The 72089-nt window shown below is 35.0% G+C and overlaps 2 long non-coding RNA genes across 2 annotated transcripts; one reads left to right on the top strand and one right to left on the bottom strand.

Moving 5' to 3' along the window:
* The first annotated feature begins 30786 nt into the window (after positions 1–30786).
* LOC126947912 (uncharacterized) lies at positions 30787–65999 on the top strand. Its single transcript, XR_007723253.1, has 2 exons — positions 30787–30860; positions 65786–65999. It is a non-coding gene; the product is annotated as an uncharacterized LOC126947912 (long non-coding RNA).
* LOC126947911 (uncharacterized) lies at positions 54751–68364 on the bottom strand. The gene is made up of 3 exons (XR_007723252.1): positions 66337–68364; positions 65745–65946; positions 54751–57033 (listed from the first exon to the last, which is right to left on the bottom strand). It is a non-coding gene; the product is annotated as an uncharacterized LOC126947911 (long non-coding RNA).
* Between the last annotated feature and the right edge of the window lie 3725 nt (positions 68365–72089).

Here is a 72089-nt window from a genome sequence, read left to right as displayed (position 1 = left end):
GTGTGAAATCAAGTGCATTAGGGGCAGCTCCTCCCAAAGGCTGATTGGATTGGGTATAAAAATACTCCAGTTATCTTTGACTCATTATGTCTGATGTGTCTTCCATACTCTCCAGAGCTTTCCTATGAGATGGAACCAAATGAGTTTCATGGGAATTCCAAGGAAACTTACTTGATACAGACTTTTTGTTTGAATTCCTTCTAATAAAAAAGGACTTAGTTACCAAAGCTTAATTAGATTAATGGAATTACATCAAACTAAAAGCTTCTGCCCAGCCAAAGAAACAGTCAATAAAAAAAGAGATAACCTATGGAATGGGAGAAAACATTAGCAAAAATTTATCTTTTAAGGAGTTCGCACCCAAAATATATAAGGTACTCCAACAACTCAATAGTAAGAAAACAAAGAACTTGAAAATAGTCAAAGAATCTGAACAGATATTTCTCAACAAAAGACATTCAAATGGCTAAAATGTATATGAAAAAAATGCTCAATAGCACTAATTTTCAGGGAAATGCAAATTAAAACCACAGTTTATCACCTCACCACCTGTTAGAATAGCTATGATCAAATACACAAAAGATAAATGTTGGCAAGAAAAAGGGAACCCTTGCACATTGTTGTTGAAAATGTAAATTAGTACAGTCATTGTGAAAAACATAGGGCTTCTTTCATAAAATTAAAAATAGAATAATCTTACAATTTAGTAATTCCATTACTAGGTACATATCCAAAGGAAATGAAGTCGTATGAAAAACATATATCTACATACCATTTTTATTGTAGTACTATTCACAATAGCCAATTGTGGGGAAAAGAAAGAGATCAGCCTGTTACTGTGTCTATATAGAAAGAAGTAGACATAAGAGACTCCATTTTGTTCTGTATTTGAGATGCTGTTAATCTGTGACCCTACCCCCAACCTTGTCCTTGCAAGAGACATGTGCTGTGGTGACTCAAGGTTTAATGGATTTTGGGCTGTGCAGGATGCGTCTTTGTTAAACAAGTGCCTGAAGGCAGCTTGCTAGTTAAAAGTCATCACCATTCTCTTAATTTCAATTACCCAGGGACACGTACATGGCCAAAGGTCGCAGGGACCTCTGCCTAGGAAAGCTAGGTATTGTCCAAGGTGATAGGCTGAAACAATGCTGCTAAAAGGTTTATGGAGATGTTTGCATATGCATCTCAAGGCACAGCATTTTCCTTTAAACTTATTCATGTCACAGAGATTTTTGTTCATATGTCTTACTGCTGATTTCCTCCCTACAATGATCCTATTGTCCTGCCACTCCCTTATCTTTAAGATGGTAAAGATAATAATCAATAAATACTAAGGGAACTCAGAGACCAGTGCCAGCGTGGGTCCTCTGTAAGCTGAGCGCCGGTCCCCTGGGCCCACTTTTTCTTTCTCTATACTTTGTCTCTGTGTCTCATGTCTTTTCTCAAGTCTCTCGTTCCACCTAACGAGAAACACCCATGGGTGTGGAGGGGCAGGCCACCCCTTCAGCCAATATATATATGCAACCTATGTGTCCATGCATAGATGAATGGATAAAGCAAACATGTTATATATACATAATGGAAAAGCCTTTAAAAAGAAGGAAATCTTATCATTTTTGATGATAAGGATGAACCTGGGGTACATTATGTTAAGTGAAATAAGCCAGGCACAGAAAGACAACTACTGCATTACCTCTGTATGTGGAATCTAAGAGTCGAACTCATAGAAGCAGGGTAGATGGTAGTTTCCAGGGTCTGGAAAGACCAGGAGGTGTTGGGGAGATGTTGGCCAAAGGATGCACAATTTCAGTTAGATAAGGAGGAATAAGTTCAATTGATGTATGATATGGTGACTGTGTCAACAACAATGTATTCTTGAAAATTGCTAAGAAAGTAGATTTTAAGCATTCTCACTACAAAAAATGATACATATATGAGATAATACATATGTTAATTTGCTCAAACTAGTCATTTAATAATGTATATACATATTTTAAACAACCTGTTGTGCAGGAAATATATATATATATATAACTTCTGTTAATTAAAAATAAATAAAATACTAAAAATTGATACTTAATAATTACCTTCTGATCATGACAATTATACTTCTTCATTTTTAAGCCTTATATATGTTATTTTTCTTGGTTTAGTTCATTAGCCAGAACTTCTGGTAGCATGTTGAGCAGAAATGGTGATAGTGGGCATCCTTATGTCATTCCCAATCCAGGGAGATAGCTCTCAATAACCTGAGGTATACTTTAAAAAATGTTTATTTTATTTACATCTATGGCAATGCTTCTTGCCTTAAACTATTCCTATATAACATCTGGATAGCCAAATCAAATTTTGTTTAATTTATTTTTTCATTTTATTACTGTTTCTATCCATGACTGTCATTACTTCTGTGCCATTTTTAAAGTGTGTCTTCTTAAAGCAGCATATGCATGATTTGTTTGTGTGTGTGTGCATCTGTGTGTGTGTGTGTGTGTGTGTGTGTGTAATCTGAAATTTTCCTTTTAGGGAAGCAGTATATTTGTATTAATTATATTAAAACTTATATTCCCTTTTACTATATGTTTTATATATTTAACTTTTCATTTTTAAGTTTCTTTTTCCCGATCTTTTCTCTCATTTTTGTCTTCTGGCAGATTAATCAAATAACTTGTTAAAAATTCTGTCTCTTGACATGCCTAAAAACCATAAATCAGATCACATATGTTGTGTTCAAAACATTTGTAGGTGGTGTTATGTTTTCCCAAGAGCTTTCACCTTTTTTACCAGTTAAAGAGGGGTCTGATCAGTTAGTTTGCAGTTTTGGTAATGTGGTTACTTTATTCCTTCTACAAGGGGCATTACTGCAGTGTTTCCGGATGACTACTTAGCACACTCTTTTGGGTCTATTCCACTGATAGGACCTGAACTCTGATTTTTGTCTGCTCAACATAAAGAAAGCAAAAATCCCACTCTAATTTTCACAACAGTTTTTGTTTAACTTTTATTATTATTATTATACTTTAAGTTCTGGGGTACCTGTGCAGAATGTGCAGGTTTGTTACAGAGGTACACACATGCCATGGTGGTCTGCTGCACCCATCAACCGTCATCTACATTAGGTATTTCTCCTAATGCCATCCCTTCCCCAGCTCCCCTGACCCCTCAACAGACCCCGGTGTGTGATATTTTCCCATTTAGCACAGCTAAATACGTTTCTTGAGGGGAATACTAGCCTCTAGGAAGTTCAATTTTCATACCATTGCTCCTCACATTCTCCCAAAGGTATTGGCCACTTGAGGTTCTGACTTTGTCTCACGATCTCAATGAGACCACACTCTCAGAAACATTCATCTTTTCAAGTTTCTCTCTCTGTCTTTTCATACTTATGAAGATGTAGGGTGCCAAATTTCCCTGGGTCCTGGAGACTTTCCTGGTACTACCACTGAAAGTCCTATGTCCTCAGAAACTACATAGTTTTAGACAAACTAGGATGGGTGTTCTGCCTTCTAGCAAGTAAATATTTGGCCAATAATAATGAATAAATTTTATTTGACTTTAAATTCTTCATTTAAATAGATGCAGATGGATCTAAAGGCACAATGAAATTTCCACAAAATAATTTACATAAAAATCTGAGTTATTAAGAATCTGTTTCAAACACTAAGAAATTAGGCTGAAGAGGATTAGAGAAAAGGCAAATGGATTAGCCCAGTAAGTGGAAATAGAGGATAGAGTTGAAACTGATTAGGTTCCATTGAGGAAAATGCATATACTAAATGGTGGAAACAATTTAAATAGTGAATTGAGCTTGTCTGATCTGAAAGTTACATAAACACAGGTGGTATATTAGTTTGCTAGGGCTCCAGTATTAAAATACCACAGATTGGGTAGCTCAAAAGACAGAAATACATTGTCTCATAGTTATGGAGGTGTCAGCAGGATTGGTTTCTTTTAAGGGTGTAGGGAAGGAACTTTTCTAGGTCTTTCTCCTTGGTTTGTAGATGGCCATTTTCTTCCTATGTCTCTTCATATCATCTTCCTTGTATACATGACTATCTCTGTGTCCCAATTTCCCTTTTAGGAGAAGATCAGTCACGCTGAATTAGGGCCCAACTCTAGTGATCCCATCTTAACTCAGCTAATTGCATCTGCATGTATTTCTAGGTAAGTTCACATCCTGATGTGCTGGCGGTTAGAACTTAAATACATGAATTTTGAGATAAAAGAATTCAACCTCTAATAGGTGGCAATTCAATAAGTGAACTGTAAGAAAGGAGGGGCACAGCAATGTGCTAGGAAAAGGTAGACTTTGGGGGCTCTATTACAACAAATCTTTGTCAGACACAGACGTGAATTACCTGTGTACTCATTTCTACAAAGCTGAAGTATATAAAGTGTTGTTTAACCAGCTCATCTATTTAAACATGTTTGTCTCAAACGTTTATATCAGCACAGACCACAGAAGGACTCATAAAGACTGACACAAAAGTTCGCTTTTTCTAGATCATGAGAAATTGTGTCTACATAACTGCTGACCTCTTAATACTACAATTGCTATTTTAAATGAATCATCTTTGAAACCATTAAAATATTTATTTAGCTTTAAAATTTTTAAATTATACTTCATAGGATTGTGTTAAATTTCTAGACAGAGTTTTAAAATAGTTTAAAGAGCTATGATGTATTATTTTATATGAAATGAAAAAGATTATACCAAATTGTCATTTACAAAATATTCAGTTTGACTCTTGCTGATTTTTCAGCTCAAAAAACACAATATGATTTAGTACATAAAAGGTACCATTTGGTCATTATTTACTTTAAAGCTAATTTATTCAAAATTACTTCAAATATCTACCTACCTTTCAATTTGTTAACATAGGAAATGTATTTCTTGAACACAAACTTATAAAATTTCTTTTAGCTTGCTAAATGTAGTTTTAAATTTAAGAATGACAGTAAAAATGCACAACTATTTACTTTTTAAATACGAGGAAATGGTTTCCAATTTTACGAAGAGAGAAGACCACATTTATATGACCTTTAGGTTTTTTTTCCTCTAGACGCATCCTTGATGAGATTTTACTAATCAGAACTATCCACTCATCTTGAGAAACCCTACATATCATTTGACCTTCCCCATAAAGGCATTTAAGTTGAAATCCATAACACTCGTTTTCTGTACTGACTGCCAAATTTGCTATCATACCATATGTCCAGCATACAATTTGCATTTGAATTGGGAAATGTAAATGATGCTTTAATGATTTCATGTGCTAAAGTGTAAAGTAAATTATTTAGATAAATTAGATAATTATTTAGATAAATTAGATAATTATTTAGATCTAAATTAGATAATGTCAAACTATCTACAACTGTATACCTGCAGAGAGACAAGGTTTAGAATCATATAACTTTAAGCCTAATATGTGTTATTGCAATAATCTGATCCAGCCTTTTTCTATTAAGGTGGAAACTGAAGTGCACCAAGATTAAATGACATGCCTGTGGCTTCACAGAGGCCAAAAAGGAATCAAAACCTAGGTCATCTGATTGGCAAGTGAGGAAGTACTAGTAACATGCCTTTCTCTAAAGGCACGTAAAGCTCACTAGAAGAGGTGTCAACATGTGTGTATCACCAAGAACAAGATATGTTTTAGATCTTAATAATAGCAAATACACAATTTAATCTCATTACAAGTAAGTAAATCTAAATATTTATGATAAATGTTTAGCTACCTATCTTCTTCTTTTAAATTTTTTCTTTATTTTCTTAAAAAAATAATAGATTCTAGTTATCATTTCAACCCCGGTTAAGTCTGGGATGTAGTTACCAAGATGGCAACTGCATTCCCAGACTCTGTAACCGTGAAATGCAGTTTTATAACTCTGTTGGATCTCAAGAAGAATGAGTGACAGTGTTGTGTGCAACTTCCTCACTCACTCCTTATTGACAAAGCCCCTTGCCCCCTTGCCCTGCTTTTTCTCCTCTTTCTTTTTAGCTGAAAATGGCAGTGATCTGAAAGCAAGTTATGGATGACAATCAAGTATTCCTTCTGTGATTGTAATTTTTTATACTGTGGGAGGTAAAGACTAGTTTTCAAACCTGTGATAAACATTCACACTTATTAGTAATGGAATCCAATCAAACCATTTAAAGAACATGGAATTTAAACTGGGTAAAGGAGAGCTTGTATACAAATACCTTGTTTGGTTTCTTCCCTGCCAATTGCTAAGAAAAAAAGCACATGGTGAAATTCGAGTGCTATTAAAATTCCCAGTCGGGGACAGTGGCTCATGCCTGTAATCCCAGCACTTTGGGAGGCTGAGGTGGGCGGATCACGAGGTCAGGAGATGGAGACCATCCTGGCTAACATGGTGAAACCCCGTCTCTACTAAAAATACAAAAAATTAGCCAGGCACGGTGGCGGCACCTGTGGTCCCAGCTCCTAGGGAGGCTGAGGCAGGAGAATGGCGGGAACCCGGGGGGCGGAGCTTGCAAGTGAGCCAAGATGGCGCCGCTCACTCCAGCCTGGGCGACAGAGCAAGACTCCGTCTCAAAAAAAAAAAACAAAACAACAACAAAAAATTCCCATATGACCTAAAATCAATTTTACATTGACTTGCTTTTGTGTGAATTCTCATAAATAGATTTATTCACAAAAAGTCTGTTTAAACATATGTGCATATTAACTGAACTTATTTTTTGGAGTGGAGGAAACAAGAGCAGTTTTTTTTTTGCCAAAGAAAGAGTAGAATAAGTGTATTTGATAAGAAGAATGAGGACCCAGTCTCTGGCCAGAAACAGATTAATGCAATCATGTAACCCTATATAACATTAGGAAGTATTCAAAAACTTACCATTTTAGGGTTTAGTATACGTCAAGCACAATTCTAGCTAAGTTACAAATTAACTCATTTAATTTGTGTGATATGCCTATCATTTAATAATCATAATAATATTTGTTTATGGACAAGAATATTATTGTCCAAGGTTTGAACCTAATCCATATTGGTACAGGGATTCAAACTCAGTCTAACTTCAGATTGCCGATTCTTAACCACTTTCAGATCGCCTATTTTAAACCACCTTCAGCTTGCCTATTTTGAACTATTAATACTATCCTAACCAGCCTTCCATAATGTTATGAGGTATCTGAGAAATTGGTAATTATGTGTCTTTCTTTGGTTGGGAAATCAAAGGGAAACAGATTTTTGGAGAACAAGTTTACCGAAGAAAATATGTCCGTATTCATACCATTTAGAACAATGCTTTACATATAAAATACTGATGATTTAATTATAATAATTTTGTCTAGGGCTCCTCTTGCTTGATGAGTCACAGGAATAACTCTGGAAATCAAATATTTGAAATTAAAAAAAGAAAAAATATATGCTTTTCATCCAGAGGATAACTAGTAAATATTTATATTTTGGAAATGTAATACAATGGAGACAATAATTTTTTAACACCTACTACAAGTCATTTTACCCATGCTTTTACATTCACCCAACAACCCCCATAATGAGCCTCTACCCTCAAGGAAAAGTATAGTCTAGTGGAAGAAGCACAAAAGTACAAAATAAGAAAGGAGCATTAACATAGGGTGTTTGGGGATGAGCAGGTAAATACTGAATGTGAAAGGAGTGAGGCAGCAGCCAGTACTATTTCCAAACTGCACAGTGGGAACTTCAGTTTGGACAGGTCACTTTGTGAGCCCTGTTCCTATCCCTTCCAACATTAGAAAGTCATCCTCACCAAAGGCAGCTAAACAGTCTCCATTGAAGAACTTGTGTCTAATTGTCTCTCAGTAGCAAGAACAATGACAGAGATGTATAGCTCAGTGTTATGAATTAAATTCAATTAATATATTTTGCTAAACTATCTTAACAAACGAAGGTAGTTTCAGGGAAGTAACCCAGTGCTGCACAGGACCAGTTAGATAGTGAACCAACATCACACAGAAAGAGGCCCTGAGCCTGGCCCATTCTCTATGTGTAGCCAGAATCACTAAGTTTATAGCCCATCCATGAGCAAGACCTTTCTGCTGAGATTTAAAATAGAAAGAAAAGCACTCAGTAAATGTCTCAGTTTAATCAGTCATACTTTAGAAAGCCAGCCAACAAGCATACCCATCATCCATCTGGGTAAAAGGCTTTATCAGCTTTTAGACATTAAATGACTCACTCTGCAAAGCTCTTTCCAGACTAATGGTGGCTCTAATTTCTCTATTAGATGGACCAGAATATTAGGGAGGCAAATCTTTGCTATTACACTCCCAGAGAATGAACTCCCCCACAGCATGGATGAGTATAATAGTCGATAAAACCTTGAAACATGCAAGGTTAAAATTGTGTTTATCTGCACCACGCCATCTGTATCCCCTAACAGCTTGAACAGGAAGGATTTGTTCCTTAAGCATTATTAGTTTTGCTAAAAATTGTCCTTGTTTTTTGCTACCCTGAAGAAATAAATGGCATTGTGAAAATGAAACCACACTTATTATAACATAACCTAACCTATGGACCACTTTTTCAAAAGCAATTTGGTCATTTGACATTATATTCCTCCCAGTGAGAATAAATAGAAATATGCATGATTTTTTCCCTTTTCAAGTTCAACTTGCCCTTTATGTCAGTTTTCCTTTCACATTCTTTTTTTTTTTTTGTCAAATTATTGAAAACCTAATTGGTTTATATTATTATCTCTCCAAACATCTCCTGAACTTATCTTTCAAAGTTAATATTGTACTACTTTGTTAATCTATTGTGTTAGAAACAAGAAGGTGTTTTCCCATGGGAGATACTGAATAGAAGACGGTTGAGGGGACTTCTAGGTGTTGGTAATATTCTACTTTCTGGTGATGAGAGAGACACACCTAGTCCCAGGAGTTGCTGTGGCCCCAGGTGACAGGTTATCAACTGCAAGATATTAGAGTGGGCCCTCCAGGACCAACTGGCCCAAACTGACTTGGAAACTGCTTACAGATATGTGAGCAAATCATCTGGACCAGTTTACACTAGAAAATCGACTCTTTAGAATCATGAGGTATGAACAAGCCAGTTCAGCAGTGAGCTCCTGAGCAAAGACTGCCCATTGATAAAGTCTCGTGGTAGACAGAAATAGTTAGGCTTCTTACCCTAGTCTTAGTCAGTGATTTGGGCCACTCCAAAAAGAATGCGACCTCAACTAAAAAGCATGGGAACGGAAGGAATTAATCACTAGATATAAGAAATTAACCAGACTCCCACCAGCTAAACAAGGAACATGTTCCTGAATGGGAATCTAAGCTGTGCCTCTCTGAGTCAGATTTAGAAGTACATAACTGGAGTCAGAAGGCAGAGAGAAATCGATTGTTGTAGTTGTGGCTTCTGATTTGTTCCCACCGATCTGCATCCACCTTTTGGGTAGTATCCTCCACACTGACTCTGGGCTTTGACCTGTGCCATTTGATCTATGAGAAAATAGTGAATTCATAACAAGATAAGACTTGAAAAAGGCATGCTTTTGGAACTTGCTTTCTTGCCACTCCAAAACCCTGATAATGTGGATAATCCCAAGGTAGTCTGCTAAACTCGCTACCCAACAGCCGAGTACCACTGTGGACCAGCTACCCAGCAGCCTAGAACCACTGTTGCCCTAGCCCAAAGCTAGCTAAATGCCAGACATTAGATTAAGAACACTTGGAGATAGTCAGCACCTCCTCACCCCTCATCCATCCCTTTCCCTTCACCCCTGCTGATCTGCCAACTCATTACAGACCTACGAGCAAGCAATCGGAGTGATTTGCTATGTAGCCATAGTTAACCAACTTGGTAAGGAAAACTCTCAGCATACACTGTGGGGATATAACAAATAAAACTTAAATAAATTAAATATAAAGTTAGAGATTATAATAATATAATTTTATATAATTACATATAATACCATATGATACAATATAACATTATAATGAAGAAATATTATCTATAATGTAGAATATGGAATAATATATTAAAAGCTTTGAAGGTAATACATGCTAATATTAACAAATAGAAATTCTACAAAGAATTTACTTGTGAGCAGTGGGCATGAAAAGGGACTACAATGTAAGACATTTATTCTTTATTTTATTCACTTTTGTGCAATTGAATATTTGTTTTCTTAAACACAAACCATGTTTATAATAGATTTACAGGCAAAAGGAGAATACAATTATCTTCACTTATTTAAATGCAAGGAATACTTTACACTTTTGGTTGGAGGATAAGTTAAATAATTTTTAGGTGGATAAGTCAAATAATTTTACTATGTAATTTAAAATATTATTTTCTTTTGGAATGAACAGAGATATATATCTATGGGATAGAACATAAAATCTGCATTAGATTTTACATTTTTATTGATATATAATTGATTTAAAACAAACTGCAAATATTTAAAATGTATTTCATGTGTTCCGACACATGGATATGCCCATGAAACTCTGATCAAATTCATGAGAATCAACATTTCAATCAACCTGAAAAGTTTATTTTTGTCCGCTTGCAATCAATCTCATTCTCTCCACACCACCTTAAGCAATAACTGACCTGCTTTCAGTAACTACAGTTTGCATTTCTACAATTTCATATAAATGGAATCATAGAGTATGTACACTTTTTATGTGGCATTTTCATTCATTGTTATTATTTTGAAATTTAGCCATGTGGTATAAATCAATGTCTTTATTAAGTAGTATTTCATTGTATGTGTACCTCAGAATTTTCTTATTCATTCATCTATTTACAGACACTTGAGGCTTTCCAGCATCTGGTCATTGCTACTAAGGCTATTATAAACATTTGTTTACAAGTCTTTATGTGAACATGTTATTTGATATAGAGAAAGAAGTACTCATTAATGATCAAAGAACAAAGGTTACAAACTGATAGAATGGATCTTAGTTTTTTAGGGATACAGAAAGTAAGCAATTTTTGTTTGAGCACATGAAATCAGGAGAAGTGGGCTGAGATGAGCTTTAATACAAATTTTTGCTGCAATGAAATTAGATCTTAACTCAATATCTTAGAGGAATATAACTTATTGTATTTTACTCATAAAAAAATGATGTGACTGGTAGATTCATGGCAGTTTTCAATTGCTATCTCCTGTGTTCACTACACTTATCTCCAGATTGCAGGTCACGTTCAGTTTGGCTTTATCTTCATACTTAAAGCAGCAGCTTTCTAGAGCAACTTTTCTCATAATGGAGGCCAAAATTGCAAGAGGTCAAGAACATCCATGCAAGCACATGGTTTGTAGGTATTGGGTTGTGCTTGGTGTATATTATATTCATTCACTTTCCATTGTCCTAAGGAACACAAAGAGCCAAATCCAACTCGAGTGGGTCATGTAGCAAGAGTGCCATAGAATACTGCTGTTAACCGATGTGGTAAAGGTGATCTGTTACCGGAGTTTGTATAGATTGGGGTCGTGGTTGCAGAAGGTCAGGATTGCTATGGCAACTTTTAAAATAAGACAGCAATGAAATTTACTGCATCAATTTAATCTTCCTTTCATGAAAGTTTTCTTTGTAGAATGCAGTGCTGTTGGACAGCATTATACCCACAGTAGAATTTTTTTCCAAAGTTGAAATCAGTCCTCTCAAACCTTTCCCCTGCTTAATGAACTAAGTTTATATAATATTCTAAATCCTTCATCATTTCAACAATGTCCATAGCATCTTCACCAGTAGTAGATCCTATCTCAAAAGACGATGTTCTTTCCTCCTCCATAAGTAGCTAGTCCTCATTCATCGAAGTTTTTTCATGAGGTTACAGCAATTCAGTCATATTTTTAGGCTTCATTTCTAATTACAGTTCTCCTGCTATTTCTACTACATCTGCAGTTACTTCCCCCAATGACGTCTTGAACACCCCAAAGTCACTCATGAGAGTTGAAATAAACTTCTTCCAAACTCTTGTTGTGTTGATGTTTTGATTTTCTCCCCTGAATCACAAATGTTCTTATGACATCTAGGAAGGTAAATCCTTTCCAGAAGTTTTTAAATTTATTTTGCACAGATACATCAGAGGATTACTATCTACGGCAGCTATGGCCTTATGAAATGCACTTCTTAATAAGACTTGAAAATAAGAATGACTCCTTGATCCATGGGCCGCAGAATGGATGTTGTGATAGGAAGCATAAATATAACATTAATCTCTTTGTATGTCTTCATCAGAGCTCTTGGGTGAACAGATGCATTGTCAATGCTTAGTAGTATTTTGAAAGGAACATTTTTTTCTGAGCATTAGGTCTCAAAACATGGCTAAAATATTCAGTAAACCATGCTGTAAATGTATGTGCTGACATCTAGGTTTTGTTTTTTCATTGATAGAGCACAAGCAAAATAGATTTTGGCATAATTTTCAGGGGCCCCAAGATTTTCAGATTGGTAATGAACATTGGCTTCAACTTAAAGTCACCTGCTATATTAGCCCCTGACAAGAGAATCAGTCAGATTATCTTTTGAAACTGTAAAGCCAGGCACTGACTTCTCCTCTCCAGCTATGAAAGTCCTAGATGACATCTTTTCCCCACATGATCGTATAAAACATTAATCAGTTATTTAGTGCAGCCACGTTCAATCATCTTAGCTCTGTCTTTTAGCTAACTTGCTACAGCTTCTACATAATCACTTGCTGCTTCACTTTACACCTTAATGTTATGAAGATAACTTCTTTCCTTAAATCTCATGAACCAACGTCTGCTACTTTCCAACTTTTATTCTTCAGCTTCTTTACCTCTCAGTCTTCATAGAATTGAAGAGAGTTAGGGCCTTGCTCTGGATTAGGCTTGGCTTAAGAGAATGTTGTGACTGGTTTGATCTTCTATCCACATTCCTGAAAACTTATCCATATCAGCAATAAGTCTGATTAGCATTCCTATTTTATGTGTTTACAGGAGTAAATATTTTTAATCATTTTTTCTTTGCATTTACAACTTCGCTAACTGCTTGCCACAAGGAGCCTAGCTTTTAGCCTATTTTGGCTTTCAACATCTCAACGTGCCATCCTCACTAAGCTTAATCATTTCTAGTTTTTAATTTAAGGTGAGAGATGTGCTAAATGTCCTTTCATTTGTAAGAGGCCATTGTAGGCTTATTAGTTGGCCTAATTGCAATATTCTTATGTCTCAGAGAATAGGTAGGCCTGAGGAGAAAATGGGAGATGAGGAAAAGCCAGTTGGTGGAACAGTCAGAACACATACAACATTTATGGACAAAGACTGCAGTCTAAGATGGGTTTGGCTTGTGGCGTCCAATTATAATATTAGCAACAGAGATCACTGAATGTGGGTTACCATAACAGATATGATAATAATTAAAAAGTTTAGTATTTTATAATAATTATCAAAATGAGACAAAATGATAAGAAGTGAGAACAAGCCATTAGAAAAATGGCATCCAGAGACTTGCTCAATGCAGAGTTGCCACACACCTTCTATTTGTGTAAAACACTATATCTGTGAAGCCCAATAAAGCAAATCGCAAGAAAATGAGGTATGCTTGTGTAGGGAAAAAGCCTGTTGCATGGCAAGAGTGACAACATTTTCAAGCAAAACCACGATGTTGACCAATGTTTGACCCCTGCATAGCAAGGTGTTCTGCGCTAGGTCTTAAATCAATGGAACACAACTAACCCCTCAAGAAGGTGCTTATCTAAACTCCCAGTGGTCACAAGTTTCAGTAAGAAAGTCTGAGACATGACCAGCTGCACATATTTTATCCTAAATGTGTGTTGTATACAGGATACTTTCTGGAGGGCAAGTGTGAGGAGCTACTGTCTTGAAGATGCCAAAGCTATTGCTTCTGTTTATAAAGTCCCTATTAAATATTTTTCTTCCTAAGAAACCAGATTTGTCAGCCTCTTCTGGGGAGCTCCGAGCTCCCCTGGCTTTTGGTGTTAGGTTTGTGTGTACCTGCTTACTGTGAAACAACTTGCCATTGTTTTTCCTTTTTCTTCTTCTGTTGAATTTTCTGTATGCTTTTGCTCCTTGCAGAAGATCAGTGAAGTGGTTGTGTGTATATATCTAGTAGACACATACTATTTTCAATTGCTTCCTCAAGCTCTAGCTCTTGGTAGATCACTAGAGATGGTGACATAGTAGAAAGACACTCCAGCTGGAGTCACCTTGCAATGACTTGATTGGGTTCCCCACTCTCCGTGGGCAGGTAAGGCCTCAGAGAGCAATGAGGAGAGCATTAAAGACCAATGAGACTACAAAGAAAGACCTGCAAAACAAGAAATTGGTCCAAATCCTTCATTTCCTTCCTATTCAGCACAATTCTCTATTTTTAACTTTGCTAAAGGCCTCATCAGTTTGAATAATGAGCCTAAAAACCAACACAAGATTAATTACTGTAACCCAAGAGTGTTTTAGGCTAGAAGCAGATTTAGATGGATTAACCACCAATTTTATCATAGGGGCATAGAGGAGGACAAAATGCATAGAAAGGAATGTACATAAAGAAAACTAACATGGGTAACATTTCTTGGTAATTTTTTAAAGTTTTTAATTATTAACACTTAAAATATATATTATTATTTAACAATAAAAAGGCTAGACTTGGAAAAGTCATGTGACCACAAAGTTTATTAAATGGAAGTTTCAGGACTCAAATCTAATTTTACCGCTTCACCACCAGAGCATGAAGTGTCTTGCGATTCACCCACTTACCTATGTTGATCAAATTCTAAATGAGCAATAAGAAAATCTTTGAAATGAATTAGAGAGAAACTGGATTTTTTGTATGCAAGCTTTGCATAAGAAAATTCAATAAATACAAATGTTTTATAGAATTTGCAGAGCAAGTGTTGATGAAATTTTAAAAATTATGTAAATTGCTGAAAATCATTTGGGAGAGATCATGTTATTTTTAATACAATTTTAAGGACAAATATTCTTTTATAAATCACGTTGCATTCCTTTGATTACAAGCAGTTGTATGTTCTGATTTGTATTAATTGTTACTTATTCTTCTCTATCTGTTTAGCTCTATGCATCTCTCCCTCCTTTCCCCTACCTAAATTGAAAGAAAATTGTTCAAAGTTCAAAGTTTTGTCACATTGATAGTTGCTCACCACAGCACAATGCCTAATATGAACTGTTAAATTCTCAATTAATGCTCTAAGAAGTTAAATAAACCAGAGCCATTAAATACAGTTCTTGGGAAGCTCTGAGGTTAGAATGTTTTATTTGCTCCACAGGTTCCTTTTCTCAACACTAGGCAAAAGGTTTTGTACAAAGTTAAAGTAGCCATAATATAACTGCTTGTTAGAATAAATACATTTACCACTTAACTCTTTATGCCAAAAGCTTGGAAACTCAATTGTCAAAATAATATTGATAGTAAAATGGCCAGTAATAACATTTTTGACATGTTCAAGAACAGTTTTTATTTCTCTGTTGCGTTTATCTATTGCAAATATATATAATATAATTTTTTCATGGTATAATTCAAAACCTTTTTTTAATAAGAAACAGTTGTATAGTGTTTACTATGTACAGGCAATATTCTGAATATACTTAGGAATGTTAAATTATTTTCATACCTGTGTAGGATAAAGGTGAAGAAGCAGAAGTATGCAAGGAGAGCCTACAGACTGCAAAGTAAATATGACATCTGTGGAAGGAGAGAGGAAAGGAAGAATAGTTGGACAGGAAGAGTTGCAGATTGAAGCACAGTTCTAAGAAAGATTCAGTGAGTCAAATAGGGAGTCCATGAGCCAAAGATGTCAGTAAGTGAAGTGCTGAATATTGCAGGGATGGCAGGGCACTAGACCTGCCATCATGGTAAGTCATTGGCTGGAAGCATTCTGGTCAAGCATAGTTCATTACAAATGCAGTGATACGTTCAGAAGGTGACGGCTGGAGATATCATCCTGTCTGCTGTTCCTTACGGCAAGTTTTAATAAAGGAAATCTGAGGCCTGGAATTCCATGTCTACCATTCCTCACAGCAAACCTGTAAGTTATTTTTTTACTATAATTCCATTTTACATATGAGAAAATGGAGAATTAGAGATTAAATAAATTGCCCAAGACCACATCTTTTTGTTCAATCAAGCTAAATAATTTTCTTTTTAGCTTGGAAGTGATTGTTTCTTTTTAGCTTGGAGTGATTGTTTTTTACGTTTTTCGACAAAATCTCACATATCTACATGTGATTGGTTAATTAAGTAACTAATGATAAAATCATCATGTAATTCTACCATTCTAGGTGTAAATGTTTAGAGAATATTCAGCTTCCATGCGATCTGTTTTTAAACTTCGTCTCAGTAGAAATTGCACTAAGCAACAAGGAGTTGGGGAATTATAAAGTTAGTGATATCATTAGAAGCTGTCTGAAATAGTAAATAAAAATCCTAAGGAAACTCAGAAAGATTAAAATTTACTTACTGTTTTATTGATATTCATCTCCCGTTTTATATCAAGGTAATATCGGCAATTCATTAGGTAAAGGAAGAGCTCAGATGCTTGAGAACTTCCTTTATATTAAGGGTAAAAGTTTCCCATCATTGCTAAAATAAATATATTGAGTTTTCTCTCCAGGTCAATATTCTGTGATGTATATGTTCATTTTTATTGTTTTCATATTATACTTCCTCAAAATGTGTGACTACTCTTCACCACTGGAAAACACAGTGACCAAGATGCTATGCACATAGCAAACTATCAAACAAGTCTCTAATCTCCCATCAAACATTTGTCTTAATTCTCTAGGTCTTCAGTTTCTCATTTATACATGAGGAAAGCTAACCTCTACCCAAAATGTAGCAAAAAAAAAAAAAATTATCATAATTAAAGTCACCCTAGAAGCTATTTTTAAAAAATCAGGTTTCTCAGCCCAAATGTAAAGAATCAAACTATATAGGCTAGTATGAGCCTGGGGAATTCTCTAAAAGTGTACAATGATGAACCAGGTTTAGGTATCACTAAACTATATAACCTGCAGTTATTACATTCTTTTAAAAAATCTCTCTACTTACCTAATGTTAATATTTTAAAATTTCTTTGCATGCAAAATTAATTGAATGTTTACATCCAATTAAACTTTTTATGAGTTTTTTGCCTTATACTATGTGAGCAAGAAGAGCACTAAAATATACTATAACTATCATATTTGGTTTTTAGCCAAATACTATATAAAATATAATATTCTAAAGCATCACGTAAATTAGAAACATAAACTATCTTTTTTACAGGCTAATAAAGCTTTTGTATAAAAATTTAAAATATGTTATCTTCAATGATATGTTAATCTACTACCAGTAGAAATACTTAACATTTATTAAAGATAAAATTTCATACAATGACTTGAGTGCAATTTTTTTTCAAGTGAGAATTCTTTGTGCATTTGGAAATACAGCCCTCTACCACTATACAGTTTAAAATTTCAATTGAATGATGTTTTTAATTTGTTTCTCTATTCTCATATATCATCAGTAGATTAACACTTCATGTTACAATTACTCACAATGCTTATCCGTAAATGAAATTTGAAAACATGATGGGAACATAATGCACTGCCAGCACAAACAGAAACACTGCTCCGTACTCCTATCACACCTTACGTCAACATGTTCATTCTTAATAATAAAAAAAGGCACCTTCAAGGAAATAATTTGATTAAACCCTATCAGAACAACTAACATTTCCTATTTTAATGTAACACTTCAAATACTCCAAATCTTACAAGCTGATCTACATGGCAGTGAAGCGCATCATGGCAACATTTTTCAACACACATAAGCAAGACACTTGCTTCTGTGCTGTCTTTGTTTCTGTCTCCATGAAACATTGCAGGTATGATGAAATGAACATTCCTGAAGTGTTTTGTTGTTGTTCTGAAACTCATACAATCACGAAAGTCTCTCAAGCAGTTGCATTAGATTAAGTATATTGAATAACTTGCATCTGCTTCCTGCTACTGCCATCACCAGCTCCCCAAACATGTATCCCCAGACGTTATTTTTATTCAGAACTCATCACTCGCTTACAGAAAGGTCATTAGAAACACCTCTATGTGCTAATTATTTGATCGCATGCTCTATTTAATTCTGAAATCAGGGAGAAGTCTGGAATAAATTAAAGACTTTTACAAAGACATGAAGTAACAAAAGTTATGTCATCATTCCAGGGATCGTAAAGAAAAATATTTTTAGAAACACAATTGAATGTTGCATTTATATAATTAAAAGAGTGACTCATGAAATTTGCAAAAAATTAAGCAGTAGAGATATGCATACAAACACAAAAATTTTTAAGTTATCTTTACCACAGTCCAGCTCCATCTCTTGGGAGTGATCAATATTAACCGTTGAGTGTGCACTCTGCTACACTTTTCCTATGTCCTTTATGTACATATGCAGAGATTTTGAGGCTATTACGTTTATTTTCTCGTAAATTACACACTGCTTCATAACCTGTTTTTTTTTTTTTTCAGTTAGCTGGACATTTCATAGGTAAACAATCTTTTCAAAATATATTTACAATTTTATTATAAACATATACATACATAATTTTAAATTTCAAACATATTACTTGCCTTATAATGAAAAGAAGCCGTATTTGGCCTAAGCCACACTTTGACTCACATTCCCCATAGGCAACCACTTTTACCTTTTCAGGCATTCATTTATTCACCAAATACTTATGGAATGCCAGGTGCTATTCTTAGTACATGGATATGAAATACAGCAAAGAATAAAACAGCTAACTTTTCTGCTTTCAGAAACAAAACATTCAAGGGAGGGAACTCTACCAAAAAGGAAACAAACAAAAAAGCTTCAACTAATTAATAAATTATATGTTAATGGTGATTAGGTGATGGAAAATGACAAGGAAGTATTTAGAGTTGTTATTTATTTAGATAGCTCTTCAAATATTTACTTCTGCATTAAAATGTTTTTAATACTATTTTTTGGTTTTTCAATACCGAACACTGTTTATTGTCTTCCAATTTTGCAAGATGAGAAATTATCTAATTTACATTCCCTTCCCTTTTCTTATTACACACTATATATATATACACACACACACATATGTACACACAAAGAATTTTAGGTTAAAATAATATCCATGGTTCATCCTTATGACTACATATTATTCACAGAAAAATTTAAATATTTTTATGATTGTATTTCCTTTATTGAGCAACCTCTCTACCTTTGATATTTAAAATTACCTCATTTTGGCTGGGCGTGGTGGCTCACTCCTGTAATCCTAGCACTTTGGAAGGCCGAAGTGGGTGGACTGCATGAGCTCAGGAGTTCTAGACTAGCCTGGGCAACACGGTGAAACTCCGTCTCTACTAAAAATACAAAAAATTAGCCGGGCCTGGCGGTGTGTGCCTGTAGTCCCAGCTACTCAGGAGGCTGAGGCAAGAGAATTGGTTAAACCTTGGAGACGGAGGTTGCTGTGAGCCGAGATTGTGCCACTGCACTCCAGCTTGGGTGACAGAGCGAGACTGCATCTCCAATAAATAAATAAATAAATAAATAAATAAATAAACTTCCTTATTTTTTCCCTCCCTCCCTCCCTCCCTCCCTCCCTTCCTTCCTTCCTCCTTCTCTTCCTCTCTTCTTCATTTAATCTTCCTAGGAATGTTTGCATGGGATATGTGTTACAGAGGGCGTCATCAGGAAAACAAAGCAATCTAGATTCCAAACACGCCAAAGCTGGAAGAGCAAACTTCAAGGTAAAATCAGTTTGCGGATTCCAGGAGAACTGAGGTGTAAGGAGTTTGTTGCTTAAAGAACCAAAATGAGTGATTTGGAGCAATTAGCACAGAATCCACTGCAAACTTTGTTCTCGCTGTCCTCGCATCTGCCCACTGCTCCCATAATAGTACATCAAAGGCAGCATCTAACTCAAATTTTACTGGCAAGAAGGTCTAGAAAATCTCATTCACAATTTTATCCCACAAGATGTATAGGAGAATGTGAAGTGGAAGGGATAATGTTAAATAACAGACAATCCAACAAATAAACATAAAAATCTGAGACTGTATGTAACTGTAAATTTACTTACCTAACAAATGATAAAAATTAACAGGGTAAGTAAGATTTATGTCGGAAAGATTTTCTCTTTCTCACTTTTGCTGTTTTTTAGGATATTCTTTCAGTCTCCTAGTTGTTGAAATTTAATAAGGGTAAACTTTGAGGTTGATGTTTTTATTCATTTTGTTTATTTTAATTTACCGAGTTAGAAACAGTCTGAAATTTTTCAGTCTGAAAATTCATGATTTTCAGTTTTAATGCATTTTCTTATGCAGTAGTCCCCTATTATCTGTGGTTATGCTTTTGATGGTTTCAGTTTCCTGAGGTCAACCGAAGTCTGAAAATACTAACTGAAAATTTCCAAAAATAAATGATTTGTAAGTTTTAAATTTCCTGTTCAGGATGTCAGTCATCCCTTGTCCAGTGTAGCCACGCTGTATACAGACCAAACTGTTAGTCACTTGTTTAGCTCTCTAGATTATCAGATCAACCGTCACAGTATCCCTCAACATTTATGTTCAAGAAGCCTTCATTTTACTTAATCACGACCCCAAAACACGAGAGTAATGACGCTGATCATTCACGTATGCCAAAGAGAAGTCTTAAAGTGCTTTCTTTAAGTGAAAAAATAAAAGTTCTTGACTAAAAGAAAAAAAAATCATAGATTGTTCAGTGATTAGAAATAATCACTTAGCGATTATCTCTTAGATAATTTAGTACCTGGCTTATATTTGAACAGTCATAGGTTGTTAAGTGAAGACAACAAATATATTTGTGAAATTATGAAGAAGGAAAAAAGAATTCATCCTAGTGTTACTGTCACACCTCAAACTGTAAAAAGTTATGACCACAGTGCATGGTTAAGTGTTTACTTATGATGAAAAAGACATTCAATTTTTAGGTGAAAGACATAAATAGAAATGAGTTCTGATTGACGACAATTGTGTTCTATAATGTTCTTGGTTTTAGGCAACTATAGGGAATCTTAGAATGTATTTCTCGTGGTTAAGGGAGGAACTATTATATATTTTTCTTTGATAATCTCCTAACAGCTTTTCTCTGTAGTATTTTCAGAAGCTCCTATTAATTGAATATTTGATTTATTGTAGTACTGTCTATTTTTCTCTTCTTTTGCATTTGTCTACATTTTAGTTCTATATTCCAAACTATTACTTTCATTTTTTATCTTCTAACCCTTCAGTGTTTGTAATCAGCTGTGCAATTTCCAAAATTGTGCATTTTTTAAAAAGTTTTTCTTTAACAGCATTTTTTATAGATGCAATATCTTCTCTTAGATTTTGCAGACCTTGAATCTAATAGTTCCATTAAAATTCTGCACTAATCTTGAATTTTCTCAAGTTATCTCTTTTGTTATCTGTCATTTATGTAGAAAAACTTATTGGAATGCCTGTTGACTTGACCACCATTCTTTGTTTGGTATTGAGGCACTAGTAAGCTCCATAAAGCCCTGGGAACTGTATGGGAAGCATAGAGAGAGAGGCCTCGTCTTGGTGTGATGGTACAGGCACCAGGCTATTTCCCTGGACTATGCCAAATGGAAATCCGTCTATTAGGCAAGCATTTTCCCAAAGAAGGATGCCCAATCTCCCACATAGGGGCTATTTGCCTATTCTATTTGAATTAGTTGACATTAGGAATAATAATCTCTAATACATATCTTGTAAGCCATTTCTCCATTTTTTTCCTTAGACTGTGCTTATGGTGAAATTTTATGTAATTTTTTTCATGTACCAAATATCCTTCACCCATGACTTTGACTCATGACCCTTGCCTAACAAAGTATTCTTTCGGAGTGTAAATGATTATTTTAAAGTAATTTTCAAATGTTTGTTTGTTTTTTAAAACATAAATATTCATTTATTCTATAAGGACCTCCCTCCTTCATTTTTTTTTAACATTCAAATGAATGGCAAATTATGCTAAAAAAAAATTACTAAAATCACCATCATTTCCACAAATTTGAAAAACCATCTTTGCCATATATTGCTTAGATAAATGCCTTGGTTTATAACTGTATAATTTAGTTATTTTTAATGATTTTTTAAAAATAATTTCATTGTAAATAATGCACATTTTTAGCAGTAATATTATAGAAAATGTTAATATCAGATAGAAAATATCTTGCTTCACTTTTCTTTTTTTGAACATTTCCAGACTCTAGTCTATTCTTGGATGGTTTTCTTCCATTTGAACTGCTGCTAAAAGAAAGGAAAAAATTTTCTGGGGCTAAAAATGCTAGTCACAACAGTGCAATTTTTTTTTCTATTTTAGAAGTTATTAAAATTTTGCCCATTATAGATATACATTTATGATTTAATCAAGAAATATTAATATCCATGTCTTTTCCCTCGATTAATATAGCTGTGAATTTAGAAACTATTAGCAATTTTAAAACTGAAGCCTTTATCTAGCCAATGAATAAATAATGTTTAATGAGAGGTTATTAATTGCAAAGTAATATGATAACCACTTTATATGTATTATTTTGTTAAAATCTTATAACAAACATCCCACAAAGTAGTCATTATTATTCGCTTATTTATCATATTGGTAAACTCTTTCTGCTGTCTCACATGTTGCCCTCTTCTGTGAGAAATATCTTCCTCTTGCTCATCTTATATCCTACTTCTGTCCCTGATGATGAGTTTTTACTTTTCAGTTCCAGAAAGATTATTTTTTTGCTTTTAAATTATGTATCTTTGAGAGTTTTCTTTTCATTGAAATTCTCTTCTGCCTATTCTGTTAACTATTAGTAATATTTATAACTATCAATATTTGTTGAATATTAATTTTATGTCAGAAGCCATTGTAATTACTTTAAAGATATGACTTTACCTATTTTTCACAACAACAATTGAAGTTGGTATGATTATTATATCAAAATTACATGTGGAGAAACTGAGACAAGAAGAGTATAAATAACTTAGTGTCATCCAGATAATAATAGGTGAAGCTAAGTCACAAACCTAGGGGTTCAGACCACAGAGGTCATGAGTTTAAAATAGACTACCTATGCACCTGTCTCTGTAGGAGCTTCTTGCTCTTCCTCCCTTAAGTCACTGAATATTCTTACACTCGTTTAACTTTTTTTCCTGCAGATACATTTTTATCCTGAGCTCTGGAAATCCGAGAGTAGCAAGGGGAATATGGCAGTCTAGTGAGTCTGTAGCTAATGAGCTAAAAACTGAAACAAGATAGGCATGTCCAGAGGGAGCTGAGCTGCTATGGTAACTTTGTTAGCAGGGACATCCAATTCTTCTCTCTCTCCTTCCACTGTAGTGTCTGGCTTGTATTCAAAGTAGACACATGGTCAAGAAGTCTTTTAGTGTTCCAGCAGGATACAGGAAAAGTGAAGGAGGGAAGAAAATAATTTTCTGGAAACTTCAACCAATTCTTCTTTAAATCTCCTTGGGCAGAAAATGGCCATATTTTCATAACTATTTACAAAGTATTCTGGAAAATGCATATGAGAGAGAGAGAGAGAGAGAGAGAGAGAGTGTGTGTGTGTTTGAGGACACTTCCATATCCCAATAATATAAGTTTCTGTGTCTATATAATTAATCCGTTCACAGTCCACACTTCTGGCAATGAAGCTGTAAAGGGGTATACTGATACTGATTCTAACACATTATAAGATTCCGAATTTCACCCAATTACCAAACAAGCTCAAATTCCAGGACGTTTGCCTTCTGTTTACCTCTCTACTGGGACAGCAGATGACATCTCATAGTCCACTGAGCTAAAGCTAATGGACAAGTCCTCTGTCTTCAGTAATAAAGAATACACAAAGGCAGACATGAATTAAAAAAATATTTAGAAGACATATGCAGAAATTATTAGTACATAGCTTTTACCCAATACAGCTGTGCAGGCATCACAGGAACTCTCGCCTGATGCCTTCTCTGGTTCTAGTGCCTGAGAGGCACTTTCCTGTCTTTTTCACTTGGCTATAATTGAGGTGGATGATGAGAAGGGTATTCAGAGTTCCTAAGCGATATTCAAATTAGCAGCCTACTTTATGATGGTATGGATTCAGGGCCTTTGGTGTTTTAAGGTACTTAAAGGCACAGGCAATTGTAGGGCAGGAGTAAAGTTCCTTTCACCAGAAAATAATAACGATAACACCCTCATTCCCAAATATAACAAGTTTCAAAGACGCCCTTGCAGAGTAACATCAGTGATTAAAATTTAAGGTGTATGGTACCCTCGTGAGACACCCTGTATCTAGTGAAAAATTTAGAGCATTTTGGAACGTGTCATTTTTTGAAGACCTAACAAAATATAAAAGGGTGCAGAATTAGATGTCTGAAAATCTAGGTTCAAGTCTCTATATCTATATTTATTTCATATTTGGCTTTGGTCAAGCCACAGACATTCCTTAAGTTAATTTCGTCTTCTTAAAAATGCTATTAACCTCAGCAAGGAACAAATGAGATAATATGAATAAAATAGTGTCATGGATTATAAAATAGCCCATTATAGGAGGTATTATTGTTATAACAGCAATCACTGAAGAGCATCTACTGTAATAGAAAATTTTCTTTATGCAAAATATGTCACAAAAGAAAAAAATTATATAGTGTGCTGAGCTCGCTATCAAGTATTGTATATTGCTCAAGGGGCATTTCTATAAGAACTTGGCATTGCTATTCTCTCAGTGTCAAATACGTCATTGTGGCTGCATTCTATGACACTGTAATTTGGGGCGTCTTTCACAAATTTCTCATATAATGAATATATACAATTTTCCATATTGAAGCAAAAATAGAGAGTGCTGGTTTCTTATGATTGAAAAAGGTTGTAGTTTATTGTAGAAATAAATACTTATCAAGGGCTCTGTGCCCTTTGTTTCAACAAACTTTAAAAGCCTAACTCAAACATGTTCCTTAATGACTGAGGAAATATACAAAACATACTGAAATATTGGGAAAAATCTGGGGCGATTCAGCATGTGCAAATATAGATGTCTCAGTCTGTGTTTCCTATTGTGCAGATGGATTTTTCCCCAGTGCGCCTGGAATGAGTCCATAATGTCCTGCCATATACACACATCCAGGTTCAAGCCCACGGCAATCTTTTCATTACCAAACCCACTGTCAAAACATTGGCATCATATCAAGAACATGGAGACAGCAAAGCTAAATTCTCAGTCACTATGGCAGAGAATGCTAGATTGGCTACATGGATATTTCCTTTGTGTTAGAGATAATTATTCCAACAAAGAGTGAAAGAATCATTTTCATATGACCAGGTAAAATTTCAAATCTTATCTTTCAGGGGTTTCTGCATTTAAACATCATATATTTGTGGGTTTTGTGGTGTGTATATGTGTGTGTCATATCTCTCTACATATGCACATATAAAATGTACACGTATATATTACATATTACATATATTTATATTAAATCGTCATTATACTTAGTGAAAAATCTATCCTGAACCCCACCTCTACTTAATATCCACATCTACCTAAACATACAAAAAGTTAATTATTTTTCTGCCTCTATTTTTTGATTTTGTCTATATCTACATGTGACAAAGGATGTAAAATCTATTCCCCTTATTACATATAAAGTAGCATACAATCACACACTTCTGTACCTCACTTTCTTCATTTAATAGTAGTGTACAAATACTAATATATACATTTCTCATTATTTTGTACAGAAGCATATTCTCCACTTTATGGGAATCCATAATTATTTAACCAGTGCCTTCTTAATAGCATATTACAAATAATTTAATATTTAAAGACTACTTTAATGGAAACCTATAGAAGTCATTTCCCAGGAGAGCAAGCACAAGTAGACATGCAGATTAAAATGTTATACACATTTATAATTGTGAAAGATATTGTCATATTTTCTACAGAGAGATGGTATAAATTTAATATGCAAATGGAAATATATAAAACTTCCTGTTTCCTCACAGCCTCACCAATGTATTATGTGATCTCACTATGGGCTTTGAGTCAATATATTATGTATTTGGGAAGAGAGTGGCTTGGTGTAATTTTAAATGTAATTTTATCTTATTAGAAGTGAGGTTGAACATTTCTTCATCTGTTTAAAGAACAGCTACATTTATCTGTGACTGAATATTCTATAGTTTTGCTCATTTGTAATAAGAGTTTTGAACCTTTTCTCATTGACTTCTAGAAACTCTTCATGTAATTAGATATTATCTCTTTAACAAAGTATGAGATACAAACACCTTTTAATTTCAAGTTTCGTGTTTTCTCTTTTGAATAGGTGCATGGTGTGAAGTAACACGTAGAAGTTCTTGACTTTTATGAAGTCATGATTATCAATATTTTCATATATGTCTTCAGAATTTTAATATTATTAGACAAGACTTTCTATTTCAATACTATGAAGACATTCTCCCATCGTTTTTATTTTTATTATTTTATTTTCTACTTTTTTTCTTCATTTAAAACGTGTCCTTTTGACTTACAAATGTAATTTTATTTTTTTCAAGATTATTATTCAGTTTTCCCTCAATTTTTGGCCTTCTCTTTCGTTCATTTGGCTTTATAATATTAATTTCTACCATTTTTATTAAAATGTGTATATATTTAAGGTGTACAGCATTGTAGATATAATGGTGACATGCTGTATTATATGTAGTGATATTATTACAACAGCCAAGCTCATTAACCCATATCCATCCTCTTACATATTGATCTTGTGCTTGTGGTGAAAACATTTAAGATCTACTCTTTTAGTAAATTTCAAGTACATAATATAACATTATTAACTATAGTCATTATGCTATACATTAAATCTCTAGAACTTACTCATTCTACCTAACTGAAACTTTGTACACTTTGACTAACATCTCTCCATCCCCACACCATTGTTAACTACCATTCTACTTTCTGCTTCTATACATTTGACTTTTTTAGATTCCAGATATAGGTGAGATTAGACAGTATTTTTCTTTCTCTGTCTGGCTTATTTCACTTGATATAATGTCCTCCAGTTTCACTCAAGTTTCAGATGGCAGAATTGGCTTCTTTATAAGGGCTGAGTAATATTTCACAATTTCTTTCTCCATCTGTTTACCAGGTACTTAGATTGTTGCCATACATTGGCTATTGAAAAATATGCAGCCATGAACGTAGAAGTGCATCTATTTCCTTGACACACTGATTTCAAATTTTTTGGATATAAAGCCAGAAGTGACATTCCTGGGTCATAGGGTAGTTCTATTTTTAACAGTGAGGAAACTCCACACTGTTTCCCTAATGGCTATATTAATTTGCATTCCCCAAATCAGTATATTAGTATTCCCTTTTCTCCATATTCTTACCAAAACTCATTATCTTTTGTATTTTTATAATGGCCATCCTAACAGGTGTAAAGTGATACCCCACTGTAGTTTTTATTTAATGAAAACTACTGATGATTAGAATGTTGAGCATTTTTCATATACCTCTTGGCCATTTGCGTTTCTTCTTTGAGAAAATGTCTACTATTCATGTCTATTTTAAACCCAGGTTATTTTTTTTTATTGCCTCTGAGTGTGTATGTGTTCCTTATATATTTTTAATATTAACCTCTTATCAGATATATGGCTTGCAAATATTTTCTGTCAATCCATAGGTTGTCATTTCATCATGTTTTTTCTTTTTCTGTGCAGAAGCCTTTTAGTTTGGTGTACTCCCAGTTAATCGATTTTTGCATTTTTTGGCGTGTGCTTTTGGAGTCATAGCCAAAAGGTAATTGCCAAAACCAATGTCAAAACTTTTTAATATATTTCCTTCTAGGAGTTTTAAGGTTTTAGGGCTTACAATTAAGTCTACAATTCATGTTGATTTTATTTTTGAGTATGATATATGATGAAGGTCCACTTAATTTTTTTCTTTGTCGATACTCAGTTCTTCTAATACCATTTATTGAAGTGACTGTTCTTTCCCTAGTATATATTCTTTGTGCTCTTGGCAAAGACTAGTTGACTAATTGATAAGCATGGTTTATGTCTAGGCTCTCTCTTCTCTTCTATTGCTCTATGTGAGTGTATGGCAGTACCAAGCTGTTTTGATTACTATGTATTTTTGATTAGCTTTACAATACAATTTAGGAAATGTGACGCCTTCCACCATGTTCTTGCTCAGAATTGCTTTGGCTAGTTAGTGTCTTTTTGTTCAATAAATATTTTGAATTTTTATTTTTATTCCTGTGAAAGAAGCTTAGAATTTTGATAGGATTGCATTGAATCTACGTATTATTTTGGGAAGTATGAACATTTAAAAAATAATTTTTCCAATCCATGAACATAGGATATATATCCATTCATTTGTGTCTTTTTTCAATTTCTTTCATCAGTAGTACAGCTTCATATCATATATCAATATGTATAGTTTTCAGTATACAAATCTTTCACTATATTACTTAAATTTATCCCTATTTTTTGTTGCTGTTTAAAATGAGATTATTTTCTTGATTTTTTTGGTACAGTTTGTCTTCATTTCTTCTCTTTCAGAGTCTTCCTGATTAGTCCTTATTTGTTCATATAAATCTGAAATTAACATGTTTAGCTCCAAAACATTACAAAAACCAAAGAAAATTAAAAACAAGAAAACAAAACAAATGTTCTCTTTATTATTACTAATGAAACCATGTTGAATTTATAAACTCATGTTGGAGTTAATTCAAATTTTAAGCCTAGCATTTTAAATTGAATTATTCAAAAAGATAGTATTGTCTTGTGTTATAGAAGGTGAATAAAAAAAGAACAAAAAAGATTTTGAAATGGGATACATTGTTATTTAAATATTATTTTATAGTTCTGTCCAATTATGTCTTAAGCATCTTTGAGGCTGATAACAATGGATTACAATCTTACCTTTTCCTTCATAAAGAATAACAATTTTTAATACAGCAAAGCCTTAGTAAATATTTATTGGAATAAGTCTTAAATATGATTACAATAACTGTGTTTAGGGATATATTAGGCAGCTCCTCCCACTTTATATAAAATGCTTAAAGTTAGACACAACACACAGTTTATAGATATAATTTGTATAGCATTATACATAGTTTATTTTATTTTGCTAGTATGTAAATATATAGAATGTATATATAATGTATATCCAATGTTATATCTAAGGATTTTTTTGTTTTTTTTTTTTTTTGTTTTGTCAGTGTCTTACTCTGTCACCCAGGCTGGAGTGCAGTGGTGCTAGCTCAGCTCACTGCAACTGCCTCCCATTCAAGTGATTATTGTGCCTCAGCCACCACACCAGCTAATTTTGTTGCTGTTGTATTTTTAGTAGAGACGGGGTTTTGTCATGTTGCCCAAGCTTGTCTCAAACTCCTGGCCCAAGCGATCCACCAGCCCTGGCCTCCCAAAATGCTGGGATTACAGACATGAGCCACGATGCCTGGCCGCATTTTACATATTATATAAATTTATAAGACAAAGATATAAAATGTAATCTATACAAAAGTTGAATGATTTCCAGCTGTCCAGTTAGCAGATATTTTAACATAAAAATACGTTTTTTTTCCAAATTTTAAGCATTAATGATTCTGGATCATTCACAGAATTGTAGCATTGAGTATTGAGTGTCATAGACTTGTCCATGGGTCTAACTGGAATTCCAAAATTTCACATCACTTAAAGTTTGTCAAATGGCTTGATATTATGATAGTGAACCTATTTTCTCCTGATATCTTAATTGAATTCTGGTCATAATCATATAATGTAGATTTACCAATAATTTCACTTTTACTAATCTGAATCTACTGGTTTGTGTCCAATATAATAGAGCCCCAGATATAGACAGTTATATATGTAGAGATTGGTATAAATGTCTATGTTCCTTTTGTTATAAATCCCCATCTTATTATTTTAAAACATAGGATTAATATTATTATAATTAAAATATTCTTCCAAGTTCCCAATGTAAAAAGATACCGCAGAACTATTTTAAATGCTACAAATTGTGTTTATATTTTCCATACCACCAGAAAGTTTCAAGAAAATTCACAAGTTTTTAATATTAAAAGGAATGTGTGATTGTAAAATCATTCACACATACTGACATGCAGTATTAAAATATCCAACAATATATGTAACCTACAATTAAGATACCACTAAACTAACTACTTTCAGGACTTAAAGTATATTTTTCAAATATTTTTATCTACTAAAAAGGTGTTGATAAGACATAATAATAGATTCATGCTTACTTATGCATAGATATAGAAATAGATATAAATAAACAGGAATGTAAAAAGATTATATTCAGAGTCACTGAATAGTTCATAGAATTGTAGCAAAATTGAATATAACCAGACCTTGAAAATTGGAAGTATCAAGAGTGTTCTCAACAATTTTCTCTTTTATACTTTATAAGTGCTCATTTTAAAATTCTTTAAATTTGATTATCATTCTACTCAGTTTTCTTAAAAAAAAACCCACCAGATTAATGTAGACTGTATTATGGTTATTGACATGACAATTCTCAGCTGCATGTCCCCAATACCAGCAGAAATGCAAGAACCAGAAAAAATATACCCCTCCAGAAGTAGTGCTACTACCAAAATAAAATTGTTGCTAATAATTGTTAAAGGCCTATTTTCAGAAAGCCTTTTAAAATAGAAAATATTTTATTCATAATTTGATTTCTATATGTTTATACATATATTCATATGTAGACTTATATTTAAGACATCTTATGTTTATGATCATCATTTTGTTTCTTTTCTCAAAATACCAGCTGTTGCACAGCTTTACCGAAAGTAAGAAATAACAAAGATACATTTCAGCCTTTGCCTTGGAGGAAATCACTTTCACATTTTTCAGGTATGTGAAAGACAATCATAAGATAAATTTCTCCAAATTTTCTCTGTATTCAGGAAAAGGTTTGTGCTTTATATATAAAAATTACAATAACATATTACCTTTTATTATGTTTTTAATATAATATCCATGTAAAAGTCATTTCTACCAATATATAAAGCATCAATAGCCAATAGGATATAACAACATTTGTTTTTAGAAAAAAATAGAGATTATAGGAAGTGTAAATTTATTGGCATAATATTTGCATTCCAACTACCAGTATAGACATATATTAAAGAGTGTTGGTTACAAGAAGATTATTGAACAGAAACCATCAGAGTGCCTTCTTATAAAATAATTGATCACTCAGATACATGGTTCCGTTTAGAAATCATTGTTGAAAGGTTAGTGGTTATAGACACAATGCAAAAGATTTTATTGCCATTTAATTCACTATTCTGAGTATGGTATGAGACGCTGAGAGTAAAATGGAGCAGAGATTATATTAAAAGCTTACATTTTTAATAAGCTTTATATAAGACAACTAATTAAGTATGTTAACTGCAAGGTTAATGTTGAGGCCCCAGTGTAAAACACTGGAAATATAGCATTAAATGTTCTAATTTAAAATGCTTTCAGTTGCAGTTATATCTTTAATAGGAAATTTAATTTTGTAGAGTAGTATAGGGAACTAAAATTAGCATTCTTATTTTATACACACACACATACTCGCGCGGAGTTAAGCATGTACGTTGTATTAGTAATGGATTTCCAATATTTCTATGCCGTTATTACTAAGGTAACTTTATTAAGAAAATTAAATACTAATGTTAACACAAAAATCATTTTTACATAAAAAATTTAGAGAAGCATGAATATCAAGCTTTATATTATGAAGTAACAATTTTCTTGATAGTACTAAATTATATCTGAAAGTCGTCAGAATGAAAATGGAGCCCATATTGTTTTTTAAAAAAATCTTGATAAGTAGAGCCACCAAAAGCCTTGAAGAGAGGATTTATATGCTTACAGGCCTGATGACAAAAACTATCACAGAAGACTGCAAAAACCACAACGTTCCACAAAGCCTATTTGCAACCTTACACAAAAATACCTCTGCAAAAACATCTGCCCGAGAACTGTCAGACCAACATCAAACTAGAGTTATCCTTGTTATTGATATTTTTAGCCAAGGATAATTATTTCAAAACAATGATATAGTCTTCCTCATTTTTTCCTTTAAATATCTTTATCTTCCTTTACCTCTCTGAATACACACATAGTTTACTATGGCACACATTTTCCCACTGCATTTCTCTATTCCCAAATAAATGCCATTTTCTGTTAGAGATCCTCTGTTTGTTATTTACATTATTTACATAAAAATCGTGGCTCTTATATGCAATGACTTAATCTTTAAATACGTTTTACTACATTGTTGTATCTTAATCTTTATTTATTAGAATTCTTGGCAGAAAATGACTCTTGGGACTGAGTTGTAATAGTGGCAAACTCATCTTAAGCTGGTTGAATTCATGTTGGTTGTGAACCAATGATTAGAATGTAGTTCAGACTCAAAAAATACAGAATCAGGCTACTGAAAGCCGTGAGGCTCTTGCTTTCTGTGTCTCTAGCTCTAGACAAAATTTCTCTATGTAGCAAAAAAACAAAACAAAAGAGAGCTTTCACCAGTTCCTGAGGTTTAGATTCTGTAGTTTGAATCATCTGTAAGAATGATAACATGCTCTAGCTTCTAGTTTGAAAACCTGATGCAAAGGATTCATTGTCTAGTCTAGGACTAAGCCTAGCCATTCTGTGGTCACCCTACTAACTTACCTTTGATGACGCAAGGAGCAGCTGTGATACTAACTTGTAATCCCCGTGATAATCATGTGATCGTGAAGGAGGCAGTTGCCAGAAAAGGAGTACAGTTTCAGAAAATCCCAACAATTAAAAATATTGGAGGATTAAAATTAGTTTTTCAGTTGCCCAATTAAGAAACTTTTCTCTGGAACATTGTTGACAAATGATCCCCTCTTTGTGTTTAAATAATTCTCATTGTTAAGAATGTATTATTTTGATCACGATTTCTTGCAAAATGCAGGCAGGCAGTTATGAGTTCCAATCTGTAGTCTACCTCGTGTTCCATATGTGACTTTTTACAAAAGCTTAACCTCCATAATCTCAGTTAACTCTCCCTTCTGCCCAGCAGAGCGATAAGGACTAAGTAGAAGAAGGTGACAGAGCAGCAAGCCTCTCTATGGGTGAAGCTTCTGAAAATGTTAGTTCCTGTGCTGTTATAAACTCTTCTCAGATTCTGCTACAAACTACCTTGATTTTTGTTCATTCTGCTGGTTCTGTCATGGAGATTCATGCAAACGATGTCAAAACGCTCTTCTACAAAAACACTTCAGATACTTGAGGATCATTGATATGCTTTCTTTAAACGCACCTGGTATATTTGAACCTAAGCAGAATTTTATCTGCATACAAATTTTGTCTTGCTATATTTGACCTCTTATTCCAGTCTGTCAGGATTTTAAACTACGGATTCTGGTACATGGAATTCTAGCTGTCAATCTCAGCTTGGGGTATTTGACAACCGTAACTTCTATATCTTATCACATCACGGATAATAAATATTTGAAAGTGTAGAGCCAGAGCAGATCCTGATCTTCTCTTTAAATAATTCTATCAAAGTTGACATCAACACACTTTGAATAAATATATTTAATAATCTACAGATCCACCTATTGTCTTTATATTCTAGCCCACATCTTTTTACCTTGCCCAAAAATTTGTAATGGAAGACTATCAGTCATTTTCTGCAACTAAGATTTGTAGATTTAATATAATGTCAATAGACATAACTAAGTAAAAGTAAATAAGTCTTTACAATCTCAGAAATTCAATTTTAATAAGATTAATCACTATCGATGTCTGATATTCAGAATTGTGAATGCATCATACAATAATATACATGAAATAGTATTTTATCAAGAGTTAAGAGAAAGATAAAGCAGTATTATTACGAGGCAAATTTCATTTATCTTAAATGAAACAACTACCAAAAAAAAAAGTCTAATTTGCCCAAGTAGTACTCACTGAATTCATGTTGTATCCTAGCAATTACTCCTCTCTAGCTCCTCCAATGCCATCTGTCTAGTTCCTCCTGTATTCTGTAGAGATGTGATGATACCACATACTGGATGATAATATTATTTCCTTAGAAATATGTTATAAATAATGCTTAGGTTCACAGGTAACTCTTCAGGGGCCTAATTATCCATAACATAGATATTTTTACCTTGGCTACATATTACAAATCCCTGAGGAGCTTAAAATGTTCTAGTGATCAAGCAATTAAATGCAAATTAATTGAATCATAGTCTCCACAGAAATCATTTTTAAAGCATTCAAGATTGGTTCTAATGAATAGTCAGACTGGAGAACTGTGGACAACACCATTTCTAAGATTCTAAAAGCAGCATTGTTAAGATAGTGTGAGAAGAACACTCTTCTATGCCTAAGGTAAATTTATTAAATAGCAAAATTCTATCTTACGTCCAAACATAGTCTTTTTTTTTTTTTCCTCTATGCCCTAAGAATATCTTCACACCTTAGTGAGCTCTGCACTGCAGGGCTTTTCCATTTCCACAGGTAACACAGTTTTTCAGCAAAACTTATTTTATTCTTCCTCTTCCACATTCAAAGTTCTCATCCCCTCTCAACACACAACATATGTGCTTCTCAAGTAGCTTGTGAGGGAATTGGTTGTTACCCATCTAATGTGTCACATGAGAAAAAGAGCTCATGTCAGAATGCAAATCTAAAGAATAACTGTCTGATTCACCTGTCGTTCTTTTCTTAATCACTTTTTCCATGAAGGAAGACAGGTGTTGATTTACATTCTTGCACAAGTTTCTTATCTCACTGCAGAAGAGTAATAGTTTCCAGGTTGCTATGGGTCCACAGGGCCACAGTGTTATATAGCACTACTAATATTTAGCTTCTTAAAGCATAATCTGTAGACCAGCAGTAGCAGGATTACTTAGATTAGAATTGCGGAATTTTAGGCCCCATCTGAATCAAAATCTGAATTTTTAACAAGATCACCCAAGAAACTCACTTCCACAGTAAAGTTTGAAAATCAGTGATTACCATGCACCTTAAAAAGAAAACAAGCTGATAGGCAAATTTACACACGCACTGCTGGCTGACATGCTGAGAGAAGAATTATCTTTTTCAAATAAAGTAGTGATGGCATAATATTAGGAAGTATGAACAGAATAGCATTTTTATCTATATATCCTACTCCTCTCACTATTGACTACGTGATATTAGGCTAGTAATTTAATCTCTATGAGCCTCATTTTCTTGTCTTATAAAATGAAGTTAAGAATACTTACATTTCAGAGATTTCATGTGACTTAGTTCCCATGTACATAAAACACCTGGTCCAAGTCTGAGATATCATAGATGCTAAGATAAGTCTATGGTTTCTCATAATATTGTAAAGCAGAAAAATTTGGAAGGAAAACCCCGGACAAAGGTGGTCAGGGTTTATGATGTCAATCATAGTGAGCTGATGGTCAGGAGATGTGGATTCTAGTTGGGATTTGGACTTACTCAGCATGTTGGTCAATGTCCATGGACCTAACATGCCAATGCCTCAGTTCTCTATATATGAAAAGAGAATTTTTAAAAAGTAAATTTTGACCTTTAAACTTTATGAATCTGATAGTTAATCAGTATTTGACTGCTTTAATTAAATCAGCATTTTCAATTTCTGTAAGTTATATTTTTGACTATGAAGAGTTGAAATTAATTAAATGGCTAGAAATCACTAATGATTGTCTTATATTACCCTTAATTTTGGTCTACTCTTTTCATCTGAATTATTCTACATGACAAGAGTGACACAGCAAAATATTGGATGTGCTGTTTTCATTTCTCTATCATTCTTTAATATACAATTTATCGGCCGGGCGCGGTGGCTCTGAGCACTTTGGGAGGCCGAGGCGGGCGGTCAATCAGGAGATCGAGACCACTACCCCGTCTCTACTAAAAATACAAAAAATTTTTCTTTCCAGCTACTTCGAGGCAGGAGAATGGCGTGAACCCGGGAGGCGGAGCTTGCAGTGAGCCGAATCCAAGTCCAGCCTGTTCAGTGATTTTGAATAAAACTATTTTGACCTTTTTCAGTGATTTTATAAACTTTTTCTCAATACACACATTTTTAGCTGTGTCTTTTCTGAAACTTTCCTTGTCTCATTAGTGCCTCTTTTTATATTTATGGAAAATAAAATGCCATCTTTTCCTAAATTCTACATTTTTTTTTTTTTTTTTTTTGTGAGAAGACAGTGTTACCTGCTGTATTACCTTGTTGTATTTTTCTATTTGATCCATATCCACTGTCTGCAGACTCTCCTCTCTCTTCCCAAAATTGGTGCTACTCCTACATTGAAAGTAATATATGAGCTACATTTTTTAGACTTCCAGAATAATGAGAGGGGTTTGTAAATGACAAGCCAATATTAAAAACTAAGGTATGCCATAGATATTTGTTTTACCACATATTTTAATATCTCCTCCCCCAAATACAAGTGAATGGATAGCAGGTTGAAGAAAACATCAATCTCCACATTTGAAGCCTTTTATGAATATGAGGGAACTTGTCCATCCTGGCCATCTTTCACCTACCTGAGAATTACTATTCAAATATTATTTTGTTTTCTCTTTTGAGTCATAACTGACAGAGCAGGAGCATCACTATCTTGGACAAGCACTGCCATTTTAAAGTTCTCCTTGATCAAAAACCACCTAAATCCAAAGGGCATCAGCATAATGGCCAAGGGCAGCATGACCATAAACCACAAATGACCTCTCCAACCAGAAACATTCCAAGCCTAAGATAAACCCCTCCCCAACCAGAAACATGCCAGCCCCAAGATAACCTCCCCTCCAACCAGACACATTCCAGCCCCACAATCAACTTCTCCTCCACACAGAAACATTCCAAGCATTCTTGTAATAACTTCTCTCACCGTGAACCCTTAAATACTCTTAGTCTGTAAGAGAGAGTGCTCCTGACCAAAATAGGCCAGAAGCCCCTCTCAGATTTATTCTCTCAAATAAATCTGTCTTTGACTGTTGACCCACTTTCCGTGTTTCTTTCCTCTTCCTTTAACTTTTACATTTGGTGCCGAGACCCCGGATGGGTTTTGGGGATAGCAGCTCTCTTGCAATCCAGGAAGCAGTGGGCAGTGGCAACTCATCCCACTGGATCCTGAGAGTCTCCGGCCACCCACCCCATCTTGTCTCTCACTTCACTTTTTGAGTAATTTATGTGAGGAAGACAACTAACCTGAAGGGGACTGCAAGGCTCAGGCTGGGGCACTCCCCAGTGGACTACAAAACCCTCAGATCTCAGGAATGCACCTCCGACCACCCCCCATGGGTATTTTGCTCTGTAGCCCTTGTCCTCTCCTCCTCCCTCATCCTTCTCTCTCTCTCTCTCTCTCTCTCTCTCTCTCTCTCTCTCTCTCTCTCCCCCTCGTGTGGCTCCTGTCCAAGAGGCCCTATGCCAATTCCTACAGGAACATCTAACATGGGACACTTATCTTACTGACTGGTGAGATCTGCCCTCCCCTGGCTTTCTCCCACTACACAGGAAAGTCAGGTCTACCATCCCAGTCTTCAAGTCTTCAGAGGACCAGTGGGACTAAGCTAGAAGAAATATTGGTTACACCCAATTTATTCTCAGCTTAACCATCCTCTTTGGAAAGAGGATTCCGAGTCTGTTGTTTGGGGATGCCGAGAACAAAAACAGACACACTCGGCCTCTTCTCCCCAGTCCACATGTGTGTCAAGCAATCCCACATTCCTAGTCTTCTCCACTTTTCACAACCTTGCCTAAATGGCTTACAGGAAGCATAAAGCCAAAGTGTTTGTTTTTTTTATTGCACTATGGCCTGGCCCCGATATAAATTAGATAATGACAGCCAATAGCCCGAAAATGGTACTTCCGACTTTGAAATTCTTAGGGACCTTTAGAACTTTATAACCAGAAATGCCAAATGGCAAGAGGTTCTCTATATTCAGACTTTCTTCTACCTTAGATCCCAACTGTCCCTGTGTCAAACATGCACCCCTCATGAAATCTTCTTCTTAATGAAAACCACCCCCCGTCTCTCCTTCCTCTAAAACTCCTTCCTTCGAAACCCCTTCCTCCAAAACCCCTTTGACCCTGCACACGAGCCCCCTCCATATTCTAATACCCTTGCATCTGCTCCTTGCCTGCCAGAACCCTCCGCCCTGGTGGTTCTTTCAGAGTGCTGGGATGAGAGGCACGAGTCACACCGAGATCGTGCCATTGCACTCCAGCCTGGGCAATGAGAGTGAAACTCCGTCTCAAAAACAAAAACTACTCCAACTAGTCGAACCACCTTTGCCATTCTCCTTCTCTGGAAGGTGGTTAGGGTTGAAGACATCGCTTGTGTTCATGCCCTTCCTCCAAGTCTGATTCGTTGCACATCAAACAGCGCCTGGGATCTTTCTCTGAAAATCCCTCTCATTAGCACTGGGAATTCCGGCACATAACCTAATCCTTTCATTTAACTTGACATGATATTTATATAATTCTAACCTCCACCCTTACCCCTGATGAAAAAGAGCACTCAGCTTAATTAAAATAAATATCCAAGCTTTGGGCATATTCAAAAGGCCTGTATGTTTTTCTTTTCATAAATCTTGTTTTCCTGGAAAAGGTTTTTTTCCAGTTGACTGAGTTACTTTTCTACATTCTGTCTTGCCACTCTTGGTGTATGAAAAACCCTAAAATGACTTCTGGTGGCCCGAGACTCCTTGGGAGAACAGAAAGGCACCACAAATCCCATTTTGGGAAAAAAATTCTGTTTTCCTTATGGAACCCGTGGAATTAGAGGTGAATAAGTACCTTTCGAAATCTGTCTTTGCCTTACAGCCATCCTTGTTTATTAGGCCCTGGAAACTGTTTTCCTAACCCTGCTCTTAAAGGGCCTCACCCAAAGGTCAATAATCCAACTGAGAAATTAGCGCAAAAAAAAAAAAAATATATATATATATATATCTTATGACCACTGGATCTTCTTCTGGTTGTCTGTGTGGCTACACATGTGTTATATGTGCAATGTCTATTGAAAAGCTCTAATTAATTGGCCTAAGAAAAATAAGTGCTTAAATCAAATATTTTTAAGGGAAAAGTAAAAGCTGTGGGACCTTCCAGCTCATGTGACTTTAATCTTTAAAACTTTAAAACTGGTACAGTAAAATTAGAAATGTCTTAGGAATTTCCAGCATATATTTTTGTTTGCATTTATTGATCAAGCAATTTCATGCTTATCTCTGCCAAATACTAGAAGGTGTCAAAATTTGGCATAGAAACTACAAAACCGTAACTCAGCCCAAACAGAATAATCTTTGCTTGTGTACTTTCTTAATAAATGAAATATTAATATTGGTATAATAAAGATAACTACATTTTAAACTCTTTAGTGAAATACCCCAACTTCTAATCCTGTGGCCTTAGGCAGTCTAGTCCACAGACATGAAGGAAGATTGTTTTCGGAAAGGACTGTTATCATCTTTGATATTAAAGTAAAGATAATTTATATAAAAAGGAATCTTATATACTAAATTCTTGTCCTAAAGTAAATTAACTGATTACTTAAAGAGAGGGATGTTTACAAGTCAGAAAGTCAAGGCATATCAGAGATCATCTGTGTAAGTCATCAAAAATTTTATAAAAGGTAATTTAGGCAAGAAATGTTGTACAATTTTTTTTTTTTTTTTTGAGATGGAGTCTCGCTCTGCTGCCCAAGCTGGAGGGCAGTGGTGGGATCTCGGCTCACTACAAGCTCTGCCTCCCAGGTTCACGCCATTCTCCTGCCTCAGCCTCCCTAGTAGCTGGGACCACAGGCGCCACCACCACGCCTGGCTAATTTTTTAAATTTTTAGTAAAGACAGGGCTTCACCATGTTAGCCAGGATGGTCTCGATCTCCTGACCTCGTGATCTGCCCGCTTCGGCCTCCCAAAGTGCTAGGATTATAGGTGTGAGCCACCGCGTCCGGCCTGTACAATTTAAAAATGACCAGGCCTCCTGAATGCTTTATAAAATGCCACTATAACTCTTAGCTATACAGCTTGCTTGCTTTGCAGCTAGGTAAGACCTAAGGCACGTGGAGTTAAATGCAGGAATAAGTCAGACCTATTTGCACTTCTGTCGAGGTCCTAGGCTCTACACCTAGTACATAATCAAAATCCCAAACTTACCGACAAAGTAAAGGTTGCTAAAAGTTAACAGTGTAATATGTATTTAAGACTATTGAAAAAAACAGTTGACATATACTTTTGGTAAAAAGATTATAAGGAGGTATTCACAATATGGATTTTTACCTAGATTAAAAGGTTAAAGAAATATTTTAAGTTGAATAAAATAAAAATAAAGGTTTAAGCAAGTTTTGGAAGGTTAATTGTAAAGGAAATTATGTGTGTAAACATATTGGCTAAAGTTGAAGGGGCATCATCCTGTGTTTCTGTAAATGTTACAAATTCTGGAAACTGTCTGTGAGTATTCTTAAGTTATGGCAATATAGTTATTTGCATAAGTGCAATAAGAATCTGTTTTATTTTGTAACACGGCATAATTGGAAAACCTGGTTATTTTCACCAAGGCTTTGACTGGAATGGTGTGCTTTCCTTTAAGGAATGAAATTTAACTTTTGAAGCCAAGAAAGCCCTTAGGAAACTGGCCTCATATTTTTGTGTACACAGTCTCTTTACAGGGTTTCCTACCTGTGGTAAGTAAAGAATGTCACTTTCTGACAGGCTGGGAACCTCAAGTAGTTTTGGAATACCAAAACCATAGCATGGGTCATTCCATTCCTGGTTGTCTCCTAACAATATGCCCAGGACGAATGTTCTCACCCTGCCTAATTAACCCTTTTCAAAGATTTTTAACTGACAGGATCATGGCTATTTCACAGACAACTACCCAAAAGCATATAAAGATGGCATTACTCCTATAGTCAATCTGAGACCAGAAAACTCTCTCTTCCTTTGTCACCAGGATGTAGCCAGAAAGAACACGCCACCCTTCGTCCGTTTTTATGACTATAGGGTCTAGATTGAAAGAGCAGGAGCATTGCCATCTTGGACAAGCACTGTCATTTTAAAGTTCCCCTTGATCAAAAACCAAATCCAAAGGGCATCAGCACAATATCTAAGGTCAGCATAACCATAAGCCACAAATGACATCTCCAACCAGAAACATTCCAAGCCTAATAATAAACCCCTCCCCAACCAGAAACATGTCAGCCCCAAGATAACCTCCCCTCCAACCAGAGACATTCCAGCCCTGCAATCAACTTCTCCTCCACACAGAAACATTCCAAGCATTCCTGTGAAGTTTCTCTCTCCCTGAACCCTTAAATACTCTTAGTCTTTAAGAGAGAATGCTCCTGACCAAAATAGGCCAGAAGTCCCTCTCAGGTTTATTCTCCAAAATAAACCTGTGTTTGACTGTTGACTCACTTTTCGTGTTTCTTTCCCCTTGCTTTAACTCTTATAATAACTTCCATGTTAGTCTACACATTCATCGTGCCTAGTAATTAATTAAAGTAGAACAAGGTCTCATATATATTTTTTTTACATTCTCTTGTAGCAGGGAGTCTACCTTACATATAGCCCAGCAACCTGGTAACCACCATCCCATCAAGCAAATGGTTTTCTGGCAAATTGGTAGGAAAAACAATGCTGTTTACAGCTGTCAGACACTGCAATTCTTTTTGAATTTTCCATAGCTCCTAAATCTCAAATTAATCTAAAATTTGTTGTGAATTCCTTTTAAAACCTGTTTAAGTTTATTACTTAAATCACTCTTTTTAAAAAGTATCAAGAATACTACTTAAACTTGTTCCCCTAACTTCTGTGTGTGTGTATGTATCTGAATAGCCATAAATCTGTCACCTACTTTTATTTAGGCTTCCATTTTTCAAATTTTAACCAGAAATCTAAACATAATTTAAAACTGGGAAGTATTAGTTTTACACTAAAGAAGTAGAATCATTTGGGTTTACTGCAGTAAACGTATGCATCCCTTAAAGCAAAGCTTTAATTTAAAGAGGTAGGGAAAGGCAGAAAAGTATATGGTGGTCTCTCCTTATGTTCATTGTACAAAATGAGTTCTGCCTTTAGAAGGTGACATTGACTGTTTTTTTAGCTAGATATTATCAAGTCAGCAAACTTTCATAAAAACGCCTGGGTCCAAACATCATGCAAATACTTACTGTATACATTTCACTGGCATTTTTACCTCTTTGATTTATAAATGCCAGAGGTTTTGGATTGTTATGAGGGAAAAGAATGACACCTTTCCTTGATAAAGATGGGAGTGATTCAGAATAAAAGGTAGCAATCTTTGTCAGGCTGTAGCCTCTAAGATATGTTTTATTATAGTTTACAAACAGAAGCATTTGTCCTGAACTGCTGGTTTTCTCATGCTGAGACATGTTAATGGAATCACATTACTACTCAATAAAACCACTTAACATATTACAATAGTTTAAGCAGCCCCGTCTAGGAGTTGCAACAGGAACAAGAGAAAATAACAAAAAAGTCAGAAAGAAATACAGCATGCCACTCATTATTCACTAAAGCGAATTTTGTATGTGTTTACACCAAAATGAAATGCAAATCTCCAAAATCTCATGTAAGATTCTTGCTTTGATTCTACTGTAACAGCTCTCAGAACAATTTAAAATAAAGTCTTAACTAATTTAAATGCATTTACATATTTTAACTAAGATGTCTAAGTAATGCAGATATTATTGTTCTTCTCAAAAACAATTTTGGGAAATATATGTGACCTTAAAGATACTAAAATGTCAAACACACAGTACACACATACACCCACAAGCTGACTGAAGCTGGCTGTGATTACCTCACTCTGTCATTTTCTTCCACAGAAACAGTCATTAGCTTGCCCTGTTCTTTTTGGTACTAACAGGTGATCACCTGCCATGTGGAAAATCTACATCTTACTGTGCTAAGTTCAATTCATCCCAATTTTAAATTTGAAGTAGCTTCATTATATTGTGTGTCATTTCTGAAAGCAGAACCTAAGTTCAGCTAAATATTGCTGAATATCCAAAAAAAAATTCAAAATAATGCTTTTCTTTTTCTTATGGAGATACTTATTTTCAAAAATGTTTTGAAGAGTGCTGGAACTTTTAGACTCAAATAAATTCAAACTCTGATGTATATTTAATGGGACTCAGTTCTGTAGCACCCATTTTCCACGGTTTCTTCAAATTCTCTACAGTGTGTGTCAAAATTCCTATTCCCCTTAAACTGATGCAGGATCAGTTTAGATGATTAATTGTATATTACATTTCAAAGTAATAGCTAACTTACTCATGGAATTTTAAAAGGCTTGTATCATATATATAATATAACATAGAAAGCTGGATGTACTTGAGTCCAAATTCTTCTAATCAATTCTCCCCTCCTATTCTACAAACAGGACAAATAAGGGTGAGCTGTATTATATATAGCTGGTGCCACAGCATAGAATCAATAGTTACTAATACAACATATCCTTAATCTTCACATTTTTGCCTTGCACCAGGTCAAGAGTGTTATCCCGTGATGCTTTGCCAGAGTCCCATTAGTGACTAAATATAATGAGTTGAATAGTTCCCCGCCCCCCCCGACAAATTCATGTCTATTCAGAACCTCAGGATGTGACCTTATTTGGAAATACTGCCTGTATAAGTCAGATCTCACATCGCTAATAAAGACATACCCAAGACTGGGTAATTTATAAACAAAAAGAGGTTTAATGGTCTCACAGTTCCACATGGCTGGGAAGGCCTCACAATCACAGTGGAAGGCAAAGGAGGGGAAAGTTCATCTCACATGGCTGCAGGCAAGAGAGTGTGTGTGGGAGAATCCCCTTTATAAAAACCATCAGATCTTGTGAGACTTATTCCCTATCACAAGAACAGCACGGGATAGACCTGCCCCCATGATTCAATTACCTCCCACAGGGTTCCTCCCATGGCACATGGGAATTATGAAAGCTACAATTCTAGATGACATTTAGGCAGAGATACAGCCAAACCATATCGGAGTCTTTGCAGATGTAGTCAATATAAGATGATACTTGATTGGGGTGGGTCCCAAATCCTATGACTGTGTTACTGTGTCCTTATGAGAAAAGGAAAAGACACATAGAGGTGTGTGTCACATGAAGGCCATGTGACAATGAAGGCAGAGATTAGAGTGATGCTTTTACAAGCTGAGGAATGCCAAGGATTGCAGGAAATGATCAGTCACAAGTGAGAAATGGAAGAGGCTCTCTCAGAGCCTCCAAAAGGAACCAGCCTGGCTATACCTGAATTACAGACTCTGGCTTGCTGAGCCGTGAACGAATAAATTTCTTTTGTTGTAAGTCACTCAGTTTGTGGTAATTTAATAGGGTAGCCCCAGGAAAATAATAGATTAGGCTTATTTCATTGTTGTTTAACATATCTTCTTGTACTTAACACTATTAATCTCCAAACTTGTGTAAACTTTATGATCCCTTTGCTGATCTTACTAAAGGCACAGAGGAAAACCTAATGAAGTTTAAATTTCAGTCTCTACAATGCAAGAGGCTCTTCCAAGGCTCTGTACCAGATACTCCTTTTAAAAAATTATTTTATTTATTTATTTAATCAAAGAGAATCCCACAAAACCTTCATTTACTTTTGGCAAAAGAAGTTTCTGGACACCTACTAGAAGCCCAGTAACAGATTGCTAAATAGAGGAATGAATGAGTGAATATATTATATGCTACCCTTCAACTCTAACCAGCTGAAAAGTAGTATTTAAAACTAAAGTTAATATCTTCAAATATTCAGGATTTCCATGAGCATCAGCCTTCATTCCTAGGAACAAGCAGGATTTGGGACAATGATTCTACCATTGTTAAGCAACTATCATAGGGTTGGTATGAACCAACAGTGGCAACATTTAAATTCAAGATAAATGTGCATGTTAAAATAGATTCCCTATGACTTTATCATAAAAATATTTGAGAAATGCTACAATGTAATTTATTAGTATTCCCTCTTCACATTAAAATTACTAAATTCCCATGTGAACAAATATATCATATATAGTCAGTTCTCCTTATTCATGGTAGTGATGTTTTATAAAGGTACCACAAATACCAAATTAGCAAATACTGAACCAATGTTCTTAAGGGAAATACAGAGTTAGATTCCTGAAAGTCTCTGGTCATAACATTTTCATCAATTGACCAATATATAACCTGGTTTCATGTGTTCCTCTTTAATTAGGCCTTAGTGAATATACATTGTTGATTCATTAAAATTTAATTCAAGGTCAATAGCACTACTACTCAGGCCTAAATAAGCTTATGTAAAATACATATTTTCTCCATAAGGCTCATCCTAGGCACCATGCACTGAACACTACACAACACTTAAGCACTAACCTTGAGAACCATTATAAATCGTGAAATCACCCCAACAAAAGCACAAAAACATGAAGAATGCGTCACCAAGTAGACCACATAAGGACTCTTGTTTACAGTATGGGAACTGAAACAAGAAGGTGAGGGTCACTTTCAGCCTAAGCTGGAAACATGCACGTGGGCAACTCAAATTTCTTGCTGCTTTCACATGTCCGTGAATGATCATGAAAGTGTCACAACTATTAATTTTGGGGTTACAGATAAATTTTAGGGAGCACGTGAATTTGCAAATATGGAATACATGAATGAGAATCTACTGTATTATGGCTTTTTAATGAATCATTTTCCGTTTTGTTTTCATATTCTGTGATGGCTTGTCACTCTTCTATTTCCTCCCTCTAAGTTTTGTCAACTGTCTTGCCTGCCCACTGCCACATTTCTCATCTATGCTCCATTTCACCATTTTTAATCCCCGAGTCCAATGCTAACATTTCTTACTCCATACCATGGAATTTTACATGGATTTCTTATTAACATGCTGGCTCACTATTTTCTTTTGGAGGGTTGCAATTTCTCCTAGATATACTATTTTGGTTAATGGCACTGCGATGGTTAATTTTATGTGTCTACATGTGTGGATCACAAAGTGCCCGGATATTTGGTCAAACATTATTCCATATGTGTGCATGAGGGTGTTTCTGCATGAGCTTAACATTTAAATTAAAATGAGTAAAGCATATTATCCTCCCTAATGTGCATGAGACTCATCCAGTCAATTGAGAAACTTCATAGAGTAGGAAGAAAAATGTCACCTGACTTATTGCCTGAGCTGGGACTTCAGACTCCTGCCCTTAGACTGCAACTTACACCATCATCCCTCCTTATCAGGAATTCAGACTCAGACTGGGATTATACCACCACTACCACTCTTGGGTCTCCAGCTTGCTTACTGCATGTCTTCTTGGGATTTCTCAACCTGCTTAATAATATGAGCTTATTTATTTATTTATTTTCTTTCTTTCTTTCAAGACAGGGTCTTGCTATGTCACGTAGGCTGGAGTGCAGTGATGCAGTCATGGCTCACTGTAGCCTTGACCTCCCAGGCTCAAGAAATCCTCCCACCTCAGCCTCCAGAGTAGCTGGGACCACAGGCATGCACCACTATATGTGGTTCATAATTTTTTCAATATTTTTTGTAGTTATGGGGTCCCAATATGTTGCTGAGGCTGGTCTTGAATTCCTGGGTCTAACTCATCCTCTTGCCTTGACTTCCCAAAGTTCTAGGATTGCCAGTGTGAGCCACCACACTTGGTCCCAATTTCTTAATATTAAATCTTTCTCTCTGTCTCTACACACACACACACACACACACACACAAGCCATATCATATATACATATATATTTAATATATATTTAACATATGTTATATATATTATCTCCTACTGGTTTTCTTTCTCTGGAGAACCCCGACTGACAGAGGCACCACTATCCTCAAAGTCACCCATATTTTGGATTTATCTTCCATTATTTTCTTACTCCTCTCTCTCACAAATGAGTTTGTCAAGGCCTCTCATTTGTATCTTCCATTAAATATTCCTTGATTATGGTAATAGTGCTCCAACTAGATATTCTAAACAGAATAGTGGCTGTACAAATACAGATTTATTTAAAATGGAAAGCTTCTGTAACAAAGATCTATTGAAATATGTGCCCTGATGGTATTATATGTCAGAAAGTTGAACATTATGTAGTACATACAATGATTTTATCAAGGTTCAAATACCAGGAGACAAGAGAGAGCAAGAAAAATTAGACAAGTTACCTTTGTAAACATGGAGGTTAAGTTAGATATTTAAGGATGCATAATATTTAAATACCAGGGAAGGATCAGAAAAGGGCACCCTTGGCACTGAGAATATAAGCATAGACACAGAGTAGGATATGAGCAGAGTCAAAATAGGATGAGTATATTCGGACAGTAAGTAATCTGCCAGAGTAAAGTAGAAGTTTGTGTAGAAAAATGATTGATTTCAATTTGTGAAGAATAGAAATGGCAGTTCATAATTGTGCATGGCACCCAAACAGAAGTGTTGAGATGATGAAATCGGCAATAGTGTGTTAAACCCAGAAGATCCAATTAATTAGTTCTAGTTTGAGTCGTAAGCCCTAAAAACAAGGAGATCTGATGCTATAATTTTTCATCCAAGCTCAGGAGAAGACCTGTGTCTCAGCTCAACCAGTGTTTTATAGCACTACACAAGTGCAGAGTACTGAAAGTATCTGAGGAAGATTTTTAGATGGCACAATGACTAGAGAATGCTACTGATATTTAACAAATGGCAGCCAAATATTCTAATCCCACCACATTGCAAAAAGTAGTCACATACAACAGAGAAATGCTACACGTCAAATGTCAATAGTGCCCCCGTTGAAAACAACTGAGAGAACGTGTTTTTAATTAGAAATACATAGGCAGACTTTGGGAGATGAAGGATCACCTGGAAATTAGTATATGCTGTTATTCCCTTATCTTTCCTATAGAAGCCAGCCACATTTCTCTGAAGAAGTTAGCAATTACTACCTTAAAGCACAATGATTTTTGGTTGATAGTATACATAACTCAGTAGTTCTCAAACTTTAGCCTGTTTCTTAATCACCAGGTGGTCTTGTAAAAGTAGGTATTGCTGGACTACACCCTAGAGTTTCTGATTCAGAAGCCTGTCCAAGGTAGAATGGAGAATTTGCATGTCTAACAAGTTTATATATAATGCTGAATACCATTGCTATAGTCGGGGGGTCAGAGGGGAGGCAAAAACAAATACAAAATCGATGAATGACACCTAGATATTTTTTCCTTGCCTTTTAGTTTCATGGTTAGATGGAAGACAGGTGGAGGGGATGACACTAGAAGAAGTCTGGCAAGATATGGCAATATTTTGGCTTATAAAATCTTTCTGAAAATTTATTTCTCTTGAATGGGACATGGAATAGAATATTACCGGATTTATGAAAACTATGTGTCCAGTGAAATCACCTAAAATCATTATGGCCAAATGTTCCCTGCTCTCCTTTAGGTAATCTCTTTTGTAGTCAGCTGTTACTATAATAGTCAGCATTCCCTAATATATGCTGAAAAGACGCAATCTCAAAAACTTTCTGGTGTATGTTTATTTCTCATTTATGTGGATATAAACAAAGACCACCTGAATGAGAACAAACAAATGCTACTTATTCAGAGCTTGCTATAGCAAGAGAGTCAGCCACTATCAACTGCATTTACAGAAATTTACAGGCAAAGGAGTAGGAAAGCTTTACAGTATAAAAAAGGGGGAAATGGGTGGGCCCCGTGGCTCACGTCTATAATCCCAGCAGTTTGGGAGGCCGAGGCAGGTGGATCATGAGGTCAGGAGATCGAGGTGATCCTGGCTAACACAGTGAAACCCCGTCTCTACCAAAAACACAAAAAATTAGCTGGGCGTGGTGGCACACACCTGTAGTCCCAGCTACTCCGGAGGCTGAGGCAGGAGAATCGCTTTAACCCAGGAGGCCTAGAGGTTTCAGTGAGCCGAGATCGCGCCACTGCACTCTAGCCTGGGCGACAGAGCGAGATTCCATCTCAAAACAAAACAAAACAAACAAACAAACAAAAAAATGGGGAACACTCAGGTATGCCTTGATTGGAGCCTGTTGGCAAGGGAATTGGAGGCAGGCTAACTAGAAATGGAGCATCATATATAGTTGGTTAGGGGAGCATATTTGCTTTCTTTTTGTTGGTCATAAGCTGGAAATGGGGGCAAAAATTAAAGAAAGTGTTAGTTATTGATCAAGCCCTGGATGTTGGGGGCTGATTGCTACAAAGGTTGTAGCTTGGCTTCTTTGGCTGGTTGCTACATACAGGTTGTGGGGAGAGTTTTATTTTTATATGTGATATGGCTGTTGTCCATTTGTATGTTCAGTCTCTCACTTCCAGCACCTATCAGCATCTTCAGGTCCAGATATATTGCTGTAGCTCTACTCTAAGCTATAGATAGGGTTTAAGTCTCTTCCTCCTAGGTTTTCAACTGAACTGAGGCTTTTTTTTTTTTTTTTTTTTTTTTTTGTGATAGAGTGCACAGGAGCAAGAGAACTGTTGAAAATCCACAGTATCTCTATAATCTTTGAATCAGGATGCATTGGTTATGGCTTCTCACCATCCTAGTGACCAAAGCAAATCATATGAACAAGATTAAAGAAAATAGAAAAATGCACAAAATAATTTCAAACACTATTATCATCTCTCAGAGCCACAAAATGCCATGACTACACAAATAAGGGAGAAATGGAGCAGGAAGTTGGGTTATTAGTATATGCACACAGAGATGTGTTAATATAATCTGATTCTGAGGCATGTATTATTTTTACTAAAATTCTAGACCATAGATTATTCATGGGAGTTAATACTTGGTTATCATATCGCTGATTACATATGTTTATGCATTTTACATTATGTATAACTTCAGAAATCTGATGACTAATAGAAAATGTGAAACTATTCTAATTTGCCACAGTTTTAGTTATGCTTTCAATTTATTTTGTTTTTTACAATATTACAATTGTTTGTATTCCTCTTGTGCTGAATTTCTTTATGGAAAAATAAGAATTAAGGATATATTAACTATATAATTATAAAATTTGTATATATTGTTAGTAGAATGATTCTAAGGCTTATATTTAACTAATAATTATAAACTCCTTATATACAAGTATAGATGAGTGGTTTTTTTCTTTACTTTTTCATTTATAGTATTACTTTAGTGTTAAAACCGTGAATTTAGTATTCGTACTAAATGGGAAAGTCTTTCCAGTAAAATTTTTAGCACTTTATAGTTTTACCTTCTCTATTCTCTAAGCTCCTTGAAGTAAGCTTGGTATCATCCATCTAAAGTGAATGCCACTACAAGAATAATGAGTAGGGAGGTAAACATACACAGCTAAAATACAGAATTAGTAGAAGCTCTAGTGTCATCTCTAGTTTATCTTATATATAATAGGCTTGAAAAGTTCCTCTCCTGTATGGACTGAAATTTCTCTTTTATCTGCAAACTGCGATCGATATTCAACCAGCTGGCGAGTAAACTAGTCATTAGGTTGTCTCTCAGCTTCAAACCCACACTTCTATACTCTGGGGTACTGTGGCTGGAACTCTGCAAACACACATTGCTTTGCTGGGGGATTCTTCGTTATGTTTTGCAGATATTAGAAACTAAAGGAAACCAGACAGTCCATGAAGGGCAAAGTTACTTTTGCTTCTTCGTGTTTTGCATTGCCTCAGCAAAAGTCATTCACCCTGATAACAGAAGTGGATGCTACTAATACCAGTCGGCCACAGTTTCTCATTTGCATCCCAAACTCTTAGAACATGAAACAACATCAGAGATACACGCCCAGCATGTGTTTTGAAAGTCGGAGCTGGTGCTGCAGAGAGCAGCATCTCCGTATTTCTAGATTCTGGTTATCCTAACCGTTCCTGTTGGTCTGTAAGTGTTGACAATGGTGGCTACTTTGTGTAGTTACTACCTCTGTGTTATTTCTATTTGTATAATAATTTCCCAATAGAATTACTAAATAATTCTACTTAATAACTTTTATATACAATTTCTAATTTAGCATTTCACTCTACCAATAGCTATTTATACAAAATTGCTTATTAAATGTTCTCTGTTAAAATAACTGGAGTGGTTCAGATTTCTTTACTGGAGTCTACCTGATAAAAAGAGAGCTAGATTAATTTTTTTTATTAATTAAAAACAAAAAAACAAATGAAACCTTAGATTTTATTACTGTGATTATTTTCCTTTACACCTAACAAAGGCAAGTTTCAAGCAGAAAGTAGCAGTTTATTAGCAGTTGGGATGAGAAAGAAAAACAAATAATCTCAAAATGTGAAAAATGCACAGAAAAAGCAAGTCTTGGCATTCTGTTCTTGAGGTATTTATGGAAATTAAAACGCTGTTCATTCACAAAAAAGCAATAAAGCCCAAATGTTTACATAGTTCCCCCAAACACTAATAAGCGCTGATTGCCTCCTGCCTTCTTGTGCACGTGCCCATACCACTGCCACATTGCTTTACCGTCTGGACAAAAGCTTTGGCATTTCTCATACCCTTCACATTTTGCTTCATGTCACTTCCTTTATGTGGAGCCTCTTACATTTGTCCCTCAGAATAACTCCTCCACACCCGATAAGGCCAGTTTGGAGACGTGCCCCACACCCTCCAGTCAGTACTGCCAGCTTCCTTTGCTAGGCTCCCTGAAGGCCTTACTAACATTTTAAAAATAAATCGGTGTACATACACACATACACACGTGTGTGTTTATATTTTATTCTAATAACATATTTGGTTATTGGTTTTCATTATAATTTAATTCTGCCAGGTTAGAAATCATGTTTTATCTATTCCTGTGACACTGTCTGACATGTAACTGGTATTCAAAAAATGTGTTTTATATGAGAAAATAACTGAATATTAATTTACTTTATGATCATTGGCTAAATATATTGACAAACTATGTATATTAAAAGCCCCACAAAGCAAATGCACATAAAGATTTCACACTTGGTTAATAGCTCAGGATTCCATTAAATTGTTTTCTATTTATACAAAGATGCCATCACCATTTCATAGCTAGAATTTGGGTCTAGTAATATGTTTAGGGGTAAAAAGATTGACTGAAAAATTAAGCAAGAGGGGCAGTGGTTTGTGTGGGTAAGCCGACTGAAAGGCACTTTAAATTACTAATTGTATATGTACTAGATATTTGTTATCATTTTCAGAACTATTTCTCACTTCAAGTGATTTTTCTGTTCAGTTCTTCCAAGCCTCAAGCACCACAATAGTATTGATTTGTTGTAGGCTCAGTTTGTGAACAACAGAGATGTTTCCTGAAATACATTCAAAAGTAAATATAATAAAAGCGCAGTGGCTCACGCCTGTAATCCCAACACTTTGGGATGCTGAGGTGGGCAGATCACCTGAAATCAGGAGTTCGAGACCAGCCTGACCAACACGGAGAAACCCCATCTCTACTAAAAATACAAAATTAGCTGGGCATGGTGGCGCATGCCTGTAATCCCAGTTACTTTGGAGGCTGAGGCAGGAAAATCGCTTGAACCTGGGAAGTGGCGGTTGCAGTGAGCTGAGATTGCGCCATTGCACCCCAGCCTGGGCAACAAGAACGAAACTCTCTCAATAATAATAATATTATTATTATTAATTAAATAATTAAAAATAAATAAATAAACAAATACATAAATGGGTCAATGGAAATACTTATTTTAGAATCCCCCTAAATGCAAGAGAAAGTAGATCTTTATACTTTCCAAGATCAGGAAGTTTAACAATTAGGTGTGCCTGGATATGCTTGTGGACATATGTCTCAGCACAGACGTGAACTTGCAGAAAATGAAGCACAACAGATGAAATAACTGCTGTGATAGATGGAGAAAAAGAGAGAGGTGACGAATGTACCAAAAAGGAAGGTGTCTAAAAATATGATTTGATCACTTGAGTGTGGTGATGCCTGAGTCTACCTAGCTCAATTCTAAGACTTTGCTGGTAAGTGATTTTATAAATTTTGGGGGATTAAACTAGATCGAACTCTGTCTGACTTTGACAGTAAGGGTCTTGATCATACTTCCTTTTAATTATTTCTGTTAGCACGGTTCTTTGAGAACTTATGAAATAGTTTATATGACTTCACATCCTACAATAGAGTAGTTAATTGTGAAAATCCATCACTCAGGCTTCACTTCAGATATATTAGGTAGTACTTATTTACATGACCAACAAATTCTCATAAAATCTAGAACCAAAAGAATCTTAACATCTTTCTCTTGAACAAGTGTAATAATTTCATACATTATATCTTGGAGAGGCAGATTACTAACTTAAATTTCATGTATCCAGTGAGTTTGAGCTTCCAGCTTCACAGTGAAGACCACAACAATGATGAAGAGAACATATAAACTTCTTGCCTATGTTGATTTAAAATATGCCTTTGTTTTGTTCTGGTTTTGCTGCTTATTCATTTTTAATTGACAGGTAAAAACTATATATATTTATAATGTACAACATGATGTTTTGAAATATGTATACAGTGTTATTTAGATACACACCAAGAATGGCTAAATCAAGCTAATTAACACATGCATTACTTTACATACTTCTTTTTGTGGTCATAACACTTAAAATCTACTTTCTTAGCAATTTTCATGAAAGAGTACACTGTTATTAACTATAGTCACCATGTTGTACAATAGATCTCTTGAACATAACCAACATTCATGTAATGTCTAATCTTAACACAATACTGAGCAAGCATACTCTTTCTTACATTCGACAGCTCGTCGTATGTTTTGAGTACAGCTATATTTTCTTCTGTGTCTTCTTAATTCTAAGTTAAACAGTTCATACTCCTCAACTATTCCTTTTGAAATAAAATGCAGAGTATCTGCCATTTTCCTTACTTCTCCTGGGTGCTCTCTGTTTTCATTATATCATTTTTCTCCTAAAATGTATTGAATGTGCTTCTTCTAAATTGAAAGCAATTTGCAAAATGTTTTCTACCCAGATTAGCATATAATGAACACATTACTAATCATGACTAGGATACAACATAGTTATTGGTGCAAAGTCTGTGTTATATTTCAAGTATAATTGAACAATATCGAACTGCAGTTAACTAAAACCCACAGATCATTTACACACAAATTATACCAAACACGGAGCTTTACTAATTCACATGAAGATGTGGCAAACTAAGCAATTCACTTATTTTCTTCTATTTGCTTTTGTGCATATTTGGTTATTAAGAAGTATGGATCAATTAATAAACTATTTAGAACTATAATTTTGAAGGTCCTTAGCAGATTATTTTACAAAGACAATTTAATGTAAGTTGGCTGAAATAATTAGTTAGCATGAACATGAAATGATCAGACAGCTAGAGGACTGCCTTTTCATTCTTAACTGAATTGTGTAGTTGTGTTTAATTCACTAAATTAATTAAATAGGTCAATACTATTGTAGACTCCAAGCTTAATATGTATTCTGAGAGCTCAATTTTCATTACCACATATTTTATGTTATGTGGTTTATTATAAAATTTTTAAATGCTTAGTTTATCAATTGTGTAAAATAAGCAAAGGCATGAATTATTACAAGAAATGTCTCAACTTATGAAAAGGGCAACTAGTAAAATATTTAGAAACACATGAAGAGAAAATACATAATACATACAACTGTAGGATTACATATTTTCTCAAACAAATTTATAACATGAAAATATTTCTATTATTAAATAGTCTTCAAAATTATAATTTTTAACTAATAGAGTAGGATTTCCTATGCCTTAGTAATCAATCAATTATAAGTTTCTGGTCTTTTTTTGAATTATTATTTCTAGCTGAACCCAAGGGAGTTGCAGAACAGGACTTGTAGCTGCTCCGAGAACCTTTTAGTATGATGATTCCAAAATGTCTGGATAACAGATCTTTTTGTCTAGTGCCTTATTCTAAGTTAGGAAAATATTTGGATTCCTTGTTAGCCAGTAGAACCTGAAAGTGATAAATACCGACTGACTTCATGCCTGTGTGCACTGTACTCCGTTGTACTCTGTAATATTAATGTATACCACATCCCTGGAGATGGATGAAGCATAGCTGGGCCAGCTGAGATGTTCTCTGGTGCAACACCCAGATCTCTTTCTGTGCTGTGTTTTGTCAGCATAACTTATGCCAGCTTGGACCTGGATGGTAGCAGTGGAGCATCCATATAGCATCAAATGTTCTTAATATCTCAGACCTATTATCCACAAGAGTATATCTCATAGTCATGCTTGTTTGAGACCAGGAAATTGACACTTTCTTTGTGGCATGTTTCTGATTATGCGGCCATGTATCCTGATGATGTTGATTTCCTTCAAAATCTTTTGGCATTTAAACTGTGTTTGATTTATTGCCCGAAGATCTTCATTTATTACTTTTATCAATATGATCTCATCATGGAAATTTTTCCATTTAGTAGTCATGTATTTGTACATTAAAAGGTGCAGTGTGCAAGAGAAGGGAGAAGGGAGATTTTTGTTTCTCATAAAAGTCTCAATTAATAACCCTATCATGCAGATATGACAAGTTATGAAATAATTTATTTTCTTGTCATTGTTTTAGATTTTACTTTCTATTTAGTTTTTGTGTTTGAAAAAGGATAGGAATTTCTGCTGTTATCTGCCAGATGATAGGAGAAATTTTTTAAAGTGTGTTGTAAAAGGATCCAAAATACCTCATACTTGATGAACCGAGACCCTTTTCATCCCAGAATATTCTGTGCTATTTGAAGTGCACTCTTATAAGTTCTAGTCTAGTAAATAAGTTACACCCTTTCTAAATAACTATATATCCTTTTCATAATTCTAAATAAATATTTCCCAAGAAAAACTAAATCCTTACATCAAGTGGGCAACCTTTGGAGTTAAGAGGTGTGGCTTTCTAAACATGTCATCCTGCTGAGACTCTGACTGATGTAGAATATGTTTTTGGATACCTAGGCTTGCCTTTTATCATCATAAGCAAAGGATCAGATGAATAGAATACTTGGGAATACATTGTTATACTACTCAAACCTCTGACATTTCTGCTGTTTTTTGGCTTCTAATATGTGTTTAGGTCTGAAACCAGCCTCATCACTTTTTATCTTATTTCCTTCTTTTTTTTACATATTACATCTTTTTTTAACATATTGATTCTAACAGATTTATATTTTATTTATGCTCAAAATTCATATTTTCACTAGATAGTTTTTATATGTGATCACTTAATTCTATGTTGTATTGATAATCCCCTTCTATTTTTATAATTTGTCATTTTTTCACAACAATAATTAAAAAATTAAAAACTGCCTTTTTATTATATATTTGATTATTGAGTTTGTTCAACTTTCTTCTTCAGGAAAACTAATATTTTGAACTTTGCATCTGTTCTCTTTCCTACATCTCTCTCATCTTTTTATCACTTTCACTTCTTATTTTTCTCCATTTTTGACTTTTAATGACATTTCTATGTTTTAATTTTTCTAGGGTAAATAATAATTATGCTATTCATTTGTAGCTTTCTTTTTCTTCCTTATTTCATCTATCTTCATTTTTATTTCCATCTCTTTTTACCAACACTTTCCCCAATTCAATTGTCTTCCATCTCTTCTATTGTCTCCCTTATGTGAATCCAAGCCTTAATACTATCTGACTACACAAAGTAAATGCTTTCCAAATTTTTCTTGTAGCCAGTCCTTTCAAGAGATTATTCTCCTCCAACTTGAATCATTATTTTCTCCTTTTCTAATAAATAATCTTGTAAGAGTTCTCACTTTTATTTATTTTCAATATACTAATACTTCAACCAGAAATACCAGTTCTAGTCATATTTTTATCTATAAACAAGGAGGGATTCCTTGTTTCTCCTCTGTGTATATTTTGATGTCAGAAGGTACTCCTTAAGTGATTACCCTGGAAGACTTGTAGACATGTATAACTCATCACCCAATTTCAAAATAGCAGCAATCATTCAACATTGTGTGGCTGGATGATTAAGGAATGCGTCGTTTCCACTTTCTGGTCATCTTAAACACTCTGAATTTATCCTATTAAAGAGAGACAGAAGGAGATTGAATATGAATAATAAGCAAGAATACCCAGGGAAGAGCTTCCCACAATTTTCCCCACATGTATTCTCTGTACTACTCAATCCGCATGTCCTGTGTAAACTTCCAAGACCTGTCCATTTCTGCCCCAGATCTGTATAGTATTTCTGGGAACCACTATCTAAAAGTGATGGGGAAAAATGTTATGGTTGTGTAAAAAGGTGGAAGAACAAACAGTGGCTCATAGATGGTGGTTCTCAGCAGTTAACTGGCACATTTCTTGGTGGTGTAGACCAGGACTTTCTTCCCTTCACAGATATGTTTGATCGGGTTTGCATAGTCCTTTAAGCTAATTTTTTGTTTTTGTTTTTGCTTGTGTTTACATTTTGAGTTACTTTAGACAAGCCATGTACTCACTTGCTATGTAAGCCCAACTTTCTCTATGAATGAGAATAAAGTCTGATTTGTATGTTTCTGTTGTCTGCGGCTTCTGGCGGGTATTCGAATTTACAATCTCAGGAAATACCTCAAATTTACAGGAGAGGCCCAGCAAACTTAATTATGGTGTATCTGGAGGGTCAGCATGGTGCATTTATTTGAGTACATTTTGGCCTTGTTAGTGAAAGTTTCTCCCAGATTTTAGTGATAGTGTAGTTGTTTAGTGTTAGTGTTCAATATAATGATAAAATTTTGTCTTCCGTTGAGCTATCCTTAGATATCTTAGGTGGAAAATAAAATAGTTAAATCATAAACTGGAAAACAATTCAATTTCTAGAAATTTCCTCCAAGGTAAATTTAATCAATTCTCCTCACTTTATAGATTTATTTTGAGAGTTTCAAATTGCTTTCCTGAGGTTGTATTGGTATTTATGGTAGGCCTCAATCTAGGGACAATATTCTTTCCACACTCTGCACACATCAAATATTTCATATTGAGCTTATTATTTTGCCAACTTTTAAGGTACTTTTTATATTTATTAGTTTCCCCCCAAGGGCATCCATGAAAGTCATTATGTGAAAATTCATGTAATTCTAATAAAATAAAAAGCAGTTTAGACAATTTTTAAAAATTTTATTTCTAAAGCACTGTTGCTAATCAGTTATTCTATTTTTTTAAAAGTAAAATTTCCTATATTAGTTTTCCACTAATATTTCAGGTTGCTCAATAGTAGGTGATTTCTTAAATTTTCCAGTTAAAATATCCAAATATTTTTTGTCAAGCTATGTAGGTAAACTTGAGAGGTGCTAATATTTCTTATGATATTTAAGTTATTAATTTGGTTATATATTTGATATATAAAATTATAATTAACAAAATTTTTAAAAGAAAATTATGACTGATGAAAATACAAATAAACATGTGTCAAAGAAGTAGTAAAATGTTACAACCAGTTCAAAGATCATCCCAGAAGCTAGGATATTTATGGTCAAAGTTAGGATAAGATTGCCATATTAGATAAAAACTGGTTGATATCCAAAAATGTCATAATTCTCTGGTTTATTTGTTACACTGCATGGAAATTATTTTGCAATTCTACCATACAAATGTCTACAAGTTCACAAGTAACTTCACTATTTCTAGAGCCTTAATTAATATTAAATAGTGAGTTTAAATACATTCCTTAGACAATTTTTTGTGGCTTTTCAATTCATATAACATTGAAGAATGTACTACTTTTCTTGTCTTATTTACAAATTTTGGATAATGTTCTCTGACGTATCGATTTCAAATTATAGTTTTCCACTAATATTTCATAAAGCCGTTTTTCTCATATGAACAATTTTATTTAAATCAATGTCTTTATGATGATTGGGACAGGTTGTGGGGTATAAAACACATTTCTTTAAATCATATCATCTTTATTTCTCATTTGTTTTCAATGCAAAGCATTTTGAATCTATTATTGTTGCTGTTGTTCTTTAGCAGAAAGATCCTCTTCTTATTTGTCATCTCCAAAACGTAACTATTTACTTTATTAGCTTAAGTAATCTACAAAAAGTTTCTTTGCAGCAGCAACATTTGAATTTGTGAAGTCAGAGTCAGGAATAATTCAATTTATTTGCTCTTCACAATTTTTCTTGTGACTGTCTCGTGTTTTCTTTATAAGCATTCAAAATTAGCATCGATCAAACACATTTTATGCTACTGTGTATTTATGCTACTTTATTAACAACAATAATGTAATTGAGAGATTGTCTCCATAAAATAAAAATACAGAAATTAAAAGCCTTTCTCAAGATTTATGAGAGTTAATTTTGGGGCCAAATAATAATTCTCATTAATTTTGGCATTAACAAAATTTTTTCAACTAATCTTTTTGACAGAGCAATTTAGAGGTAATGCCTGTTACTCCCCCTGTTCCCCAGAAATAACAGGGACATTTTTGATGCTCTCAAGATTAATTGTTAGTTCATTTATGAGCTTTACTAATTTGTGAATTATACTTTATCCTCAAAGCCAGTGTCATTTGTTTAACCCTTTGTTTACTGTTTAATCACTCCTTTTAGAATAGATAGTAGCAAACTCTCTATTTACAAGATCGCAAAGTTTTTGTCTTACATCTTTGAGGGTTATGTCTTATGTTCAACATTGTAACACAGCAATAAAAATTTCAGTGATATATGTTCACATAACATACCTATTTATTATGATCAATGTTTTCAAAAGAGATCCTGGAATTAAACAGAAGATACCCTAGTGTCACTCAGATATCTGGTAAATTTGTCATAATTTTAAAGAAGATGTGGATGTTTTATATCATATGAAAATATCCATTGATTATTAATTATGGTGCTAATAAGTACTACATTTCTTAAATCTACACACACCCTAAGATAATGAAAATTTTACATAAATAGCATTTTGAATGACCATAATGTATAAGAAGATTTGGAGAGTATCTCTGGACTGTCTATTATACCATCCTTTCTTCTTTTTACTTCTTATCACTCATTACTCCCTTTCAGTTACTGGATTGTGAAATATGATAGATCAAAATTTTAAATACATACAGCAATTGGTATATCCAATAAATAAGACAGCTAGATACTAATACTCAGTTTACACCAGGGGGTCAGAATCTGCAGTAAGGGGCTCCTAATATTCCTTTGTAATTTACTTACAATTAGACTTATGCTTTATTTCTGCTATTTGCTAAAGCTTACAAATTATAAACTTTTAATAAAGTCAGAAAAGGAACTGGACTTCTCTGTAGCTCATTAAATCCATTCCATTTTACATATAGGCAGGATTTAAGTACACTCTATTGTCAGTAGCATCCACACTAGTTTTAGGTGACAACTGAAAGCCTAACAACCCATGGTTTATCTCATACAAATTTCCTGTTCTGTCCCAGATTTATATATCTTAGCAAATGAGCATAGCTGTATCTCCAAGGCTATTTTACAAAGCCCTACTATTACTCTGGTTTTGTTGTTTCATCAGTTTCCAGACAACCAGTAATATGGCAAACACATTCCCATGCTAATATGGCCTCAAGGACATACCTGAATTTATAGTCAAGTAATCACACTATAAAACAAAATTTGTTTTCTCCTAAAACGTGTTGCCTTTCTTATACCAGGCTTAATAATCAAATTACTATTGCATTAATCATGGATAGTCTCTAAGATGTGAAAAATTAGATTTAAAAAAAAAATTTCTTACTCTCATCCATTAAAACCTAGACATCAAACAAATGTTCAGATTCTGTAGTGTAAACTGCACATTAATATGTCTTCATTTAAGACTTTGATAACTACCTATAATATAACTGATTCCCAAAGTGAGGGCACAAATCCTTTGAGAATTCAGAGGTCTAAATTATTTGTGTTCTCCTACACCATGCCTTCATCTCTGTCTTTGCAACTATGCCTCTCTCTCTGCCTAGAGTTTGAGAATGAAACAATGTCATTCTTTTCAAATTTGTTCTTGGTCATGAAAGGCTCAATATACGGTAAATTTCTGAGATTGAGTGATTTTTTTTTTTTAATTCTTCACATTTTCTTGCAGGAATATGTGCATGTCTAAGATATTGCAATACTCTGGCATGGACTAATAAGAAAAGGAAGCTATAAGGATAAATGTGCTTGGAGAAAGAAAAAGAATATGAGATAATCTAAAATTTGTATAGAAATGTGAATACAACACTGTGATTAATTTAATATGCAAAAACAATTGAGGAAATTTTTTGAATATAAAAATAGGAAAAACAGAAAATCTTGGCCATGGGCAAAAGAGATTTCTGGGTTTTCTTTCAGTGGCATGCCAGTTGTTGCCTAAGAGACTCTGGGGATCATCCGATGCTATTGGGGCGTGTACCTTTTAATGTCCTTGACTAAGCTATTAATAGAAGTTAACTTGCAGAAAACTGAGAGTTACGCACATTCTTCATGGTCAGAGCAATGAAATCGTTCTAATTCAATGCTGATGGAAATACATTTCAACTGGTAGAGCAGCAGTCCCCAGTGTTTTTGGCACCAGTCACCAGTTTTGTAGAAGGCAATGTTTCCAGAGACAGGGGACAGGGGTGATGGTTTCAGGATAATTCAAGCATGTTACATTTATTGTGGACTTTATTTCTATTATTATTACACTGTAATATATAATGAAATAATGATACAACTCACCATAATGAGAATTAGTGTGAACCCTGAGCTTGTTTTCCTATAACCAGAAAGTCCCATCGGAGACAGAGACAAATCATGAGGCATTAGATTTTCATAAGCTGTGTGCAACCTAGCTCCCTCCCATGTGCAGTTCACAACAGGGTTTGTGCTCCTATGAGAATCTGATGCCACTGCTGATCTGACAGGAGGCAGAGCTCAGGTGGTAATATGAGTGATGGGGAGCGGCTGTAAATTCAGATGAAGCTTCGCTCACTCACCCACACTTTTCACCTCCTGTTGTGCAGTCCACGGCCCAGGGGTTAGGGACCCCTGTGGTAGAGGATATAAATCTCTGTGATTCAAATCTTTATTTTACTAATTTTAGACTCTTTCTGGTTCCCTCAGTAATCAGAGCTCAAAGTTGACATATGCATATTTTATATTTGTATGAGAACAATGGTTTTAACATTTTATAAACTCAACTTTTACTAAATAATCACAACAATTATGTCTGTCGAGAATAAAATAAAAATTAAGAAAAATTATGTTTAGTCCCTAATATGAAAAGTTACTATTTGCCAGATCTTGTTACTATAGACAGTCTAAATCATACTTATAAATCAATTACATTTAAGAAATTGTGGCTTGAATGAATCAAGTATGTTATATTTTAACACAAGTGATTGTCTATATTGGAAGCAGATTTCATTTTTCTTTATTTTGCCTTGGAGTATCCTTTCATTCAGTTTCATTTTATCCTACGTTGTGCTCTCACAGTCTTCATTGCTTTGGTAGATGTGTGTCTGCTTTTGTTGAGAGGACTTGTCGAAGAAGGATGAAGAGTGAGTGTCAGTGTCAGAAGACACCAGGAACGTAGTGCAGTGTGGATTGATCTAAACTCAAGTTGGCCTAGCAGATTCTAATATAAACTGCACGTTGTACTGTTTTAATAGTTTTCATTAAGGCTGAGTAAACACAATTTTAAATAATGATAATAATAAAAGTAGTTATCTTTTCTGTAAATTGAAAGGGGACTATAGAAAAGGGTGAAATGCTGACAGATGGTCAGCAGTAACTCTTGGACAAAGTAAATATGGGTGACTGAGGCCGCATGAGACAATCCTCGGACGAATGGAGAACAGAAGCCTGGTCAGAACACTGTTGATGCCTATGCAGATATAACAGAGAGGCAGGAAATTTCAAAGGGTAGCCTCAGGTTTTCTTGAGTCAAGCATATTTAGACTTTATTTTTGTAACCTCTTTTGTTTCCATTAACTGCTCAGGGATAAAGAACAATCCTTGAGATTATAACAAAGACCTGAGATGTCTCCTGTTATATGTGCGCAGACCCACAGTGGGAGGAACTTCCTAGACCTGTGATTTAAATCAAATAGTTTTTATTAAAAACTTTCGCCAATAACTAATAACTTTCCCTAAAGTTCTTTTTCTTATCCATTATCAAAGTTCCTAACTGCAGCAGCAGCTTAAGTTAAAACTAATATAAAAATTGCTTTGCTGATTGTTTTCCCTCCTCTTTCTCTCTTATATTTGAGCAGCATGAACAAATTTTACAATTTTCAAAATATGTATTGATGGATCCTGGCAGCATTCACCTGAGGGATAAGAATAAGAACGTTTATGGAATAAAATAATTTAAGAAATTCAAGGCTGTGTGTAAATTTATGAAGCTATGTAATATTTTGCTTCATGAATCTACTTCTTTAAATATTGTCTGTGAAAATATAAAATAAGAGCAAGCTTTTATACCTATAGTGTTTTCCTTAAATAAACTATCATTTTGGAAGCATGTTTATTTTTAAATGTAGATGTCCTAAGGAAGGATTTATCTTAGTTCCAAAAATTAAACATATTAAATTGCATATAATGGGTAAGACATTGTGAACTAAATTCTGAGGTGAGCTGCCTCATGTTTTATGTGGAATACCTTTCACAGTAGTTTTCATGTTAATACCTGGCAAAATGTTTTTGTAATTTGAAAGCAATAAACATTATTTACAATTTATGATCAAGTTATTCATCTATGCACTCAGTGTATTTTTAGTGAGCTCTAGTTTGGTCCAAGCATTTTTGTTCTGCCTATGGGACAGGGCAAAGACAAAAATGAAATTAGAAAAACATGTAGTCTAGGCTGGGCAAGGTGGCCCACACATGTATTCCCAGCACTTTGGCAGGCCAAGGCAGGTGGATTGCTTGAGCCCAGGAGTCGAGACCAGCTGGGGCAATAAGGTGAAACCCCACCTACCTCTGCAAAAAACACAAAAAATTAGCCAGGTGTGGTGGCATGTGCCTGTAGTCCCAGCTACTCGGGAGGCTGAGAGATGGAAGGATCCCTTGAGCCCAGGAGGTCAAGGCTGCAGTGAGCGGAGATGGAGCCACTGTACTTCAACCTGATTGACAGAGGGAGACTGTCTCAAAAAAAAAAAAAAAGAAAAGAAAAGAAAAGAAAAAGAAAAAGGAAAATAGGTACTCCTGACAATTCATGTAGAGACAGACATATATGCCCCTACTATTTTTCTAATTCTACTGTGGTTTGTACATTAGAAGAATGAAAAACAGTGTACTATGAGGCCACAAAGAAGGAAGAAGTTAATACTAACAAGGATAACTTGTAAAGACTTCAGGATGTAAGGGGAAATTATCTGAACGATAAAGATAGGTATAAGTTTATTGAACAGAGATGTAGGGAGGGAGGGTGAGAAGGCACTAGCCAGGAAGAGGGTACACCACAGGGACAGAGGCATAATCATACACAAGGAGTAGAGAGACTAGTAAGAAGTTCAGGATGACTGGAGGGTTTCGTAAGTATATCATACATATGAAATGTACGTGTGGGATAGGTGGCTGAATGATTAGATTGCTGAGAACGTTGCATGCCAAAATAAGGAATACTGATAAAATTAGTCCACAGTGGGTAGGCACTAAAATTGTTGGTCCATTTTGAAGTAATGTAACAGAGCCTCACATTTGCATAAATAAGAGGTTTATGAATATGGTATTATTGTCACAAAAATGAAGGACTAGTCCAATAACTCAAAAACAGTAAATGACAAAGTTGGTAGTAGAACCTAAATCTTGCCAGTACATCAGTTCAAGTCTAGCCCAGTTACACATAAATTGGAAAAGTTTTCTTAAATATCAGGCGTATTATTTTGGCTTGTATTTTTATCTTCCAAAGAAGGCTAAAAAATATTCTCTGGAATAAATGTCAAAAAATCATTTTTATATGTATTGTTCCAGAGATATTCAATGAAGTATTAATTTCAAGTTTTTGCACATAATACTATAATAGAAATATTGAATAATACTGACAAGTATGTTATGACAAATAATAAAATCCATTTTAACTATTTTTAACAGATTCTCAATTATATAAAAAGAAAGGTCATGGAACTCAGTATCCAAACTAAATTACTGAAATTTTCTTTAAACGAACAGTGTGTATTTAGAACACGTTTTCTGTAAACATTGTACTCTAGGTCATTATCTTTCTATACAAGAAGGTAACTCCTGTCACAAATATTATACATTTTATGCATAAAAATATCTAAATATATGTTTTAGTTTTACATTTTATGTGAGAGTCAAAAACGTACTAAAGAAAGGCATCTTTTAAAATTTCTTAAGCATTTACATTTTTCTACAAGTCTACATTACACTTGAGTTAAAAAGAAGAATGAAAACCCCTCAAGTCAGAGTTTATGACTTTTTATGTCACACTGAAAAGTCAAGTGAACTACAGATTTGAACCATGGAGATCTGTGCCCTACTATGAAACGGTCAGTATTATGAAAACTGCCATTATACTTTATGATGCTATTTGACCTCTACATAGGTACTTTCATTATCTGACAATAATATTCAATTTGCAAAACTAGCCCCAGTCATTTAAAGCGCTCAGCATGCAGGAAAGCATTAGGCATTTTGTATTGGTTTTTATAGAGGGCCTTGTAGTGACCAGACCGGTACCTTCCATTTGTCTCTTTTAACAGTTGGGTTGCTGATCTCACAAATCATATTTCGGTTGGAAATGAAAGGTGCACCGCTGCCAGCATTTTGTTAGAAATAATGACACACTTTACTACCTGTAAGTGCTGACTGAGTGCTTCTGCCTTTTCTTCCCAAGGTGACTGTAACACAGATTGATGAAAGATTCTGCAGGACGACAAAGGTTAAAGATGCGGACCCGGAGCTAGAAGCCAGCGCTGACACTGATGGAGTGGACCGCGATGAGAATGCCCACATTATGGTCCTATCCTCTGATAACCGAGGTAATATGAAAACCGACTACAGAAGAAAGGAACAAATTAAATCCATTAATCAAGCATATCTCTGCTAAACAGTTGTTCGAAACTGATGAACAAATGAAAAATTTACTGTTTGTTTTCATGCTTGCAAGGATTGGGGAAGAAAATTAATTATAAAGTACCGGCCACACTATTAGTTAAGTTTTTCTTGAGGAAACTATTGCCTTGTCAAAGGACGAATGAACCTCATTAGGGAGATTAGTTTCAGCTGGTAGTTTTGCATTAGTACAAACTAATAATACACACTTCAAAAGATACCCTGAGTGAAATTATGAAAATTGAAATCCATTTGTTACTTCTTAATTTACTGTTAGAAAATGACCACTCTATTACTTATCATGAAAGCAGAAGGAAATCAAACATTGCTCACCTTTCACCTAAGTGCCTGAAAGAAAACTGTTCCGGTGTGGGCTTTGTGAGTGCTGCGATGATGAACTTACGCATCCAGGAGTTATAACTTGGCCACGGCATTTTACTCTTACGTTGAAGCATGTCACGCGGAACTCCATGCCAAACGCAACTTTTGATAAGCTCCTTTGAAATCCTTTTCTTTTCAAAATGTTTTAAATGACCTGGACAAATAGCAAACTGACATCTGATATTCTGAAATTCCCCTTAAATCTATACAGTGCAAGAACAGAAAAGAGAAAACGCTGCTTTGCTATCAATCCTGTATGGCCAGTGCACTGACGCTCCTTAGCTGGCCACAGTGAGTGCAGTCCGGTTTCAATGTTCATTTAATCCCTGGCCTTTCTGTCAAGGCTCGAAGAACAGGGGCAGTCACTGCTCTGGATGAGGGGGAAGGCTTGGCTACAGACACGAGTCTTCCAAACCTGGAGGGAGACCAGGCTCATTCCAAAGAGTGTGTAAATCAGCTGCGAAATAATAATGACTTTTTTGGGTTCTACTCACCCGGCCTGGATTCAGACTGCTGACCCAGAAAAGAAAGGCTTCACACATCCCATCACCAGTCCTTTGAGCCATTGAAGACATCCCCATCCAATTCTGACTTCCTTTCCTTTACAGCAGTCTTGCTCTTTTTTATGGGCATGTAAACCAAATTGATGTTTACTTACTGCTTTTGTTTGGTTCCTTGACCTAACTTCTCTCATTTAACAGAAGGTTTCCCGGCATAGTGTTTGAATGAATCAGGCCAAATGACATTAAAGTTCACTTCCTCAATGCTTAAGCTCTGTTACTGAGAAAAGATGGGGGTAGAGTTTTAAAGTATTCTTCTTAATGTAAAACGAAACGTTTTTCTCTAGACATGTTGTCTCTTTATATTTTTAAAAGCCAGCATTATTTTTTTTTTCAGGAAAATTAGGTCAGTGTATAACAGTGATTCCACCGTTTACCCTGTTGTCCTGGAGTGGGTAGGAGATTTCAGGACTAGCTAAGGGTTTTTTTTTTCCAAAATAAGTGTCCACGTTGAACGAAAATTACAGGTTGTATGGGACTGAGAAGTTAGACAATATAAGGGCTCTTCTAGTGAAAAAAGTCCAAATTTGCAAATATTAAACAGATGTCTTCGTTTGAGTTTTCCAAAAGCAAATTCCAGGAGGAGAATATGAGCACGATTTGCTCATATGAGAAGTGATTCCAGAAGCACAACAAAATCATGAAGTGGTGACATGCAGAAGGAAGACAGCCAACAGAAGGGTCACACACAATAGGGAGTACCACTCTGAGCAACTGGGGCTCACTCTTGCTGTGGGGCCCTCTGAAAGGCATTTTAGACCACACCTCGGGATGCCAAGGCAAGAGACAAACGCTGGAGTGTATACCACTGAGGCTTGTTCCTGGGGGTCACAATTTCCCAGCATCTCCAGCCTTCTCTGTCTTTCCATATGTTCATGGGCGGTGTATATTCATGCAGCAAGAGAAAACCCTAAGGAAGGGAAACGCTTAGGTGGAAGCCATAGACATTTCCAAGAACCATCCAGCAAAGCCCCAGTCGAGCTCCAGTGTAAGTTTAGGGTGGAGAAGGATACTAGAAAGGTGTGACAGCTTCTCCATGAGATGTCAGATTGAATATTTAATTAAATAAATCACAACAAATCACAAATTTTAAAAGATGGCAAATATGGTCATTTCATACTCACCAACATGAAGGTCAGTATGACAAAGGAGAAGTCAGGAGAGGTGTGATAACAGGCCCCACTGACTGCTGCCAAGAATCTTATTGTTGCAATAGTAAAATAAAAATAATAATAATACCATATGAACACACTGCTACAGTCTTTCTCAGTGTCTCAAAAGAGATCTGTGTGAGAGCTCCTCAAACGTGGGCTTAAAAAACTTCTTGGTAAATTTCCCATGGCTGCTATTACTGAGTTTCTCTAATATCCCATGTATGTGTCACCTTGAAATTAAGTTGAACATCATTTTTCAAAGCATTTCTGAACAACAAGAATAACAAAAATAAAAATTGGAAAAATTACGCAAAATATTTATTTTAGTATATGCATATATTTATGATAATTGATAAGCCATAATTTTTTACAGCCTGATTTATTATCCCAGGCAGTACTGACATTTTCAACTAAAAAAGTCCTTTGGTCGGAAACAGGGGGGCTGTCCTGTGCATTTAAGATGTTTACAAATATTAAACAGATGTCTTAGTTTGAATTTTTCAAAAGGAAACTCCAGGAGGAGAATATGGGCATAATTTGCTTATATGAGAAGTGATTCCGGAAGCACAACAAAGCCATGAAGTGGTGACATGGAGAAGGAAGACAGCCAATAGAAGGGTCATACACAATAGGGAATACTATTTTGAGCAAAGCATCTCTGGCCTCTATGCACTAGATACACGTACCAGTACTGCTGGATACACATCTTCCCCAGTTTAAAAAAATAGAAGAAAGTTTCTAAACATTGACAAATGTAAAAAACAACAACAACAACAAAAATATCTCCTGTTAGAACCACGATTTAGAAGATAGAAAAAGTTGCAAACTAGAGATCTGGCAAACAAAAACAATTCTGAGATCTTTTTACGTTCAGTTTATCTGCTTATACACCTTATATCTCCCTCTATGCTACTTATGGATTTAGAAAAATTCTCTAGTTCAGTCTTTTTTAATATTGAAATAAGAATATTATTGTGTAAATGAGAAAATGTTCTTAATGAATAAACCATAAAATATTTGTAAGGATATCAAGAAATGAAGATACTTTAAGAAGCTACCTATCATCCCACATTAATCGACATTCCAGAAAACAAAGAATATCTCCTATATTTAAACAATTTTAAAAAAGAAGCCAGCTATCCTACTGATTATTTAACATTTTAAGTAAAAATGGTAGGCTTAGTGTAATGTTTAATATCTCTGTGGTACAATATAAGATTGTTACGATATGTGGCATGTATATAAAAAGTATTTAATATAACATATTGACTAATAAAAATAGTCTTCTTATCTTCTGCAAAACCATAAGTGTATGAAAAAAATTACAAGCTTAACTAACATTTAAAAAAACAACTACAGTGGAAGGATCACCTGAGCCCAGGAGGCAGAGCTTGCAGTGAGCCAAGACCATACCACTGCACTCCAGCCTGGGCGACAAAGTGAGACCCTGTCCCCTCTAAAAAACAAAAGAGAACAAAAAATGTAACTACCATATTCTATAAAACTTTCCCAAGCTCTTAAAAGTAAGCATGTTTACACTTTTTGCCCTCAAGAATAAACAATCAAGTAAAGGAAGAAATACAGATTTGTGGATTGTAGCAACATAATTAAACTTTACAGTGCCAAATAATGCTATTTCTCGCTAACAGTATTCTGCCATAAGGGATCCTTGGAGATGTTAAGAGGTGACAGGAAAAAGTTAAATAATTTAAGGCAATGGAAAGCATATTCTCTTCTCAGAGACATACACATTGTTATATAAAAGGCTCTGGAAGGTTTGTCAGAAGAAATGTATATTAAAGTTTTCCTAACCCAACATTTTACAAGTAATTTGAGCAGAGAACAGTTCTCTCACAACAAGATCAAGATTTGTTGGGTCATCAGATCAGAAATAAATGTATTAAAGAATTTAATTTCCACTGAAAGATGAGAATACGCATAAAGAGAGAAATTCAAATTTTAAGTGGACATTATAAAATGGGGAACATTTTTCCACAGAGGAATGTGGATGGAAACCACCAAAGGTATAAGAAATACCAAGATTAGAAAATGCTGGTCAGGCTGGGCACTGTGGTTCATTCCTGTAATCCCAACACTTGGAGGTCAAGGAGGGAAGATCGCCTGGGGCCAGAAGTTCAGGATCATCCTGGAAAACGTACCAAGACTTCACCTCTACCAGAAATTTACAAATTAGCTGGTCACAGTAGCATGTACCTGTAGACCTAGCTACTTAGTATACTGAGGTGGAGGAATCACTTGAGCCCAGCAGTTCAAGGAGACAGTGAGCTTTGATCAGGCCACTTGATTCTAGCCTGGGCAACAGGGTAAGACCTTGTCTTTAAAAAAAATAAAAAGTAAAAAATAAAATGCTAGTTATATTACGAAACAGCCTGACTGAGGTCTAAATGCCTGCAGAATGCTGTTTCAGCAAAAGTAACGTCCCAGCAATGCAAAGCAAGTGCTCGTCTATGCCACAACTTGCTTGAATTTTAAAGAAGGATGTTGATAAAATGTATATTTATTAAGGAGATAATTGACGTAGTGTGCTCAGTACAAGTTTTGGCATATTACAAGCATTCAATAAACCCTATATCTTATTATAATTAAAATATTAATACATATTGTCTAAACATCACTACTTTTTTTTCCTGGATAATAGGGCTATAAATACCTGGAAATCCTCACAAAGGTATTACAAATCTCAGGTGATCTGCTCTATGTGAAAGTGCTGGTAAGTGGAAAGTGCTACCTAAGTGCAAAATCTTATATTTTATTAAAGTGCTACTAAAGTGAAAAATACTATGTTTTATTAGAGTAGTTTGTATTTCTGTCTAGAGCTGCTCCATGGGTCAAACTGTTTTCCTCTTCTACCCTGTATTGTCGGGCATGGAAATTAGATTTTCAGCTGTAGGTTTTACTGAAACGTCATTTATTGGAAGGGTGTCAAGGTAACCCAGATTTGAAGGAAATCTTGAAGGAACCAGGGCTCTTCTGGGAGCCTCACTGAGTATAAACCAGGGCTTTCCCTGGCAAAGACTCCTACCATCTTTTTCCATCTCATCTCTGCTTCTTAAAGTGGGTCACCTTCATTCATTCGGATTTTTCCTTAGAGGCATGGAAACTGGTGTCTCTGAGACTACATTGTCCTAACTCCAGGACCTGAGAGAGGGGATTTCCCTGTGAACTGAGCTTGTAAAACTCTAGGTGAAAGAATTTGACTGTGTCTTTATCACTTTTCTATTCTTGTACTGATTCATCCATTCAATAATATTGTATAAAATTATTGGTCACTAACAATTTCCAGGTCACTTTTTCAGCCTAGCTAGATAGAAGTGAGCAAAGATAAGTCTCTTTCTTTGTCTATTTTAAATTATAATGTGTGAAGTAGAGAACCAGAAAGGAGAAAAGTTAAGTGGAAGTACAGTGAGGAACTTAATACAAAATACCGTGACGTGAAGAGACGGAGCTGAAAGCAGGATGCTTTTAGACAGCCGGAAGAACAGAAGCACGATGATGGGCAACGCCAGGCCAGTCAGGATTTTCTGAAAAAGGATGAATCCGAAATACAAAGTTGTAGTGAAGAAGCAGCAGTTCCCTCAAAGGAAAGGGGGTGGCTATTTCCCAATTGGTATTCCCTAAGGACATGATATTGAGATTTATGGTGTGTCTCTGTGTCCCCACTCAATCTTATGTCACATTTTAATCCTTATGTATCAGGGGAGGGAACTGGTGAGGGTGACTGGATCGTATTGGTGGATTTCCCCCTTGCTGTTCTTGTGATAGTGAGCGAGTTCTCACAAGATTTGATGGCTTAAAACTGTGTGGCACTTCCCCCTTCTTTCTCTCTCTCCTGCTCTGCCATGGGAAGATGTGCTTGTTTCCCCTACACCTTCTGCCATGACTAAGTTTCCTGAGGCCTCTCAGTCATGCTCCCTGTTAAGCCTGCAGAACTGTGACTCAGTTAAGCTTCTTTTCTTCATAAATTAGCCAG

The sequence above is a fragment of the Macaca thibetana genome, chromosome 2 (assembly GCF_024542745.1).
Source record: "Macaca thibetana thibetana isolate TM-01 chromosome 2, ASM2454274v1, whole genome shotgun sequence".
NCBI lineage: Eukaryota > Metazoa > Chordata > Mammalia > Primates > Cercopithecidae > Macaca > Macaca thibetana.
The sequence above is the reverse complement of the archived record's forward strand: the minus strand, read 5'-3'. Positions and strand labels throughout refer to the sequence as shown.